Source organism: Vigna unguiculata, chromosome 1, assembly GCF_037176805.1.
Source record: "Vigna unguiculata cultivar grain cowpea cultivar isolate G323 ecotype 2 chromosome 1, ASM3717680v1, whole genome shotgun sequence".
Lineage (NCBI taxonomy): Eukaryota > Viridiplantae > Streptophyta > Magnoliopsida > Fabales > Fabaceae > Vigna > Vigna unguiculata.
The window spans coordinates 1769615-1841703 of record NC_140792.1 but is presented as its reverse complement, the minus strand read 5'-3'; the positions used below and the strand labels follow the sequence as shown (position 1 = coordinate 1841703).

Genomic DNA, 72089 nt, shown 5'->3' with positions numbered 1-72089 from the left:
CTTATTGGAAATGATACCATACCATCTCCAAGTTCCAATAGAATAATATGAAAGTACCAGCTGAATATAACTTACTTAAAAAAATTAATGGTTAAAATACCTTTTTGGTCCCAATTTTCGTGTAGTTTTGTCAAATAAGTCATAATTTTGGTTTTGTGTTCAAATAGGTCCAAATTTTCGTCAATTTTATTCAATTGGGTCCTTTTTTGCTAACACCGTTTAAATCATCAATGGCCATTAACACTGCCACGTGTCACTTTGTGATTTTTTTGAATTTTTTATTTTAATTTTTTGAATTCTTTTTTAAAAAACTTTTAAATGTTCACGTGCCAACTTAGTAGTGTGTCACGTGTCAAAGTCAATGTTCTATATTCAATTTGGTCCCTATATTAGTTATTTTTGTTCAATTTAGTCCCAATTTTGTTTAAAATTGACCAATTTTGTCTCTATCAAAGATGTGACCAAATTTAATTTTTATATCAAAGTTATAATGATGTGAATTTTAATATATTATATAAAAATATTTAATAAAAACGTGAATTTTAATATAAAAATTAAATTTGGTTTCAATTTGGAAAGGGACCAAATTGGTTCATATTAACCAAAATTGGGACTAAATTGAACAAAAATGACAAATATAGGGACCAAATTGAATATAGAACATTGACTTTGACACATGACACACTACTAGGTTGACATGTGGACATTTGAAAAAATTCAAAAAAATTCAAAAAAATCACGAAGTGACACGTGGCAGTCATTATTCATCGCCGTTAATGATTTAAACAGTGTTAGCAAAAAAGAACTCAATTGAACAAAATTGACGAAAATTGGGACCTATTTGAACACAAAACCAAAATTAGGACTTATTTGACAAAACTTGACAAAAATTGGGACCAAAAAGGTATTTTAACCAAAATTAATTAATATAATTTGATATTCAATTTTTTATAAAAAGTATTTATTTTTTACATTTTAAAAATTTAATTTTTTTAGATTAAATAAGAGAAGTAATGATACTTAATATATATATATATATATATATATATATATATATATATTGAAAAACATATAAAAATTCTTAAAAATATGATAAATATATGATTGTTATTGTCTGGATCCAAAATAAAATTATATCTATTAAACATTGTCAAAATAAAAAATTATAAAGTATTATCATCACAATAGTACTACAACTTTATAAATTAGATATTTTGTTGATAAGTATTAATAAAGTATCCTAAAGTATCTTACACGTGCCTGACACAGATTCATGACCTAAATTGAAGTATCGGTGCATCATATATTGAGATTCAATTAAGTCAAGAAAATATTGGAAAATAATTAAATTTGCATTTAATATGCATGAGTTAACACAGTTACTAATTAAGAATATAATTAACTTTTGTCTTTTGCGTGAAACTGCTTCATCCATTTCAGTATATATAGTATATATAGATGAATAGTCATTGTTAAATAACATATTCAGTGAGCAACATGGGATCTTCAAGATGTTTCATCGTCAGCGTGACACTCTTGGTAGCCCTCTTCATCATGAATTCAGGTTATTAATGATGTTCTATTCACTCTCTCTTTAGTTTCTCAACTTAAATGATTCATTTTCTTGTACATTACACATCTTGAGTTCTTAGAATGAAACCAAATCTTTGACATAGTTTTGGTGGAGAATTAGGACTATTATTTTATTTGAAAAATTGAGTCAGTATTCTTCTTAATAAGATTTTTGTGATACAGATTTGTGCATGATAAAGGCAGAAGCAAGAGGAATCATTTATCGATTACCATGTGACAACCATAAACAATGTCAAGTTGGGTGCAAAAATCCAAATTGTGGGTGTTCATCAATATGCATTGAACATGTTTGCCAATGTCCACATGATCTAACTTCCATTGATAATGTCAAATCACCCCACCAAGCACCACCACCACACCAAGCACCATCACCACACCACCATAGCCCACCACATCACGGTTCACCACATCACCCACCACACCATCACTTACCACACCACCACCAACATGATCATAAAGCACCAGCACCCCATCACCACCAACATCATCACCAAGCACCGACACCCCAACATCACCAGCATCACCAAGCACCGACACCCCACCACCACCAACATCATCACCAAGCACCAGCACCCCACCACCACCCACATCACCACCAAGCACCACCACCTCACCACCAAGCACCACCTCCACATCATGCATCCTAAAATTGAGTCATCTTCTGATGGAATTTATCAACCTCCTTTTCACATGTATTCTTAGTTCTTAATAAAATGTGATTGTTTCTTTTCTCACCTTGTCCTTTTATTATATCATGGCTCATCATCTTTGTTAGATTGGATTTATTGATAAAGACAAATTTCAACTAAGAAATTATGAAAAATGAAAATGTTATAATTAAATTTCTATAAATTAAAATTAATTTAAGTTAATTTGTAAAAAACAAAGTATAATTTTTTTAAAATATTCAAACTTTTAATTCCAACTTATTTACAAATTAATTCTAATTTATGATGAATTTTTTTAATTGTTTAAAAAAACTCTTATAAATATAATCTAATTCCTTATATTTGCTTAATTTTAATTTTGAAATGAAAAGGAGTTTAATGTTGCTTTAATCATTAAAAAAATGTAATCAGGATGATAATAAGAAGTTAAGGTATGAATCAATTTGAACCAAATTGTAATCTCTTAACGAAAGCCATCAATATTATTAATGTGGAAGCAAGTTCATAAAAACTGAAAGAAGAATCACTACTTCTCTTTAAAATATATGTTCAAGCTAAGTAACAGCAATGATGATAAAAAATAACTAACACAGAGACATGACTAAGAATACTAAAGATAAATGACAATTCATTGATTTACTAGCAAAATTACAACAAATTTAACGATGAAATTTAAAAACATAAATATGAGAATATGTGTTTCAATCGACGACAACTATTTTTTGCACCCAATCATTTTTTCTTTCTACATTGTGTCACTTCGATCAGTTTCAAAATTTATTTTTCGGAACACAATAAAAAAATTTGGAAATTTATGGAAAACATTCTTCGTACCTTTTAATGGGGGTGGAGTTCTATTTGGTGAATATATTAGCGTTGTTAATATATTCATGGCGGTTTTTAATAATCCCTAGAAAATTATAATCTTTTGATAATTTTATAACTTTTGTTATTTCTAGGAGTTTCAAACTTCCGTTATTTCATTGAGATTTCAAACCTATGTTATTTTGTCAAACCTTCATTAATATTTCAGTATTTTTCTCGGAATTTCAAACTCCTGTTAATTTCATCTGTTTCGCTTTTTTTAATATACATAAATTTAGAGATAATAAAAAATTATGAACAATAAATATTCTAAAATTTTAATATTTATAACTGAATATAGCATTAATTAAAGAGAAAAAAAAACAAAGTTTTTATAAACAATAAAGTTTAAAAGCTGAAACACTACAATATCTTGAAACTTCTTTAAGTCAAATACAAATTTCTAATTCTGTAATTACATTGTTCTCATCTACGAAGGTGTTCTTGTTCATAGTAAAACTTCAGTAGGATACAGCATATTCTTATTAACGTGATACCCTAAATGATAATTATGTGCTAAATAAATATTAATGAGCCTCTTGATTTATAAATGCTTACAATCCTAAATGGCACAACTTACGTTTCTATCCAAAACTACATTGAATGGGAACAAGTATTATTATCAAGAGAAATAATTTTTTTACATAAAAAGGAAAAAACATTGTCGTCATACAAAAATAAATATCATGGAATTGGAAACTGATTAATAGTAGGCTGAGGCATATCCAGAAATGTGTCAAAGGGGGTGAGTTTTTCCATCCAATTATTTAAATATTTTTCTTGCTTTTAATAAATAATGAGGTTGAAAAAAAATATTTACTATTAATATTTTGTGTAAACCTATAGGATCCATAAAGAAATTAAGCAACTATCGGTTCAACTTCAAAAAATGCACTCCATAAAAATCACTATACACTTTTTTCCACCCATAAAAATCCATAGATTTGCATGGTCCTTTCTCATAGTTAGTTAATCATTGATACATACAACACTCACCGTCTCCTTCTCCTTTATAAAACATTTGCAACAGGAAATATTTTGTAAATTTACAAAGTAAAGTTAAATAATATTACATTAAAATATATTTTCATGTATATAAGTTAAAATCATGTGAATAATTGTATCATGCCCTAAAAAAAACTATCAAATAGTGATTAGAGATGACAAAAATATTAATGTCCCTGGATATTTGTAAATAAAATCTGCAACGAATAGTTGGTACCCGCGGGTATTTGTTATCCGCGAGTAGTGAGTAGCGCGTATTCTAATACCCGTTTATAAACAGATTGGGTATGAAATCATACTATCTGGACCCGTGAGTACTCGTTACCCGATAAAAAATAAAAATAAAATTTAATTTATGTTTTATTAAGTTAAATTTAATTAAAATTAAATTTTAATTTGTGTTATTATATTAAATTTAACTTAAATTTAAATTTAATTTATATTTAGTTTCATTTATATTTTATTTTACCTTTTTTGTAATGTTATTTAAATTTAATTTTAAAAATTAATAAATTATATATTTTTTAAACATTTGCGGGTTTTAAAATATCCACGAGTAATTTTTTAAACGGGTACCTGTGCGGCAGTGGGACGGGAAGTGGGTGGATTTTTTGGTTGTGGGTCAAGTTGCGGGTAGGCACTATGTGTGCCCGACCCAACCCGCTGCCATCCCTAATAGTGACCAATTTTATGACAAAAAAATATGTTTACATACCAATTTCTAAATTAGAGACTAATTTGGAGATAAATTCTTCTGATAGCCAAAATCTAGGTAGCTAATATTAATGACCAATTTAGAAACCAATTCATAATAGAAACTATTTTAGTTACCAATTTAAAGACAAATTATAATTTTTTAAAACCATTTTAGTTATCAATAATTTGAAGTTTATAAATTAGTATCTAAATTGGTTACTATAGTGACTAATTATTTTTTGTCACTAAAATTTGTTATTAATCAAAGTGATGTATCTAAGTTAAAGAAAGTTGGTTAGAACTTATGGGAATTGATTATATAAGTTTCTTTTCAATCAAAATAAAATTCTAATGTGAGTGTCAAGTAACTAACTCTATACAATTTTCGGAAAATTGTGTATGTGAGCTTCAAAGATAATGAATTCATGTGAAGAACTGATCATGTATTTAGGTTTCACATTAAATAATGTTTCTATTAGAAAGTAACTCTTATTGGAAATCATAGCATACCATCTCCAAATTCCAATAGAATAATATCAAATTAATAGTCGAATATAAATTACTTAAAGAATTAAAGGTTAAACTTTTGGTCTTCATTTTCCTAACAAAATATCAATTTGGTCCCTCAATTTTTTTTATCTCAATTTGGTCCATATTTTGGAAAATTTGATGCAATTAAGTCCTTTCCATTAGTGGTGTAATAACGGCGTTAAATGGGGTGCCACGTGTCAGTTCCTGGATTTTTTGAATTTTTTTATTTTTTATTTTTTATTTTATTTTTATTTTTTAAAATTTTAAAAAAAATTAAAAATTTGCCAAGTGTCAAACCGACATCATGCCACATGGTAGTGATAGTACCACATGTCACTATTATGCTAGGTCTCATTTCCCTATTCTCAATTTGGTCCTAGTATTTTAATTTTTGCCTCAATTTAGTCCTAATTTTTGTAAAAATTGTACAATTTTGTCTCTCTCCAAATTGAAATCAAATTTAATTTCTATATAAATATGCACAAATATTTCTATCAAAATTGATATTTCAAGTAAATATTTTTAACTAGATTAAGTTTATTTTAATTTATATTTCACATTAAACTTTATTTAAAATTGTTTTAAAGTTGTTAATAGAAAATAATGCTAATAACAAAAAAAAATCATAGATTGAATTGATATTTTATTACATCATACTTTAATATTGTTTTTTATTTGAATTTATATTTTAAATAATTGCATGTTTTTAAAATGTGTAAAATTCAATAATTTCTATACAAATGTTTTAGTTGGTGTAAAAATAACAATTATATAATTTAAGAAAAATTAACTAGTTTATGTAACAATCAAAAACAAATAAATTTAAAATTTGAAAACAATTTTAAGTAAAATTGAATGTGAAACAAATTTAAATAAACTTAGTTTTGTTGAAAATATATAATAAAAATATCAATTTGAAAATTTAATAAAAATATTTGTATAATATTTATATAAAAGTTAATTTTTGTTTCAATTTAGAGGAGATGAAATTGCATAATTTTTACAAAATTTGGGACTAAATTGAGACAAAAATTAAAATACTGGGACCAAATTGAGAATAAGAAAATGATACCTAGCATAATAGTGACACGAGACACTGTCACTGTCACGTGGCACAATGTCAGCTTGACACGTAGCAAATTTTTATATATTTTTTTATTTTAAAAAAATAAATAAAATTCAAAAATAAATTAAAAAAAAGTCCAAAAAATCATAAACTGACGAGTGACACCCCATTTAACACTACTACTACACCACTAACGAAAAAGTCTTGATTGCATCAAATTTCTCAAAATAAGGACCAAATTGAGATAAAAAAAATAGAGGGACTAAATTGATATTTTGCTACGAAAATGGGGACTAAAATATAATTTAACCAAAATTAAACAATATAATTACATATTAATTTTTTTATAAAAAAAAATATTTATTTTTTTCATTTTAAAAATTTAATTTTTTTTAGTTAATATAATGTTTTTAGATTAAATGAGGGAAGTAATGATATTTATTTTAGAAAAAACAAATATTTATTTTTAATACTAGAAAACTATTAAATAAACTACTAATCTTAGACAAAAAAAATAATTAGTTATTATAACGACTAATTTAGATACCGTTTTTCTTATGATTTTTAGGTCTACAATTCAAACATCGATGACTAGAAAACCACAACACTTCTTCTAATGCAATGATACGTTACTTGTATCATGTATCAAATGCAATACATTACTTGTATCGAATACGATACGTTACTTGTATCGGATATGATACGTATATGGTGTGCCCATACGTTTGTTTATTTTAAAAATTATAGGATATGATACGTGATATATGTATATTGAAAAACATACAAATTCTTAAAAATATGATAAATACATGATTATTATTGTTTGGATCCAAATTAAAATCATATCTATTAAACATTGTAAAAATAAAAAATTACAAAGTCATGTCATCACAATAGTACTATGGCTTTATAGACTAGATGTTTTGTTGATAAGTATAAATAAAGTATCTTAAAGTATATGATACGTGTCTGACACGGATTCATGGCCTAAATTCAAGTATCGGTGCATCATAGATTGAAACTCAATTAAGTCAAGAAAATAGTGAAAAATAATTAAATCTATGGAATTAAATTTACATTTAATAAGCATGAGTTAACATAATTACTAATTAAAAAATATAATTAACTTTTGTCTTTTGTGTGACACTGCTACTGCCATTTAAGTATATATAGATGAATAGTTGTTGTTGAATAACATATTCAGTGAACAACATGGGGTCTTCAAGATGTTTCATTGTCAATGTGACACTCTTGTTAGCCTTCTTCATCATGAGTTCAGGTTATTAATGATGTTCTATTCAATCTCTCTTTAGTTTCTCAATTCAAATTCAAATGAGTCATTTTCTTGTGTATTACACATCTTGAGTTCTTAGTATGAAACCAAATCTTTGACATAGTTTTTGTGGGGAATTAGGGTTATTGTTTCATTTGAAAAATTTAGTTGGCATTGTTCTTAATAAGATTTTTGTGATGCAGATTTGTGCATGATGAAGGCAGAAGCAAGAGGACCCATTTATCGATTACCATGTGACAACAATCAACAGTGTCAAGTTGGGTGCAAAAATCCAAATTGTGGGTGTTCATCAGTATGCATTGAACATGTTTGTCAGTGTCCACATGATCTAACTTCCACTGATACTGTCAAATCACCCCACCAAGTACCACCACACCATCCTCAACCACCACACCAAGCACCATCACCACACCATGGTTCACCACATCACCAACCACCACACCATCACTTACCACACCACCACCAACATCATCACCAAGCACCAACACCCCAGCACCTCCAACATCATCACCAAGCACCAGCACCCCACCACCACCAACATCATCACCAGGCACCAACACCCCAGCACCTCCAACATCATCACCAAGCACCAGCACCCCACCACCACCAACATCATCATCAGGCACCAACACCCCAGCACCTCCAACATCATCACCAAGCACCAGCACCCCACCACCACCAACATCACCACCAAGCACAACCACCACACCACCAAGCACCGCCTCCACACCATGCACCCTCAAACTGAGTTATCTTCTGATGGAATTCATCAATCTCCTTTTCATATATATATTATAAGTTCTTAATAAAATGTTGTTGTTTCTTGTCTCACCTAGTCCTTTTATTATATCACAGCTCATCATCTTTATTAGATTGGATTTATTGATAAAGACAAATTTCAACTAAGAAATTCTGAAAAATGAAAATGTTATAATTAAATTTCTATAAATTAAAAATAATTTAAGTTATTTTGTAAAAAAAAACTGTATTTTTTTTTAAAATTCAAATTTTTACTTCCAACTTATTTACAAATTAATTCTAATTTATGATGAACTTTTTTAATTGTTTAAAGAAACTCGTATAAACATAATTTAATTCGTTATATTTGCTTAATTTTAATTTTGAAATGAAAAGGAGTTTAATGTTGCTTTAATCATTGAAAAAATGTAATCAGGATGATAATAAGAAGTTAAGGTATCAATCAAATTGAACCAAATTGTAATCTCTTAACGAAACCAATGAATATTATTAATGTGGAAGCAAGTTCATAAAAACTGAAAGAAGAATAACTACTTCTCTTTAAAACATGTTCAAGCTAACTAACAACAATGATGATAAAAAATAACTAACACAATGACATGACTAAAGACAAACTAAAGATAAATAACAATTCATTGATTTACAAGCAAAAATACAACAAATTTAACGATGAAATTTAGAAACATAAATATGAGAATATGTGTTTCAATTCAAGACAATTACTTTCTACAACCTTTTTTTTCTATATTGTGTCATTTCAATCACTTTCAATATTTATTTTTCGGAACACAATAGAAAATTTTGGAAATTTTTTTGCGAACTCAATTACCTACCCTTTTAGGAAAAACATTTTCCGCAATTTTTGATGGGATGGAGTGAAATTTGATGTGGACCCAAATAATTTAAACAAATGGTAGAATCAACATATTCATTACAAGAAAATTTGTTTAGTTGGAATTCAATTCGACACATTCGAGGGTTTTAATCTCCACAATTTTAACTTTTTTCGGATAAAATTAGTGTTGTTAACTCCTTGAAAATTATACCTTTTCGATGGTTTTATAACTTTTGTAACTTCTCGGGGGTTTCAAATCCCCATTAATTTTTCAGTGTTTTTCTTGGAATTTCAAATTCCCATTAATTTCTTTTATTTCTTTTTTTTTCAATATACATAAATCTAGAGATAATGGAAAATGATAAACAACAAATATTCTAAAATTTTAATATTTATAACTAAATATAGCATTAATTAAAGGAGCAAAGTTTTCAACTTTACGGTAATATAATATAAACAATAAAGTTTAAAAGCTAAAACTAATGAAAATTACAATATCTTGAAACTTCTTCAACTCAAATACAAGTTTCTGATTTTTTTAATTACATTGTTCTCACCTACAGAATCTCGTTTCTTCAACTTAATCTTCATCCAAGTTGACCAAGTTAAGCATGTGAGAGTTTCTTCGAAATTTGTATCATATCACACTAAGAGGCACTAGCACATAACTCGAGTCACTTTGATATCTTGTAAAATCATATCAACATCAAAAAATATGTATTGGATTTGGAAAGGAATCGTCTTTCGATGTAATAAAATGACAATTTTGTTTCCATTTTTTTTTTCACTATAAAAATATCCATATAAAAGCTATTATCAAATTCAGGGAATGAGTGTGTTGGAACCACCATTAAGAGAATAACACCTAGAAGATGTCATATAGGAATGCTCAATTGAGAAAAACAGCTTAAACTTGATATAGGAAAAGAGGTATGAAGGTGTTCTTGTTCATAATAAAACTTCAATAGGATCCAACATTTTCTTAAGCTAAGAGTATCACAAACAAGTAAATAATAAGGACATAATACCTCACAAGCATTTTAAAAACCAAAAACAATGGCAAGAAAACATCAACAATTAATCATTAATTACCTTTATAGTGTATTTGAATTAGACAATTTAAGTGAGTAATTCATTTATTTAGAGAGTAACTCATTTCAATTATTTCATCCAAACTAATTATTTAAGAAATGAATAAAATTTAACTATAAATAATTCAATTATTTAGTATTTTAATTTCTTAGAATTGTTGAAATTTTTCGTCCAAACACACTCTAATACAATAAAAAATTAGAAACTATAACCAAGATATTTTAGTCAAATTGAAGAAAAGATTAGACTCAACCAAGACGAAAGAAATTATTATCTAATATTGTAATGTTATTGACACATTATAATATTCGATAATAATAAAAAGATACACCGACACTATTTGAGTCAATTTCTTAAATGGAAGTTTACAAGAATATTATTTTAATGTGGCTCCAGTAAAGGTGAATTGCTTTCAAAACCAGTTATTTTGACGGAAGTTCCACACCTATTCCTTAAAATAAAATTAAAAAAAAAAAGGTTTTACAAGCAATTCTATACAATTTTAAGGATTTTACATTTGTGAAAATCAGATTAGAATATTATGGTTGTTGATAAATACTTCATGGGTTGAATAATCGGTGATCAACACAATAAGAATTCAAATATTTTATTTTTAGAATAATAAGAAAAAAAATTAAATTCTTAGTACAAAAGTTTATATTCTATTAATTTTGTTTAGATTTTGTTAACGGTGAAAGTAATTAAAAATGGGTTTGATCTTTAATAATTATTACGTGTTTGGCTATTTTAATTATTACTCATTTTAATGGTTTTAATTAGAAATATTCTTATGAGAAACTATACTAATTTTGTGAAACGTGTATATATATATATATATATATATATATATATATATATATTATAAAGAAAGTTGGTTAGAACTTCTTTCATGGGAATTGATTATATAAGTTTCTTTTCAATCAAAATAATATTCTAATGTGAGTGTCAAGTAAATAACTCTATACAATTTTCGGAAAATTGTGTATGTGAGCTTCAAAAATAATGAATTCATGTGAAGAATTCGAATTTGGATTCTCTGTTGGATTTTTTTGTGTTGTTTCTTTATTGTGTCTTTATAATACATTGATTACCACTAATTTTGACGTTTATAAATATATTAAAAAAATATTTAAAATATCAACAAAGTGTATTTTTAAAGCTCAACAAAGAACAATACCAAAAAACCAGTAGAGAATCTGGACTCAAAGAACTCATCATGTATTTGGGTTTCATAATAAATAATGTTTCTATCAGAAAGTTACTCTTATTGGAAATGATACCATACCATCTCCAAGTTCCAATATAATAATATGAAAGTAACATCTGAATATAAATTACTTAAAAAATTAAACAATATAAATATAATTTCAATTTTTTATAAAAAATATTTATTTCTTACATTTTAAAAATTTAGTTTTATTTTAGTTAATTTTAGTTAATATACTATTTTTAAATGAGGGAAGTAATGATATTTGTTCAAAAAAAAATTACTTTCGATACTAGAAAATCATTAAATAACAACTAATTTTAGAGACAAAAAATAATTAGTCATTTTAATGACAAATTTTAAAACATTTTTCGTTATGTTTTTGAGGTCCACACATTTTAAAACATTTTTAATGACAAAAAATAAGATATGACACATATTTGGTACGCCAATTCGTTTGTTTATTTGAAAATCATTGAATACGATACATATGATATATGTATATTGAAAATCATATAAAAATTCGTAAAAAAATGATAAATATATAATTATTATTATCTAAATCCAAATTAAAATGGGTTAAATATGTTTTTGGTCCCTCAACTTTAAGTGAAAATTGGAATTATTCCATCTTTGAAACTTTTGCCCAATTTAGTCCCCCTACGTAGATTTAGTCCTTTCAACCAAGTTTTTTAAGTTTATTTAACGTTTCGAATGCGTTTTATGGTAGTTTCTTAGCTAACATTGAAGTAAACATGTGTCAAACAGTATAAAGAACTCAAATGTTATCATGAAGTGCGTTCGAAACATCAAATAAACTTAAGAAAATTGGATTAAAATGACTAAATCCACGAAGTTTTAAAGTTGAAGGACTAAATTGGATAAAAGTTTCAAAGAAAGACTAATTCCAATTTTTACTTAAAGTTGGGGACTAAAAACATATTTAACTCAAATTAAAATCATTGATAAAAAATTATAGATTGATAAAAAACATATATTAAACATTGTCAAAGTAAAAAATTATAAATTATTGTCATCACAATAGTATTACGACTTGATAGATTAAAGTTTGTTGATAATTATTGATAAAGTATCCTAAAGTAGTATTTGATACGTGTCCGACACAGGTACATAACCTAAACTGAAGTATCAGTGTATCATTTATTAGACTCAATTGAGCCAAGAAAATATTGAATAATAATTAAATATATAGAATTAAATTTACATTTAATAAGCATGAGTTAACATAGTTACTAATTAAAGAATATAATTAACTTTTGTCTTTTGTGTGAAACTGCTTCGACCATTTGAGTATATATAGATGAATAGTTATTGTTGAATAACATATTTGGTGAGCAACATGGGATCTTCAAGATGTTTCATCGTCAGCATGACACTCTTGTTAGCCCTCTTCATCATAAATTCAGGTTATTAATGATATTCTATTCGCTCTCTCTTTAGTTTCTCAACTCAAATGAGCCCTTTTCTTATACACTACACATCTTGAGTTCTTATTATGAAACCAAATCTTTGACATAGTTTTTGTGAGGAATTAGGGTTATTGTTTTATTTGAAAATTTGAGTTGGCATTGTTCTTAATAAGATTTTTGTGATTCAGATTTGTGCATCATAAAGGCAGAAGCAAGAGGAATCATTTATCGATTACCATGTGATAACAATAAACAGTGCCAAGATGGGTGCAAAAATCCAAATTGTGGATGTTCATCGATATGCATTGAACATGTCTGTCAATGTCCACATGATCTAACTTCTATTGATACTGTCAAATCATCCCACCAAACACCAGCACCACACCACCCTCAACCACCACACCAAGCACCATCACCACACCATCATAGCCCACCACACCATGGTTCACCACATCACCCACCACACCATCACTTACCACACCACCACCAACATGATCATAAAGCACCAGCACCCCATCACCACCAACATCATCACCAAGCACCAACACCCCACCACCACCAACATCATCACCAAGCACCGGCACCCCACCACCACCAACATCATCACCAAGCACCAACACCCCACCACCACCCACATCACCACCAAGCACCGCCTCCACATCATGCACCCTTAAATTGAGTCATCTTCTTATGGAATTCATCAACCTCCTTTTCACATGTATTTTTAGTTCTTAATAAAATGTGATTGTTTCTTTTCTCACCTTGTCCTTTTATTATATCATAGCTCATCATCTTTCTTAGATTGGATTTATTGATAGAGACAAATTTCAACTAAGAACTTTTGAAAAATCAAAATGATATAATTAAATTTCTATGAATAAAAATTAATTAAGTTAATTTGTAAAAAGCAAAGTATGATTTTTTTTAAAATATTCAAACTTTTACTTCCAACTTATTTACAAATTAATTCTAATTTATGATGAATTTTTGTAATTGTTTAAAAAAACTCGTATAAACATAATATAATTCGTTATATTTGCTTAATTTTAATTTTGAAATGAAAAGGAGTTTAATGTTGCTTTAATCATTAAAAAAATGCAATCAGGATGATAATAAGAAGTTAAGGTATGAATCAATTTGAACCAAATTGTAATCTCTTAATGAAACCAATGAATATTATTAATGTGGAAGCAACTTCATAAAAACTGAAAGAAGAATAACTACTTCTCTTTAAAACATGTTCATGCTAAGTACCAACAATGATGATAAAAAATAACTAACACAATGACATGACTAAAGAAAAACTAAAGATTAATAACAATTCATTGATTTACAAGCAAAAATACAACAAATTTAACGATGAAATTTAGAAACATAAATATGAGAATATGTGTTTCAATTCAAGACAATTACTTTCTACAACCTTTTTTTTTTCTATATTGTGTCATTTCAATCACTTTCAATATTTATTTTTCGGAACACAATAGAAAATTTTGGAAATATTTTTTTTTTTTTGCGAAAATCAATTACATGCCCTTTTATGAAAAACATTTTACCCAACTTTTGATGGGATGGAGTGAAATTTAATGTGGATCCAAATAATTTAAACTAATGGTAGAATCAACATATTCATTAGGGGGCTTCTACTTGTATCTCCAACTTTTTTTCCACTACATCTGAAAATTACTTTTCTATCGTTACCTACTTTTATCTATCTTGGTGGTCAAACAAAATTAAAAAAAAAAAATTACTATGTTGCTACTGTGCTTTTTACTTTTGCGAGCCTGCACCTCCAAAACTTCTAACACCTCAACGGATGTCAAGTTATATTACGAATGTGAACATCCGCAACATATTTTTTTTTTCTTTTCATATGTAATTTTTTTGAATAAAATTTTTGATCCATAAATTTTAATAAAAATTATATAATATGTATAAAGATTAATACAGTGGTTTGATAATTTCTTTTCATTTATTTGAGTATGTTTTCTTTAAAAATTAAAAAACGGGATAATTAAAAAATGCATTGTGATTGTCGATATCCGCAATATAATTTCAACGGATGTCAGGTTATGTTGCGGATGTCGACATCCGCAACATACTTTTTTTTTTCTTTCCGTTACTTTTACTTTTTTACTGTAAGAACAAAGCGGGAATTAAAAATATTTTTGGGATACAGGAGAAAGGGTTGGAGGTGTAGGGAGAAACCCTTACTCATTACAAGAAAATTTGTTTGTTTGGAATTCTATTTGACACTTTCGATGATTCTAGTCTCCGCTAAATACATTATCCGTAATTTAACTTTTTTTTAATAAAATCAGTGTTATTACTAGAATTTTGGTAGTTTTTAGTAATCTTTTAGAAAATTATAACTTTTCGATGGTTTTATAACTTTTGTAACTTCTCAGGATTCCAGACCTCCATTATTTTCTTAGGGTTTCAAACTTACATTACTTTCGGAGGTTTCAAATCCCCATTAATTTTTCATTGTTTTTCTTGGGGTTTCAAACTCCCATTAATTTCTTTTGTTTCTTTTTCTTCAATATACATAAATTTAGAGATAGTGAAAAATATAAACAACAAATATTCTAAAATTTTAATATTTATAATTAAAAATAGCATTCATTAAAGAAGCAAAGTTTTCAACTTTAAAGTAATAAAATATAAACAATAAAGTTTAAAAGCTAAAACTAATGAAAATTACAATATTTTGAAACTTCTTCGACTCAAATACAAGTTTCTGATTCTTTATAACATTATTCTCATCTATAAAATTTTAGTTTCTTCAACTTGATCCTCAATCAAGTTGACCAAGTTAAGCATGTGAGAATTTCTTCAAAGTTTGTATCATATCACACTAAAAGGCACTAGCACATAACTTGAGTCATTTTGATATCTTGTAAAATTATATCAACATCAAGAAATATGTATTGGATTTGAAAAGGAAGTGTCTTTCAATGTAATAAAATGACAAAATCTTGTTTCCATTTTTTTCCCACTATAAAAATATCCAAATAAAAACTATTCTCAAATTCAGGGAAGGAGTGTTTTGGAACCACCATTAAGAGAAAAACATCTAGAAGATGTCATAAAAAAATGTTCAACTGAGAAAAACAATTTAAACATGATATAGGAAAAGAGGTATGAAGGTGTTCTTGTTCATAATAAAGCTTTAATAGGATCCTGACATTTTCTTAAGCTAAAAAGTATCACAAACAAGTAAATAATAAGGACATAATACCTCACAAGCATTTTAAAAACCAAAAACAATGGCAAGAAAACATCAACAATGAATCATTAATTATTTGTATGCTGTGTTTGATTGAGGCAATTTAAATGAGTAATTTATTTATTTAGAGTAATTCATTTCAATTACTTCATCCAAATTAATTATTTAAGAAATGAAGAAAATTCAACTACAAATAATTTAATTATTAAGTATTTTAATTTTTTAAAATTATTAAAATTCTTCGTCCAAACACACCTTTAATACAATGGAAAAGTAAAAGTTACGAACAAGATATTTTAGTGAAATTGAAGAAAAGATTAGACACGACTGAAAAAAAATGGCCAAAGAAATTGTTAGAACTCAAAATTTGGTTTTCCTTTCCAATTCCATATCGAACACCGTGCACGAAATCGCAATTCAAAATTTAGTTCTCTTATGACCGAATTCTAACCCTAGTACAAAATGTTATTGACACACATTATAATATTCGATAATAATAATAATAATAAAAAGATACACCGATACTATTTGAATCAATTTCTTAAATGGAAGTTTACAAGAATATTATTTTAATGTGGCTCCAGAAAAGGCGAATTGCTTCAAAACCAGTTATTTGTGAAAATTAAAAAAAAAAAATCGTTTCACAAGCAATTCTATATAATTTTAAGGATTTTATATTTGTGAAAATCACATTACAATATTATGGTTGTTGATAAATACTTCATGGGTTGAATAATCGGTGATCAACACAATAAGAATTCAAATATTTTATTTTTAGAATAATAAGAAAATATTTAAATTCTTAGTACAAAAGTTTATATTCTATTAATTTTGTTTAGATTTTCTTAACGGTGAAAGTAATTAAAAACGGGTTTGATCTTTAATAATTATTACGTGTTTGGCTATTTTAATTATTACTCATTTTAATGGTTTTAATTTGAAATATTCTTATGAGAAACTATATTAATTTTGTTAAACGTATGTATATATATATTAAAGAAAGTTGGTTAGAACTTCTTTCATGGGAATTGATTATATAAGTTTCTTTTCAATCAAAAATAATATTCTAATGTGAGTGTCAAGTAAACTCTATACAATTTTCGGAAAATTGTGTATGTGAGCTTCAAAAATAATGAATTCATGTGAAATATTCGAATTCGGATTCTTTGTTGAATTTTTTGTTTGTGTTGTTTCTCTATTGTATCTCCATAATATATTAATTATCACTAATTTTGACGTTTTTAAATATATTAAAAAAATATTTAAAATATCAACAAAGTGTATTTTTAATGCTCAGCAGTAGAGATGGCAAATAAACTCGTCCCCGTGGGTATTGCCCGAACCCGTCCCTGTTTTGACGGGAAATCCCCGCATTGACTGGGTATGAGTATGGGTATGGGGAATCCCCGACTTTTTCAGTTGGGTATGGGGATGGGTATGGGGATGTACATATACCCGCCATAATACCCGTCCCCGCCATATCTTCATTCTCGTTTAAATTATCAAAATATTCACAATTAATCAAGTAACCCATATATATATATATATATATATATATATATATATATATATATATATATATATATATATATATATATATATATATATTCTATTTTTTATTTCTTTTAATTATTTCATTTGTCATTAAACTCATTCTCATCTCCAATATATTTTTTATCTTATCATAACCTTTATGTAATTATGTTAAAATAATGTATGTTAATAAAAAAAATTATGCCTTACATTTGAATATTTATATTATTTTTTAATATTTTTATTTATTATAAATTTTCCTTTCACATGAGAATGTTTATACTCTCAATTTAAGGTAATATAAAAAAAATTCTTTACTTATTATTATTATTATTATTAATTTTTGTTTAAATTGAAGAACTCTTTTGTTTCATTAAAGTAATTTTCGTTATTTTTCAACCATTAAGTATATATGTTGATATTTGAAAAGTTTTCTTAGTTCTCTGAGATATTTTTCGTCTTATCATACCTTAGTTATACATTTGATTTCCTTTGTGTGATTTTTTTCGATAGTCTCTCAAATTATTTCTAAAACACACATTTGTTAGTTTTTTAATATTTTTATTTATTGTTTTTATTTTCATCATGTAGAATAATATATCATAATGTAATTGTTTCACTTTAAATTCTGTTTGAAGTGGTTAAAATTATATATATATATATATATATATATATATATATATATATATATAATGATATTTAGGAATAGTATATGATAATTCACTACAAGAAAAAATGAAATGGTGACTGATTTAGTCAGTAACCCATATCAGTCACTATTTTTCGTCATTGGTGGTAGTAGTTGATTTATTGTCTAAATTAGTGACTGATTCAATGATCGAATCGGTACTTGATTTAGTGACCAATTTAATTACTAATTTATTTGTAATTTAATGATAATTTTTTTTGTCACTAATGATATTTCTATTTATTTTTAACCACTTCAAACATAATTTAATAATTAGTTCTCTAAGGTTTTTTTCATTTTATCATACCTTAATTATACATTTGATTTCCTTTGTGCGATTTCTTTCGATAGTCTCTCAAATTATTTCTAAAACACACATTTGTTAGTTTTTTAATATTTTTATTTATTGTTTATTTTCATCATGTAGAATAAAATATTTCGATATATTCTATCTAATTATTTGTTATTTTATAACTCACTATTAATCATACTGTAATTTTTTTTACTTTAATTGTATAAATAACTTTTATTTACTACAATATAAAAATTTAATGTAATTTCTATGAATATTTTTTTGTCACTATGCAACATATATTGAAGTTCAAAAGATACAAAATCTATGTCAAAATTTTATTATTATGTTTATTATTTGTTTTTTGTGTTATTTTGATCAAGTGATGTATTATAACTTTTTATTAGTGTATAAAAAAGAGATTCATTATAATTTAAAAAATTGAAGTAAACAAATATTTAAAATATATTTTAATTTGAATATTTGTTCTTTGTGTCATTTTGATCAAGTGATATATTATAACTTTTATTAGTGTATAAAAAAGAGATTCATTAGAATTTAAAAAATTGAAGTAAACAAACATTTAAAATATATTTTAATTTGAATATTTGTTTTCCTTTTATACTTTTTTGAAATATTTTTTAATTTTATCAACTAAGTTCATTAATGTTGTAGTTTGCAAATTTAATAAATGTTTTGGATCACATGAAATTTTATTTGGTATTCTAATATAAAATATAAACAATTATAATTTATTTTAATGTATTTGGCATCGAAGAAAATCCTCCTAATATTGAATATTTCATAATATTATGTTTTCTTTACCGTAATTTTTTTTCTTTTATAAAAATTAATATTGAAGTAGTTAGAACATGGGTACGGGTATGGGTACGAGATTATACCCGTTACCCGGTGGGGATGGGGATGGGAAAAAAGTTTGATACCCGTTGGGTTTGGGTATGGGGATGGGGATGAATTTTTTATGCGGGGATGGGTATGGGATAGTGAAACCCGTCCCCGCCCCGCTCTGTTGCCATCCTTACTCAGCAGAAAACAATACCAAAGAACCAGGAGAGAATCTAGACTCGAAGAACTCATCAGTATTTGGGTTTCACATTAAATAATGTTTCTATTAGAAAGTAACTCTTATTGGAAATGATACCATACCATCTCCAAGTTCCAATATAATAATATGAAAGTAACAGCTGAATATAAATTACATAAAAAATTAAACAATATAATTATAATTTCAATTTTTATAAAAAATATTTATTTTTTACAATTTAAAAATTTAGTTTTTTTAGTTAATATAGTATTTTTAGATTAAATGAGGGAAGTAATGATATTTAAAGAAAAAAAAAATTTACTTTCGATACTAGAATATCATTAAATAATAATTAATATTAGAGACAAAAAATAATTAATGATTTTAATGACTAATTTAAATATAGTTTTCCTTATGTTTTTAAGGTCCACACATCAAACTTCTGTACAGGATATGACACATATTTGGTACGCTAATTCGTTTGTTTATTTGAAAATAATTGAATACGATACATGATATATGTATATTGAAAATCATATAAAAATTCATAAAAATATGATAAATTTATAATTATTATTATCTAAATCCAAATTAAAATGGGTTAAATATGTTTTTGGTCCCTTAACTTTAAGTGAAAATTGGAATTATTTTATCTTTGAAACTTTGGCCCAATTTAGTTCCCCAACTTTAGAACTGTGTAGATTTAGTCGTTTCAACCAATTTTTTTAAGTTTATTTAACGTTTCGAATGCGTTTTATAATAGTTTCTTAACTAACATTGAAGTAAAAATGTGTCAAACGGTATAAACAACTCAAATGCTATTATGAAGTGCGTTCGAAACATCAAATAAACTTAAGAAAATTGGGTTAAAAGGACTAAATCCACGCAGTTTTAAAGTTGGAGGATTAAATTGGATTAAAGTTTCAAGGAGGGACTAATTCCAATTTTCACTTAAAGTTGGAGACTAAAAACATATTTAACCCAAATTAAAATCATTGATAAAAAATTATAGATTGATAAAAAACATATATTAAACATTGTCAAAATAAAAAAATTATAAAGTATTGTTATCACAATAGTATTACGACTTTATAGATTAAATTTTTTTGATAATTATTGATAAAGTATCCTAAAGTAGTATCTGATACGTGTCCGACACGGATACGTGACCTAAATTGAAATATCGGTGTATCATTGATTAGACTCAATTAAGTCAAGAAAACATTGAAAAATAATTAAATATATAGAATTAAATTTACATTTAATATGCATGAGTTAACATAGTTACTAATTAAAGAATATAATTAACTTTTGTCTTTTGTGTGAAACTGCTTCGGCCATTTGAGTATATATAGATGAATAGTTGTTGTTGAATAACATATTCGATGAGCAACATGGGATCTTCAAGATGTTTCATCGTCAGCGTGACACTCTTGTTAGCCTTCTTCATCATAAATTCAGGTTATTAATGATGTTCTATTCACTCTCTCTTTAGTTTCTCAACTCAAATGAGCCATTTTCTTGTACACTACACATCTTGAGTTCTTATTATGAAACCAAATCTTTGACATAGTTTTTGTTAGGAATTAGGGTTATTGTTTTATTTAAAATTTTGAGTTGGCATTGTTCTTAATAAGATTTTTGTGATTCAGATTTGTGCATTATAAAGGCAGAAGCAAGAGGAATCATTTATCGATTACCATGTGACAACAATAAACAGTGCCAAGATGGGTGCAAAAATCCAAATTGTGGATGTTCATCGATATGCATTGAACATGTCTGCCAGTGTCCACATGATCTAACTTCCATTGATACTGTCAAGTCACCCCACCAAGCACCACCACCACACCATCCTCAACCAGCACACCAAGCACCATCACTGCACCACCATAGCCCACCACACCATGGTCCACCACACCACCACCAACATCATCACCAAGCCCCTGCACCACACCACCACCAACATCATCACCAAGCCCCAGCACCACACCACCACCCACACCACCACCAACATCATCACCAAGCCCCTGCACCACACCACCACCAACATCATCACCAAGCCCCAGCACCACACCACCACCCACATCACCACCAAGCACCACCACCACACCACCAAGCACCGCCTCCACATCATGCATCCTCAAATTGAGTCATCTTCTGATGGAATTCATCAACCTCCTTTTCACATGTATTCTTAGTTCTTAATAAAATGTGATTGTTTCATGTTTCAGAGTGTCCTTTTATTGTATCAAAGCTCATCATCGTTGTTAGATTTGGATTGATTGATAAAGACAAATTTCAACTAAGAACTTTTGAAAAATGAAAATGATATAATTAAATTTCTATGAATTAAAATTAATTTAAGTTAATTTGTAAAAAAAATACAAAGTATATTTTTTTTAAAAAAATATTCAAATTTTTACTTCCAACTTATTTACAAATCAATTCTAATTTATGATGAACTTTTTTAATTGTTTAAAAAAACTCAAATAAACATAATCTAATTCGTTATATTTGCTTAATTTTAATTTTGAAATGAAAAGGAGTTTAATGTTGCTTTAATTATTAAAAAATTGTAATGAGGATGATAATAAGAAGTTAAGGTATCAATCAAATTGAACCAAATTGTAATCTCTAAACGAAACCAATGAATATTATTAATGTGGAAGCTACTTCATAAAAACTGAAAGAAGAAATCATTATCTCTCTTTATATACGTATTATATCAAATAGTTGATCCTAAATGTTGAACATTATTAATCCTTTAGACACTATCATTCATAATAATTTTTACTCATCTATTAATATTTTGTTTGTATATTAATTGAACTTATAAATTACCTTTTTCATGGTCCGATAAGTCTTAACAAAAGAACCAATTCTCCTAACATTCACTGCTCACGCGGATAGAAGATGGAAGGATTTGAGGATAAATACATGAAATTTATTCAAATGTCTATTGTCTTTTTTAATTTCACTATGCTGATGAGAATCGATAATGAGACTCTAGGAGAATTCTATTAAATTGTTTTGGGATGAATTTAAGAGAATCGATTCTTCTCTCTCTGAATCAATTATCCTCCCTCCACATATGCCTGGTTTTAGGTTTTAATAATAATAATAATAATAATAATTATTATTATTATTATTATTATTATAATGATAATAATAATGATAATTAATAATAAAAATAATAATACTAATAATAATAATAATAACGATAATAATGATAATAACAATAATGAAATAATGATAATGATAATTAATAATAATAATAATAATAATAATAATAATAATAATAATAATGATAATAACTTCAATTTCATTTTAACATAATTTTCACTATTTGCATTTAAATTTATATCACATTTATCATTTATGGTAAAATGATAGTCATCTAATTTTATCCATTAAAACATTTTCTTTTATTTTTCTTACACATCACATTATTCACAAACTTTCGTCTCAAATTCACTCAAATCACACACAAATCTTTACCTTAATTTGAACAACCTTACATTCGCTTCATTTTCCTCTCAAATTCAATCCCTAAATCCATTTTCAAATCCAAACACAAAGTGTTCTAATTTGCAAAGCATGGTACCTAGGGATGGTAACGGGTCGTGTAGGCACTGATAGTACCTACCCGCAACAACAAAAATTCACCTGCAACCCATTTATTTACTCGTCGGGTACCCGTTTAAAAAATACCTACAGATATATGTGGATATCCGCACATATTTAAAAAATATATTTTATAAATTTTTAAAATTAAATTTAAATAAAATTACAAATAAATGTAAAATAAATTAAATTTAAACTTAATTTAATTTAATCTAATAAAATGTATATTAAAATTTAATATTAATTAAATTTAACTTAATAAAACATAAAATTAATTTAAATTTAATTTTAAATTTTTTGCTGGTAAAGGAAATCTGCAGGTATGAATATTATGATATCCGCACCTGATCTATTTATAAACGAGTATTAAAATACCTGCAGGTAACAAATACCCACACCATAGTCAACCCGTTCTTCAACCCAACGGCCTAATGTGCCAAACAAACCAAATTGATACATGTTAACGAGTTCAAAATCCTAACCCGATTCATCTTTTTGACGGACAATCTGTCAAACTTAACCCATTTTGTCACCCTTACTCGTCACCAATTCTCTACCTAACACATTTTTCAAAAATACATTAATCTAATAATTAATTACCTTACATGATCACCTCGTTTAATTACGATTTTGCATCACAATCATCAAAACCTAAACACATTAATAGGATATATTAAGCATTTATTAACCATAGGGATCTAGAGAAAACAAATTTGCACCGTTACCAAGGAAGACAAAAATGTGTGGTGTATCGGTGTCCGGTAGGTAAATAAATCATTTAAATCCGATAATGTGTGGCTGGTACATCCGGATTTACGTGTTTATTAGATTTCGAAATTTAATTATCTAAAATTATAGATATTTATCGGATTTTGATATCCAATTTTATCTGTGTATTAGATTTTGAAATATGGTTACGTGAAGTTGTGCTCACGGGATTTTGAAATCCAATTTTATTTGTGTACCAGATTTCAAAATAATATTTATTCAATTATTTAATATATAATTTGTTGTAGGGGCAAAATGAAAAGGGAAGCTAAATGCTGGGGGTGTAGGAAGAAAACCATTGGGTGGAGGAAGAAGCCGAGTTTGATAAGGTTACTAAAACAACTTGCAAAAAGAAAGCCCATAGCCACAACCACGCATTAGAGATATTGAAATCAAAAAGCTTACCTCAAATTTTGAAAAAAAATAATAATAAATACAATGCATATGTATATTTACAGATTAACTCAACAAATTGAAATGCAGCAAAACATCAATACATTATTTATACATATGTTGCCAGAAATTAATATACATTAGTTTTGTTTCCTTTGAAATTTAAAATTTCTGAATCCTCCCTTGTGTTGGCGCATACATAAATCTTCAAGAATGGTATCCCTAGTCACCATAGTTGCTGAAAGAAAAATTTATATTTCTGGACTCATATCCGAAGAACTAGGAAGTTCAGACACTTTAACAAATGGTAAAGGATGTATGGTCTTTTTTTCCGTAAAAGGAAGTAACTTTCCAGAATATAAGCTCTTTATGATCCAGCTAAAAGGCTGCATGATAAGTGAGCATGATAAGAAAAACCCACACCTAACAGAAATATACATCAAGTACATAAAATAGAGCATGATAAGTGAGAGGGGTTAATCATAAAAATCCAAGATTGAAATGTCAAGAATCTTCACATGACAAGTGAAAAAAGTTTTAATAATCTATGTGTATACACCGAACGTACAAAGTGAGAAAAGTGTTTGTATGAGAGGGTGAGAAGAGGAAATCTAAACTACACAGATTATTAAAATTAAATTAAAGTAATGTACTTTTTAAGTGGTTATGTGATTATTAAATCTTAAACCATAAAAGATCATTCAAGGATAAGATTAGGGCATTGTCATTTAACTTTTATAAGAGGTCATGTGATCACTATATATACAGTGAGATAGAAAATGGAAAAATTGTAGAGCGTGTTGATGCACAACCAGCAACTTCATTTTAAACAAAATATGGAAAGCACCATAAATAATCTTCAAATCTGAAATACGGAATTACCACTTACCATCATTGGAATATTCCGCTCTTGGGCACAATGCTTCAGGTGACGTGATATTGTAGCTTTATCTTCAACTACAATAGCTTCAACCCAAGTCCCTTCCTCATCAATGATCCGTACTAACCCTTGAAGAGTTTTGAACACGTGTCCACCTCCATGCTGAAAAACAAACATACGAATCGACATTTTAGAAAATGTTGACATATTGTATCAAAGGACCATTACTATAATCTGTATCAGTGCCTACACACCTACATTGCATTGTTATACCTACATTGTTACATTAAAGAGGTAGATTTAGATAGCTTCATATTAGACATGTATCATGTATGGCGTTGATATTTGTTGAGATTCTTGGATGCATACAAGATATATTAGTTACATCAGATTTCATTACATTCCAAAGTTATCAAATATATATATATGTAAATTAACAAAAAGCTACCGAATAGTTTTAGAAACAACCACTAAAAATTAAAGTTGCGGTCAACTAAATCAAAAAGAAAAACTCACTTCTTTTCATAATAAAATAAAACATAAAAACAAATAACAATTAGTAAAAGTGGAAATTTTACACAACAAAAATAGCACATATCAAGGGGCAACTTAAGATGAATGAAGAAAAGAAAAAGGTAAAAAGAAGGATCTTACCTTGATGATGCATGCCAATTTGGTGCAGAAACTAGGCTTCCCATGAAGCAGAATGCGTACTCTTTCAAATATATGTTTCTGGTTTATTGGGTGAATTGCCGTCCCAATCCTGGACCACTTCATGTCATTTCGATTGGGAAGAATCATGTATCTAATAAAATAAAACCAGAATCATTAAACAATGGAGAAGGATTTGAAGATCTTGACAGCAAGTATATTTAAAATTGGAGACACTGTCAAATATTTCCTGATTCAGAAAACATTTTAAGCAAGAGATCTATATATTAAGAAAATCAAACCTTACATCAGCTAAGTCATTGCAAAATAATACTAGATGTGTGATTAGAAAGTAATATAGACAACTAACGTAAATGCCACATAAAAAATGATTGCAAATAAGTCAAATTACCAAAATCTGTAAGTTGAGTGTCTAAAATTGTATAAATCTTTCCACAACGATTGGCACATGCAGTCCTAAAAGCTATCAGGAGAAACAAACAATAATAACAGTAATATTATCTCACTAGGTGAATTCACTATATAGATCAAATTATGGCATCACACTCGATCAAAAACCAAATCATTATATATTAAACTGTCAAAAACCAAATCCTTCTAGATGTTTTGGCTGGGAAGGAAACAGAAAAGGCATGTGCGTGAGGGCGTGCTCTCGTAGACACCTATGAGACAGCAGAGGTAAGGAGGATTACATAGAGAATTCTGTTAAAGAGAAATGGTTTGGAATGTGAGACCAAAGAAACTTTCTTTGTGACAGATGTGTTATAAAACTCGGACCAATTACTGAACTGGTCACGATACTGGGTTGATGGATTACTAGTTGAACTGCATAAACTCGCCTATGTTAAATACATAAACTTATATGTAATAATTATATATTTATAATATACATATATATATATATATATATATATATATATATATATATATATATATATATATATATATATATAATTTGACATATATTCATCAATAAAACATTCTGGTTCAATGTTTAAGTTGAAGCGTCACTTAAGATTAAAAAAGAGAGAAAAATATATTTTTAGAGGGCTTGAATAACACCTCTTATGATCTTCTATTTATACGGATAAAAATATGATACAATGAGAAGACGGAAGACCAAAAGACTCTTATGTACAACTCATAGGTACAGCAGGAAGTAGTTCCCAACACAACTACTTTCTACCCAGATTTTAATAGTTATTCTAACAGCGTCAAACCTATGGTGTTGGGTTCAAATCTCAGAGGACAGTATACATGTGCATTGTCCTAACCCAGCATCTCTTGGCAGTGTATTAGGCTATCTAGACCAGCCAGGACACCGTTTACTGATTCGGTAACATCAGCATACATCAATGACAATTTATCCCATAACAAGGTAACTAAAATTTAAGAGAAGCGCAAGTCAATTACCAGTGATGATGCAACTTACTTTTCAGGTTTCAAAATAGTTCCAGATGAAAGACAATCAATAAGCCAATCAACTTTTAGTATTGAGGCACCAATAGCACAACCATATAAGAATTTGGTGGTTTGCAGCTGAGACAAACGAACAAAGACTTCATCAAACAATGCAATCATTATATAACAAATACATAATAATTAATGTTGTACAAACAAGGAAAGAAATATTCTTTGAGTTTTGCATAAAATATTCAGCTTCTAGATGCAGTCTTTCTTTGACACTGAACTTAAGCTTTGGTTGATTAAGTTATTCTGTTGCTCCACGTGCTCTATTGCTAAAGTTTGTGTAAAACTAAACGGCATAAGCCTTTTGGTCAAATGGTTTTCTGAAACAAAGTATCGATAGCTATTGACATATATGGAAAGATTAAGAATGAGAATGAGCTGTGACAACCAAAAACCATTCTGTTTCAAGCAATTACCAGGCCTTAGTAACCTTAGTAACAGAAAGCCTCTCATAATGGGTGTCTAGTGCGTAAATTATGGTTTTTTAACAAAAATCAAGAACCTATTCTTAATGATAAGTCACAGATATAAAGATTAATCAATTCTTTATCATTAGATTGTCATCTTGTGTGTAATTTTAGTTGTTCTGTTACACTTTAATCATTGAAATGAATCCCTAGTGCCATAAAGCGGGAAACAAGAGATTAATAAAATGAAGAAAGAGAGCAATGGCATAATTAGCAGAAGTACGGTTATATTGATCATTGTACACAAACCTTTCTCATACATAGAACAATGGGGAAATGGGATAAAGTTGAATGTCGCTTGCCCAAGGAATTTTGAGAGGGAATATCATAAAGAACCACTCCACCAGAACTCCTTATAAGTGCTTCCATGTCCCTTTCCTTCTCACTAGATAATCCGGTTAGAAGGAACTCTATACCTTGAAATATATATCCATTCACTCTGTTTCTGCAAGAATTTGTCAAAGGATGTCTCATACTTGGCACAGAATTGGTCGATGACTTTGAAACTCGCTGCCTTTTTGCTCTGACAAATGAACCTACATTTAGCAAAAAATAAGTAAAACATAGTATGTAAAAACTGAAAGATACATTTCAACTAGAGAATATTGATGTAATATAAAACCATTCGCATTTCTTAACAACTGAGGTTATGGGATAGTTGGTTCATGATATGGTATTAGAGTCTTTAAGACCAAGTGGTCCCCCCAAAAAATCAGCACAAGGAAGGTGGATTTGTGCATTATCAACAAGTTAGGCCCAAAGAACTCGTGGGTGAGGGAACAAGCTAACCATGAAATTTAAGTCATTCATACGTCTTTACCTAACAGATTAACCTTTTGGGATAGTTGATTGGGCTCTTAACAATTAAACAAACTGAACAAAATACTTACATCTTTTATGTGAGGATTCCAAATTTGATAATTTCCTTTTCGGATGAAGCCCCTCCACTTTTTCTGAGAAATGCACTTTCTTCCTGATTCTAACATGTTCACTGTGGAATTTATTGCTCTCAAACTGCAGTTCATTAACAGTATTGTTCTTTTGATTTTGAACGACAGTTTCTGGCACTAGATGTTCCTTCCTAATTTTCTCTGCAGTGACATCATTTGCAACACTCACAGGGCCTAGCAAGCACCGGCGTATCCGATGGTTTAGAATAAGAGGTGTATCTTGTGTTGGTTCTGCCGAAATGTCATTTTCATCTGCTGGTTTTAACTCATTATAACACTTGCCATTCGTTATTTCAATAATTGACTTATGATCAACCAAATGCTGATTATCTTCTTTGTTCTTGTTTCCATCTGCGTGCGTTGGAGCAGATAGGCTCTCTGGAATCTTCGTGCCCAAAGATGCTGCACTACCCATACTCTCATCAATTGGAAGTGCTGTCAAATTATAGTTTAAGTTGAGATATTGGTTTGGTAAAATTGTGCTATAAGTCTTAAGAGAAGAATGTTCAACCCTTGCTAACTTCCGAGTGACTTGTTCATCCATCCTTGCTTCAGTGATTAGAAGATCCTTATCATCTAGCATGGACATAACTTTATCATCACTACGGTCAAAATTAACATTCTTTTCCAATATCCTTTGAAAATTATCCACCTCAAATTCAGAGACGGATGGGACAAAATCCTCAGAATCATTTCCTTTATCAATATGAGTATTGTAATTGGCATGCTCTAAGGAAAGGCTACATGGAACAAATGAACAGAGAGGATCAGTCAATGATGGACTAAAACATCTGATCACATCTTGAGACTGCAATATGCTCTCATTAGGTTTGTTATGTGAGCCTTCAGAAGGCACACTTAGCTGAGAACCAATGGCACAGTTGGGATCATGGTTCAGAACACGAGAATTCTCATCAGGAACAATATCTACGGATTCTGTAAGAAAGCTTGTCTCTCTAACAAGTAAATTTGGAATCCCTTCTGCATTCTTTCGATTCAATGAAGATGAATCTAATTCCTTCCAAAAGGGAAACAGAGTAAAAATACATGAAAAATAAGATGTTTAAATCCGTGAATGAATGTAAAACAAATACAATATAAATAATGAGAAAAAAGCAAATTTTTAAATGAACATAAACTGTAGGGAAGTGTACAGAAAGTAAAAAAGGAACAAAAGGGCAGCCACGTAGTAAACGAAAGAAAATCATTTGGAGGAAATTTGCCTCCAATCATAACAGAAGTTCCCCTTCCACAGATGACAATTTAGAATTCCACACAACCACACAAGCACCTGATAGAAACAATGGTTTATATGCCATCAACATGTATGAAAATCCAAATATGTAGAAAATCAGGTGTGCTTAGATTCTTTTTGTTCCATCAGACAAGTGTTCATTAAATAGCATTGATACAGTGATAGCAAAAATAAAGCGCTGACACAATCTTGATGGAGGAATGCAACTAACAGCCATGAATAGATAGCACGCCAATTACTACTGTTCAGCAGGAATTTGCAAAATATTCCCTTTTAACAGTGAAAATTCTATAAACCGTCCCTTTCTTCTATCAGATACCAACTATCTATTATAATTAGCAAAATATTTCAATAGAAAACTGTGCCACCCAAGTTGATGATTTTAGGCAAAGTAAAAACTCAATATAAAGAATATTTGTCTTCCTTAATTCTTCTCTGAAAAGAAATTAGCAGTAAGCCTTTTCTAAAGAAACAGTTCTAAGTCTCATCATATTTACCACGCTTAAGATTTTAGAATCATTAATGCATCAACAATAGAAATCAGTTATTATGACTATATAGGTTTTATATGTCAGGTTGCAGCAATAAATTGCGACAAAGATTACAATAACCTCAACTTTACTACAATGTTACTGGTTTCTTCACATCATACTATTAGCTGTTAACTACAAAAGAACAAATTATTATTTTTATTACGTTTGGTGTGCCAAATGTCGACCACGCACACATGTTTATATTGACAACAAAAATATTCCTAATAAACGTTAATCGTAATCAAATCATACAGACATTAAAATGTGATACAAGTACCATTCATATTTATAAAGTCTAAAGGAAATTAGGAAACATGTGGAAGTGATATCCTTGCATCAGACCTAGGAATAGGCAATAGCCATTTAATTTCAACAAGACTCAAGATGAATTTGAGGGTCAGTCTAAACTCAAGACAATTGTGCTAACTAGAATATAAAAAGAAAATGACAGTTTTGCATGACTAACAGAAATGGTAGGCGAAGGAAAAAGAAGAAACACCACACCTTACATGTCCACCCCCCTAACCAGCGACTTCTAAATCTTTCTGGAGCTGGGTAAGTTGCCCAATTCTCCTTTTCTGAATCGTTTAACAAAAGAAAATAGATAAGCTTTAAACACTGGACAGAGCAAGCAGATGAAAATAATGAGTAAGATATTAAAACTCACTGAAATTTCCAGAAATATCAACATGTGACGAGTTGACATTGTTTTGTAGCTTGATAGAAGTCAAGTCAAGCATAGGCAACCCAACTGTCTGGAAAATGGAAATCAATGTAGCATCAATTACTTAATATAAAAATCATGTAATAGTATAATGCTGCTCAGAAACAACTGAGATAAACAATACCCAAAAGTGAGACTGCTAATTTGTTTCCTTATTCATTAAATCATTCTTTTCAATACAAACCACCCGCATATCTTCACCATATCCCTTAAGCTTCCAATATAATTGATATAGTGGCCTCTACGACCAAGCGGTCTTCAGTTACCAAAATGTTATATTTCAATTTAAGGTTGGGGGACCTATGCACACTCAAAGCCCAAAGAACTCTTTCATAAGGGGATATATTAAATACATAAAGTAAAAGCCAATAATATGCCTTCACGTAATAGCCTAAGCTTTTGCGATAGTTGGTTCATTAGAAGCTAAATTTTGAATGTTGTGTCAATAGGTGGAATAAAAGCAAAAGGAAAAGAAAATACTTTACCTGGTCGGGGACCAAAACATCGGTACTTCTCCCTATGAGTTGATGAGAAATAGGAGGACTATTATCAAAATGTTTGAGAGTGTTTTCACCCAAACTAGGATCATCAAAATGCATCTCCTTTTCACAACATGAAGAATGATGAAATGAGTCTGTATTTTGCTGCATCTCCTTCCCCACGTTAACTTCTAACTGTTTTTGTTTAGATGTATCATCAAAATTGTGAAGCTGAGAAGTATGCTTACCATCACTATTTTTATTATTGCATCCACTACCTTTTTCAACATTAGACACACCTTTTGATTCAAATATAGTTGAACTGCAGAGAATATCCTCAACAGGAACACCAATAAGCAGCCCTATATCTTCATAGGCATCTTCCATGATAAAATCATTCAAATCAGAAAGAGAATCACTGTAGTCAGATTCCTCATTTGAGGATTGGAAGCCGTCTTCCAATCCCTCAAGTCGTGCCTGCTTTACTTGAAGTGCAACTTCAAGTACAGCTTCTGTATGCATTGTTTCTAAAACTGAGTCCAGCTTCACTAAATCATGTATGACCAATGCCTCAGATGCAGCAATAGAAAGTTCAATTGCATTACTTACATCAGCACCTTTAACAGAATCAGTTGTATCAACTAGAGATTTTGAAGCATCGTTCTCCACAGTTTCAGGGATGAAAGCAGCTGGAAAATCTGATTCACAGGTAAGATGATCCATAATCGAATGCATGTTTTCTCTAAAATCAATAGAAGGTTGAATAGGTTGCAATGAGAAAACAGCACTTGGTGCAACTATATCTTGAGATTCATTCAAATCTTGGGTCGGGAAAAAGGGTGAACCATTATCTGAAGAAAGACGCAGACTAAAGTGAAATACCTGCTTCAATGAAATATAGATACATCAAGGAGGTCTTAGTCTTAATAGAGTTAACAGTTTAAGTAATTTACCCAGTAGCTCAGAAGTAAAATTTACAGACACGTTTCACAAGAACAGACTTTTACACGTAAGTGTGCTAGTGTATATTGTTGAAAACAGTGACATCTAATTCACTTAGAGAATTCACTATAAGCAAAGGACTGATCTTCTAAAAGCATTTTTTGGCTACTTCCTTCAAACTTCCGTGTCCATGCTTGCTATTACAATTTACAAGTGACATTCAAGCACAAGAATTTGTCACCGAGTCAATTTAGCCACCAGAAGAAAAATATATGAAAACTAGCTATCTGATATTGCTGTAGCAAATAAGTAAACAAAACACAAAGATGTTTTGGCAGATAAGAATTGAGGAGAATAACAGATAAATATGCTCTCAATCTTTAGGCGGACACGGATCGAAATTATTAGTATCTTATTGATATCTATGTCTTTAGGAAGTTGTGGATGTATGTAACTGTTGTGGTGTTATATATGTGGTGTTACAAAACATGTAAGGGGCAGTTAACGTGTTGAGTTAGTTTGTTTGTTTGTAGTATTTAGAAGGAGGGAAGTCTTTGACAGAAGGAAACCCTATGTAATAGATGTACCATTCTTTAAAATTTGATCGATTAAAAAGAAAAATAAACTCACATTTTCAGGAGATGAAGCAACGCTAAGAGGTGAACTATCATCTCCAGATAAGAATAAATGACAACTTCTGTATCGACCTTCTTCCCTTGATATTGCATTGAAATATTCTCCAGCATTACCAGTCTCTTCAGAAGGTCCTGGATCCTTGTTCATTCCAAAGAAGAGAATGCATCAAAAAAAAAAAAAACTGACCAATCTAACATTCCCATAGACTTTCAAAGTTGAAGAATAAACATAGATGCCAATGACTTTAAACTTTAAAAAAAGAAACAGCTTTGTACAGCTAACTATCCACGTAAAGATGGACCGTTTACTAAGGCATCACTAGAAATTAAACATACAAAACCAATCATCAATCATTCATATACTAGATGTTATAAACTTTTTATTTTCTATAATTTGGTCTTCTATTGGTTTAAATGAAACAACTGGTTGAATGGTAGAAAGATGTATCTTGTGATATTCATTTGTGATCTGTAGATATTGAACATCTATGAATAGTACTTGAATATAATAACAATTGAACCCACAAAAAAAAATAAGGAGCATAATCTCAGAAAGAGGAATTCTAACCTTTGCTTCTTTGTATGAAGGGGCTTGAGATTCCTTAAGAAATTCAATAGACCCATTAGTTCCAAGACTCTGCAGCCAGCATGGAAGCCAAGCTACTTCCTGCAACATGTTCATACGCCACGTACAATTACAAATTGAAGATATGCAAAGCATAATATTCATAAAACCTGTCTTATATGCAAAACAGTAAACAAAAACCAAAATATTTTCTTAGGATACATACACATAAAAATACACACACAACAATTATAATCACGGTGATAAGTTTTCCACTAAACGTTGCTAATGCAGCGACGATTGCAACCTCGATGTGAATGAAAAGGCCTCCCAATCCGCACAATTATTACACTGAGCAGCAATTGAAAACTATAACTATAATTTCAAATATCCATACTTCACTTACAGATAAGTACAAATTTCCCAAAAATCTAAAACCCCATAATTGCAGAAATTTGGAATTAATAATATAAATCAGAGTATCATCAACATGTAAAAACAAGACCCCTAATATTACAACAACAACAACAACAAAAAAATCTAAATAAAACCCCGTGAAAAAGAAACACCCACCCAAAATCGAACAAATAAAATTCTCAGCCTAGCTCCTATATAGCACTTCAAGTCCTGTTTAAATTTTCACAACCTTTTTCAAGTTATCGCTTTTTTTTTCTCGTATATCATACAAATGAAAATAAAAACAAAAAAAAATAAAAGACAAAAAAGATCGAAAGAAAAGAAGCGCAACTAACCTCAGAGAAGTGAGGAGGACGAAAAGCTAGGGTTGCCATGGAAGAAGTTTCTCCCATTGTTTCGGTGCCAAAGCAAGAGCGAACTGAAAAGGTTTTGGCGCCAAATGATAGAACTCGCGGCGGGTTAACTATGCGTCGAGGAGAAGGGCAAAACAGTCAAAGTCAAAATTTGAATTTTAAATTGAGGAAATAAATATATGCTTTTTTAACATTTATTTGGTTTAAATATGATCATCTGTTTTAACTAGAAAAATATGAACTTCAATTCTTTTTTTTTTAAATGTTTTTGAATGTGTAATACATAATTATTTTAGACAATTTTTTCCATAAAGAGGAGAAAACTTAAAGAAAAATTCTTCAATAAGTTCAAATGCAAGTTAATTCGAACAAATTTTTCCATATAATTCTTCTACATTTTTTATTTTCAATATATTAAAAAATATTTACGGCCAGTGTAATCTGAATATAAAAAAAAAGTTTAAATATTATTTTATTTTCTATGAGAATATTTATTGCTTTAAGTTCTTTTTTACTCACCAGTCTTACATCACCACTTAGGGTGTGTTCCTTTGTGTAGATGGATATGGAGGAGAGTGTGAAGATGGATTTGTATAGATTTAGGTGGATGGATATTTGTGTTTTTTTGAGTGGATTTAGAGGGTAAAGTGAGTGGATTTGGAGATAATTTTTATGAAAGTTAGTGAAAGATTTGATTGATGTGATAGATAAAATTATATGTTAAAATAGATATATTTATTAAGTTACCATAATACTCTTGTGTAAAAAAAGAGAATGATTTTTTAATTTGAGGTTATAAAAATAATTATAATTAATTAATACGAATTAAAAAAATATTAAAATTATATAAAATTTTGAAATAAAAAAAATTAAATTTTTATGAATGTAAAAAAAAATTACACAATTAAATTTAAAAAAAATATATATAATTAAATTTTAAACTAAAGTTAAATAATGTTAAAAAAAGTCAAAAGAAGTCAAGAAAAAGGTAAAAAAAAAAAAAAAAAACCAACGACATCAGTGTTGTAATCGATGTCGCCCCCTTTGAAAACAAGGCACCGGTTACGTAACCGGTGCCGTCCCTCTCTCTTCTCAGCACAACACTGGTGCCCACACCGATGTCATCCCAACCTCACACAACAACACAACACCTCACCACCACTGGAAGACACTGGTGCCTCACTCACTACCCTCACCTGCCAGTGCCATCCACTCACCACCCCAACACCTACCACGCCCCTGCAACACCACTCACAACATTGGTGCCCACACCGGTGCCATCCAAACCTCACGCAACAATGACATCGGTGCCTCGCTCACCACCCTTCACCTGTCAGTGCCATCTATCACCACCCTAACACACTGGTGCGCCACTCGACCTCCAACACCAGTCATGCCACCACCCTGCAACACCAATCACAACCCGACCGCAACACCTCTCACGCAATATTGTACTGCGTGTGAAATGAAAAGCGAGGACAATATGGTAATGTTCTCATAATACTCGCTAATCTTCTCCTTGGATGGTGGATTAAAAAAATTGTGGATCCCTCAAATTCGTCGTCGCTTATCCGTCCAAATCAATGCAATGGAACACAACTATATTCATCAATCCGCGCTTAGTTATTCCTGTGAACAGTTTAATCCACCCAAGAGAACAGACCCCTAGTGTAGAAATTAAAGTATTATTATTCAATTGTAATTCAACCTATCCTATATTCGTCACGGGATAATCAATAGATTTTTTAAGACAAGATCATTAAAAAAATAAAACAACAATGAGACATAATTGAATATGGTCGGAAAAAACACTACAGTTTAATTTCACAATAATCATTTAATAATAAAGAAATAAGATTAACAATAATACACAAAAAAATGGAAACTCCAAATATAAAAAAAAATCATAATCTTTGTTCAAAGACAACTCAAGAATAATCACTATATGTAAATTTGTAAACACCGACAAAACTCTCAATCCTTTTTTATCCCAAGTACACTCACATTGTTTAGAGAAAAAATTTAACTACACCTCACAATACTCTACTACAAGAGTATAAGAAAAATCAAACACTAACTCAAAGTGTCTTTGACTTGTAACAAATAAAACCATGAACCTATAGTCCATTATACAGTTGCTAATACTCACTCCGTAATTTATCCTAGTGTGGGACTTTACGATATGCACTCAACAAACTCCACCGTGATTAAAATAAATGCATCTTTATTGTCTTCACCAGCAATCATATTGCACCATAAAGGAATATATTCACTTGGAATTAAACCATCCCAAAAATTTTCATACACCCTACATCGATGCCAACCAGTAGTCATGCATAAACACCACACACCTTGTATCAGTATTAGCCAATTACCGTGTAAAATTATCTCTAAGAAATACTCATCCTAACACTCATAATCTTTCCAACCAGATGTCGCCACATTCACAATCTTCTACCTTCAAATATAACCAATCAGGAGATGCTAATACCACAATTTTCAACTCATAGATTGACCAACCAAAAGTTATCACATCTTCATGTTCTTCCTCATACAATATCCTTTGCTCTAAAACATGGTCTTTCGTTCAAGTGAGGAAGGAATGAATTGGTTTTCTCCCTTCAAAAGGTATATAGGTCAAGTGTTAACAAGATGTTCAAATGATGAGACTTGTTGCTCAACGATACGTTATAATTTTAGAAAGGAAGGTCTTATGAGATCTTTAAGTGACGATATTAAAAGTTAAATCCATTTTTATATGTTCAATTTACCGATGTAAGAATGTGATGTTATTTTTGAGCTAATATTAAAACGATTTAACTTGTATTTGCATTATATGATATGATTTCAATTGAAATTACGTATCTAAGATAATATGTTAACTAATTTGTGATTGTATGAATACAAACACATGTGATTAATAGATATCACATTGTTTCATTGATGATTTAAAATTTGAGAGAGTTATTACATATGATGCAATGGACTTACCTTTATCCTTGATTATGAAATGATTATGAAATTTACTTGTAGACCAAAGTCTTGGATACTAATATTTTGGAAGATATCAATTTATTAATATCTATTGAATACTGGTATGATGTTTAGATTTGCATGTTCATCCATAGTCTTAAAAGTAGATTAGTTAGAGTGTTGTTGGATTTTAAATATGTATGTATGCATGCATATGAGTTATTTGTGAAATTAAATTGTGTGTGTACATTTATATAACATGCTTAAATGTCTTTAATAGTTTAGATACATGGTTTACTTATAATGTTATGACGTTATAAGCTGAAAGAAAAAATGGGTCGAGTTTTTTAATGAATAATAAATGTAGATGGAAAAATGAAATCTATCTATTATCATAAAATTATCTATTCTCGCACAATAATATTATTTCTCACCTTATGTGTCATGTGTCATAGATGTGTATATATACACAAGTACATTTTTTTTTGCAATACAATAAAGGATAGACAATACAAGAAGAATCGTCATTTAATTTTGTGAAAAGGTTTTCAAAAAGAACTTGTGAAAGTTAGCAAACAAATACACTATTTTAAATTAATAAAAAAAGAATATTAATTATATGTTTATTATTTTATGAAAATAACATCTCCCAATTAAAAATACAATTTATCTTTTCATGTTATTAATGTATATTTAAAAACTTAATTTTAATTGTGTACACGTATTTAATATAAATATAAAAATACAATTTTTTTGAGCAGTATAACACAAATTTAAGATATAGTGTTTGTGTAAAAGAATAGTAAGTAACATAGTAATTGTTAATCAATGTGCGAAACTCGAAACAAGTAAACGATATTACATTAAAAAAATATATTAATAATATTTGTCACAAAATTCGTTCATTTTATTCAATAACACAATTATTTAGTATAATTTTATTATGTACATTAGTTTGTTTTGAAAACATTTAAAAGTTTATACATTTTTTTTAAGTAACTTGAAGTTGATTTTGATAAAAGAAACGAGATAAAAAAAACCATTTTTAATTAAAAGTATACATTTTATCATGCCATAAACAACTATATATATTATTTTTTGTTGATGTACAAATTACTTAAAAATTAAAAAAAAAACTTTTTAACTAATTGTTTTACAAGAACAAATTTTCTGAGCTGGAACTGTTTCCATCAGATATTTTCCCAACAACACAAGTACTTTCCATGTGTCCACACATGGCATATCCCAATCAAATTGTGTCCCTTCAAGGCTTAAACTCAACCACGAAACACCAATCCACAACACACAAAATTCTCTTCTGTTTCACCCACTCCACTAAACCATAACCCCAAGATTTTCTTCAAAATCCTAAATTTCTAAGAACCCTTTTGTTGTTTTTGTTTTTCTCTTGAGACCATTTTGGTTTGAACTTCAATTTTAGTTCCCAATAATGGCTTGTGCATTTCATGCAACTTTAGCAGCCAATAGCTGTGCCTTTTCTTCCAGAAGATTCTCCTTGAAGCACCCCAAAACCAGTAAGAGAAGGTTTGGTTTGTTCACTGTTAGAGCTGACTCTGATGACTCTGACTGCAATGAGGAAGAATGTGCCCCGGATAAGGAAGTGAGTTCTTTAGCTTTCTTAATCGGTTTTGAGTTTCTGAGATGTTTTGATCCATTCGTTTTGTTTCTTGTGCCCTTTTGGTGACTGAGGAAAAATATGATACTGAAAAATTTGGGAATGGAATAATGAAAATTAAGTTTCTTTAGTTTTGTAGTTACATTTACACATTTACATGTTGTCTTGGCACATTGTTGTTCTCTATATAGATCCCTTGGAAGAAGTTGGGAGAAGAAGAATTTGACTTGTGCTCATTTGTTTTGATCAATTTAAGGGTCATAACTGTTAGGAATTCAAGTTGACTTAGAATTCCCACATTGGATAGATAATAATGATAGATAATAGAAGCAAAAACACCACAAACTCATTGTTGAATCTCTTATCTATGGGTTTGTTTACAATTTATTGGTGCCAAATCTCTTTATGTCTCAAGAATCTAACAATTAAAGAGGTTAATGTTGAATGGAAAAAGGAAGCTTGGTGTGTGTAATACGATAAAATATCGGTTAGTAATTCAAGATAAGGTGGAAGTCTCATATTGGGTAAAAATGAGTAACATGTAAGTAGAAAAATCCATAAAACCATTGTATTAAGGTTTTTGGTTGAGAGTGGTGTTGTGGTTTTTTATATGGGTTTGTTCATGTCTTATTGGTGTCGAATCTTCCAAATGTCTCTCCTCGAAAAACCTAACAATCTCTATTAGTGTACTCCATGTAATGGTTTTCAGCTGAGAGATGGACTTCTGGTCAATTTAAGGTTCTTTGAGAAATGTTATCATAATTTGTTGTTGTGAATGGAATGATTAGGAAAAGGATCATTATCATTAGATCTATGCAAGGAACACCCCACTTACATTGTGCATTAAGTTAAGTTAGCTTCAAAGTTTTTAATATTCATATTTTTGTTTTGTGCAATCTGTTGTTTTGTGATTGACATTTATTTTATAGCTTACAACCTGGATGTTGTGTTCTTATCCTTTTTGTATGTTAAAACATAGTTCCAACAGTTTGTTCTTTAGTTAGAAGAATTTTGTTTTTGTGCTCAATGCAAATTCTGTGAAAAAAAAGGAGGGTGTGAGTTAGGTATTTCATAAAAGCTGTGTCTCAAAAACCACTGTTTCAGGGTAATTAGCAGAATTGAAAGATATTATGTATGCAATAATACTAAGGATAATTTGCAAGTCCTCTTTATGTCATTGTTTGAACCATTTCAGTTTCACCTAATCTTTAGTGTGTTTCCAATTATTATACCATATTATCTCTGGCCAGGCTTCGTAATTGAAATATCCTCCATATATTCATGCATTAACAACAGATGAGTGCTGTATCATTATCATCCATGTGTGTTTAGCTTCTGCATTATTCACAGACAAAGGAATCAATCCTCTGTTGGTGGTGATTTAGGTTGGGAAGGTCAGTGTGGAATGGTTAGCCGGTGAGAAGACAAAGGTAGTCGGTACTTTCCCACCACGCCGTCGGCCGGGTTGGACCGGATATGTTGAGAAGGACACTGCTGGGCAGACAAACATTTATTCAGTTGAGGTTAGTATTGATCTTTTTTAACTTATTAAAGGCATGCAATGTTTTACCATGTTCCCTTGGACTTTTTATGTAGTATAGTATTATTCTTTAATTTGTTGAAGTTTAATGTTCATTTTGTAAGCATGAAAATGAGTAGCAAACATTGGTAACATGATAACCCATAAGGGACTATTATTTGGGCAAACATGCATACATGTGTTATACATGAATTGTGAGGCTAGTCATTGGTGTTGGTAGCTTGTGTCAAATTGAAGAATTCATGTTTTTAGAATTTGAGTTCAAGTGAAACTCAACCTCAAAAACTAACTTGTAAAGTGATAATTATATTCAGTTATACATATTTCAAACATATATGGTAGAATACCCTTCAAGATATTAGAAGACATAATGGTCCAAAGTGAGTAGGCCAAGATCTACTTAGCCTACTAAAATAAAAGGCTTTACCAATACTTAAATACTTATAAACCTAATTATTCTCATAAGAATGATTTAGGTTTAGAATTATTTGAGTGAATGGGAAGCCTTTGAGTGGACCAACTCGATTTCGGCGAGCTTGCTTTGGACTTTTGTGCCTTCCACTATCTTTATTTGGAAGGGATTCGGCCATACTTATATTGTACAAGACTATTTTAATCACATCAGTAATTGGTGTGAGATCTCTAACACACGTCTGCATATTTGAACCACATCGGTAATTTATGTGAGATCTCTAACACATGTCTACATATTTGAATCACATCAGTAATTTATGTGAGATCTCTAACACACGTCTACATATTTGAACCACATCAGTAATTTATCACTTATGTGAGATCTTTAACACATGTCTGCATATTTGAACCACATCCGTAATTTATGTGAGATCTCTAACACACGTCTGCATAAGCTTGCTTGTTCAAAACTTGAAAACAAAGAGAAATTTGATGATTCAAATTGTCGAACACCTTGTGATCTTTTCAGCCAGCAGTTTATGTGGCAGAAAGTGCTATAAGTTCAGGAACTGCTGGCTCTTCTTCTGATGGAGCTGAGAACACTGCAGCAATTGTTGCAGGCCTTGCCCTGATCTCAGTTGCTGCAGCATCCTCAATACTCCTACAAGTTGGTAAGAATGCTCCTCCTCAGATCCAGCCAACTGAATACACAGGGCCATCACTTACCTACTACATCAACAAGTTCAAGCCGCCGGAGATTACTGAAGTGTCCGTGCGTAGCGAGGCAGAGGCAGAGCCATCGTTGGCCGTTCAACCAGACTCGGCGGCCCCCGATCTTTCCCAGGTTCAGGTTGAAGCTCAAATCCAGCCTGAGACCCCAGATGTGAACATTCAATCATAGGTGTATCAGATGGTTGCCACTTTTGCTACAAAGACACATCAAAGAATTTATTTTTGTGTCAATAGTATGAGCCAGTGTATACATATATAACTCTAAAGATTAATGGATGCAAATGTTTCTGCTAAACATCATTCTTGGTATGCTAGTGTTTCTTCTTACTGAGTGTGTTTATCCTTTGCTGGGGAAAGTGATGATGATATAGTTTCAGTTTTATATACTCCTCAAAATATGAAAACCAAATTAGAAATTTTGAATGATTTGTTGGTTCCTTAGTTTTTTTTGGAGGCATATTTAAGATCCTTATTCATTTGTTCACTTAGGCATATGTTAGTTACATGCTCAAGAGCAAAATGATTGGAAAATATTGTTGTGTGTGCCACAGTTTAACTAGCGACTAATTTAAGTGTGATCAAATTCATAAGGTCCTATTAGAGATTGAAGTAGGGAATGAAAAACTTTTGTAAATTAGCAATTCATTTTTGTCACAAAATATCAGTCACTACACTGATTGATAACAACATCTTTAACTTTTAATATGTGAAAAAAATGTAACTTTAGCCACTGATTTTGGTTGCTAAGTGGATTTTTAATATTTATTTCTGTATAAAATGTATTATTTATTTAAAAATTTTCTTTTTAAAAAGCATGCTGTTGAAGTTAAACATAAACTATTTATAAGGAGCGAAAGAAGTATTTACAAAAGTTAAAATAATAAGTAAAAAACAATGAAATTTGATGATAAATTAAAAAAAAAATTGAAAGACAAAAAAATCGTAATTTTATTTGAGATTAAAAACGGTTTAAACTCATGGTTTTTATTAGAATGGAAAGTAAAAAAAAAAAAGGAATTTAAATTATAAAAATATAAAAAATACTTATAAAAAGAAAATTTCTATATTAATGTTATAGAATTACTAGCATAAACACAGGTACGATAGTGTATGTTTATATAATTTTTTACATATATATGATATTATATTAGTAGATGATAATATTGTAATGTTATTAAATTAATATATAAAATAAAATGGAATATATAAAAAAAAGGAGAGAATAACGGTTGATAAATAGAAAAAAAAAAGAAGAAACATAAATAGATGATTAAAAAATTTATAAAAACTAGTGTACACACAATGTTGTTGCGCATGTGTGTACACATTTTTTAAATATACGTGATATTATCTATAACTATATATAAGGGGACTCCCTCTTTTGTGTCCACATTTCGTAATTCTAACTTTACCCTTTACAATTTAATTATTTATTAAATTTTTAAAAATTAACGGTTACTTTTACAAGTTTTTATAGAACTATTTACTTATCTCTTTCTTCTTTTTTCTCTTACTATTCATCAACAATTATTTTTCTCATATTTTCTCCATACATTTCACTTTAATTTTTATAAATATACTTTTATTTTGTTCATTAACTTAATAACATTACAATATCATCAATTATTAATATAATTCAAAAAATTCGTACACACATGCACGATAACGCCTGTGTTTACGCTAGTATTAGTAAGTGACGATAATGTAATGTTAAGTTATAATATATAAAATAATATATAATGTAATAATTAAAAATAAAGTAAAATTTATTAGAAAAGATGAGAGAATAACTTTTGATAGATAGAGGAAAAAAGAAGAATAAAAATAGACGATTTTATAAAAAAGTTTGTAAAAGTAACGGTTAATTTTCAAAAATTTTATAAATAATTACATTTTAAAGGGTAAAATTGGTATTTTGAAATATGAACACAAAAGAAGGAATCATCTTTATATATTATTATAAATAATGATCAATTTTCAAAAATTTGATAAATAATTATATTTTAAAGGATAAAATTAAAATTTTGAAATGTGGACATAGTAAATCTATTTGTATATTATATTGTCATAGACAGATTAAGAATTATATATAAAATAAAGTTTTATTATAAGAAAATATATTTTGCATTACCAAACGCGTGCCTCTTCTTTCGAACCCTTTCCCAAATCCTAAGAGCTGCATCTTATTGGATTCCTTCTTCGTCGGACCGCCGACTCCACCGCGATCTTACCTCTTGCCGGACCTCCGTCGACTCCACCGCAGGTTTGATTTGGTTACTATTTTTTTCTTTTTCGTTTCGCTCAACTCTTTCAATGTAATGCATAACAGAAACACTGGAAATCACCACTCATTTGCATCCCAGAATAATGTTAAGACTACCTTTGGATGAAAAACTGAATAGTATGTTTATGAATTTGAATATGTAATTATGAATTTGGATGAACAAATGAAAATTATTACTTGAAGATACTTTTGAATTGTCCTAATTTTAACTAAATGTAAACTCTGTATTATTAGCTTTCTCATTATTAGTTTATCACCAAGATACAAATGCAAAAGAAAAAAAAAACTTGAATGTGAATTGGAGTGATTGTTTAAGTTTCTCTGTTCATATTCCTTAAATACCAGTCTATTATTACTTGTGAAGAATCGCACACTGACCCTTCTATTATCACTTTGTTCCTGTTTGCTGCTAACAATGCTGTTGGCCATGTTCTAAATGTTCTGCTCAGTTGTCAAATCAGTTAGGGCCATGTTTCTCTTGTTAGTTCTGATTATTAAATCAAATTGCAAGAGTAACAACTTAACAAGACCTTTTTTCAAGTAAATTACATATTTTACCTTGGCCTGGATCTGATTTCATGGTGGTCTAAGAACCAGACCTTGGTTGCTCACTCTTGCAATCACTTGGCGAATGTCTGCAACCGGGTACTAGAAATAAACTTTTTATCAAGAACCAAAACTAGAATTCTTTTTATGGAGGGCCATGTTATTTAAGCCTTAAAATAATCTATACATTGCCAAGTTTTTGGTTTGAGTCTCTGAATCAACTTTGAAGTCGTGATTATTTAGGTGAATTTGGACTCTTACCGAGTTTTTCTCTGGAAATCAAACAAACAATACACAAGGCTTTTAACTTTTAATTTTTACTTAGTGCATGCCTTACTGCAATGGGGTTATTCTCAGACATGTTCTGCATAATTGCACAGGGTTATTCTTCCGTCAGCAATAAAATTTTAGTTGCTACCATCAGTTGATGTGCTAATAGAATCATGCACACTTTATTTCTTCAGAAAGCTGACATAGGAATTTTAAGCATGGAAACTTTAGGATTTTGGTTCCTTTAAATTTAATGTCAGTTTTATTCAGAAATCTTGGTCTGGTTTTGTATTTGATCGGTTTGTAACATTATTCAGAAATTCTTCTTTGGATGTTGTGATTTGTCTAGGTAAGAAAGTTTTTCATGTATTTCTCTTTTATTGTGTAGATTTGGTGTTTTCTGCAAGAGGCTGTTTGAAAATTGTGATGATGTTCTTTGTTTCTTGCTTTATCTATTACCATTTTCATTGCTTTTTTGCAAATAATTTTGAAACCAATCTGCACTAAGCATTTTTTTTTTTAAATTAAATTTTATAAATGTACTAATATTTTTTCGAACAGTTTGTGGTTTTCAGTTTCCAATTGCATCAAATTCCTATGAAATATTAATTTTAGCAAGCCAAACTTGTTCCTGCCAATAACTGCTTCCTCTTAAACAACAAATTTTTATGTCAAGTTCATGAATAATTTGTACCTGACATGGCAATAGGGCCAAAGAATTTAAATGGCCAACCAAAATCACGAGGACATGTGATGTGGTACAAAGCAATGATGGACCTAATATTGAAAGTATAAATTAGAAAGGGTAGGAAGATAAAAGCTAGAGACGAGGAGGGTAAACAGTCACAGTTGGTTAGCTAGGGTGGGAAAGGATCTGTGTGTAAGACTCACTATAGGGAGGTAAAGGATTGTACGCGAGTTTAGTGGTTTTGCATTTAATTATTTTCCCTTGCCTGTAAACTGGGGCAGGGGTGGTAGCAAGGATTAAACTTTTGACCTCCTGGTTGCAGAGACTTTGATGCATTCAAGAATCAACAACTATTAGTTAGTGTTTGCCTCAAATTTCAATAAATCGTTGAAAAAAGCTCTAGTTTCATATGAGTTTGTGTTTGGTTTTATTTGACTGTTCTCTTTTCCTGCAGGGTTACTTGCAGTCATTCTAAATGGCTTAGAGATAACATTCTCTCTTATGTTTTCTAGAGTATTGCATATAATTTCAAATTCTCGACCATTGCCTTTTAGTTCTCTATAATTTTAAGGTTCCTCACTAGAATGAGTTAAATCCAATTTATTATTGCAATTTAATATTTTGATAATGATAGCACAGTGCATGTGTGGGATAATAATGATTTACTAAATTTCCTGACGATGATTTTGTTAGTGTGTAAATTGTTTCAGCTATCAGTCTTGGAGAGCATGGACACCCAGAAAATCCAACCAGAAAAGCAGTCCTCTTCCGCAGCAACTACTCCGGTTGTTTCTTCTTGTCGAAAGAAGAAGAATGAAGAAGCTGCTTTCTTGGAAGATTTGAAGGAACACATTGACGAGTTTTTAAGTGCTTCTGTGGATGAACACAAAAGTTGCTTTAAGAAAACAATTCAAAAGGTGGGTGCCTGAAATTTATTGATAAAAATAATTCCCGTCACCTTTCTCATTTGCTGATAAAGAGTGGTTTTGGATCAATTTCAGATGTTTGGTTTGTCAAAGGCTGTTACAGAAGGGCACTCCAATGCTTCCAAAGAAGTAGAAAGTTCTCTACCTCTTAGGACAACTGTACAGGACTAGATTTTAACTGAGGCATGTTGCTATAATACCACCCTATATATATTTTTATTAGGATTTCAATAAATAGATAAAAACTGTTTGTAACAAAATTTTGTTTGTGAAACTCCATTCATTCATGGGTTATTTTTATGAGTATTGTTTAACCAAAGGAGTATTCACAGCACATTTTTTGACACATCCTACTATTGACCACTTGTAAAATTTATTCATAATTTTGAAATTAGGAAAGACATTTGTTAAATAGTAAGTGAAACCAACGAAAAAATTCTTATTTCTAATAAACTTGAATTAATACGAGGCTGATGTCAGTGTTTTTCATTGTTGAATTATGTAGCTGATTTGGAAATATTTTGCACCAAAACTTGAAGACATTTTGTTTTCAAGTCAAAGTAACTGTCATGTTTGCCACTGCACCAAATCTTGAATACAATATTTCTGTAAGCAGATGAAGATGCTCTGCTGCACTCAAGAACACACATTGAGCATATTCGTTCACTTGAAACCTTTATTTCAAGAATTGAAAAGAAAGAAACACATGCCTCAAACAATGTGTGGGTGGCTCAAACCCCAATGCTTGTGATAGGGTTTTCTTTCCTACCCTATCATCAGCCATTTATTAGTTTGTTATGGTATTTTACTTTCTAAAATGAAGGTGAAGTGACAAAAAGTAATAATGAGGTTCTTGAGGTTGACGGCCGGCCTTATGGTAAACTGCGGAATAAGGCTGACCATTTTTTTAATTTACTTTTTTTATTCACATATTCAATTACTACTATTTGTTTATTATATCATTAAATTACGATAGATAATTTAAGGATGATCGAAATAGTTGGTTAAAAATAAATTAAAAAATAGATTAAAATATTTTTTTTTTCTACACTCCCATGAGGTGGTTAAAATACCATACAGCTTCCTGCGGCTGTCATCCCTTGCCATCACTCTACCTTGTCTTAAAAAAAGTTGGTTAAATATAGTTTTATCTCTTACGTGAAAATTAGAATTAATTTATTTTTAAAATTTAATTTTTTTAATAAAATTTTGTTAAGTTTATTTAATGTTTTATGATAATATTTGAGTTATTTACATTATTTTACATATTTCTGTTTTAATATTAGTTGAGAGATACATTTGAAACGTTCATTACTTAATAAAATTTGATTAAAATGACTAAATTCACACATTTTTAAAGATTAAAAATTAGATTAGTTCAAAGTTTTGAAGAACTATTTTTAATTTTTACTAAAAATTGAGGAGAAAAACACATTTAAACCATAAAAAAAAACTTACTTTTTGTAATCTAAAATAAACTTTTGTATTATGCAAAATTAAAAAAGGTCACATTCGGACAAGTCAAAAGTTTTTTTTTTTTTTCCTAAAAAAGATTGATTTCAAATTCTGTAATTCAAAAACTCTTATATGTAAAAAGTACTTTCAGATTAAGCTGCACAAAAGGTATCTCATGAATTATATAATCTGAAAGTAAAAAATAAAAAATACTTGTAGAAGTGTAATCTGAAAATTTCAAATTTCACCACTCAAAAGCCAATTTTTTAAGAACAAAATAAAAAATTTCGTATTTATGAGCTGTAGAACAAAAATATGAGTTACAAAAAAAAATCCCATTAAGCCTAGGCTCAAGAGAGAACACATATAGCTTCTTACTTCACTTATCTGAGAGATTATTTTTTACTCAATTGGATTTTTTTTCTTTTCAAATTCATGACCACTTGTTATTAAAGGTTCACTATGATTTCATCAAGAACACCAACAGGGCACGTGTCTGAAACATGGTTTGTTCATGAAACTCTCCTTCTGGAATTCAACAGATTTGACCCTTTTATTCCTTTTATTTATGAAAATCAACTCACACTTCTTCTCTCTCAATATTTATTTCTAATTTTCAAAATATTCTTCACTATTTATTACCATCACATATGTTGGAATTGTTTTCGATATATTATTAATATTTGAAGGGGTAAATTTTGAAATTATTATACTAATTTAGTGATTCATCTTTAAAAATACGTGAATTAGTCCTTTTTATTAAATTTTGTTAAATTTATTTAATATTTTAAATACATTTTATAATAATATTTGAATTAATATTAAAACAAAAATATGTTAAATAGTACAAACTATTTAAATACTATAATAAAATACACGTTTACGTTTAAAATGAGATGTCAGGTAAACTTAATTATACCATAGATATTATGAAATAACAATACCTATTTATGTTTTAAATAAGGTGCAGAATAATAACTTTTGAAGGAAATAGGAAGAAAAAGTCCCTTCTAGTGTGTTTGTCATGGTCCATTCATTCTTCCTTATTTTGTCCTGTAGTTACGAGTTTTTTGAATTATGTTAGCAACAATTTTATTTTAATATTTGATTATAAATATTTTTTATAGAAATTATACATTTTTATTTGATGAGATTTTTCAATATTTAAATGAGACCATAAAAAATGCAGATTATTATTATTATTATTAAAATTTAATATTTTTTATTTTCATTTATGATAATTTTCAGTTTTATTTTTTTATTCGTTAAATCCTTACGGTATTATTTGTGATTTATGTAATATATTATTTTTAATACTAACAAAAGAATTATATTGACTAATTAAAAAATAAAATAAAATTAATGACATAGAATACTGAAATGAAATTACAAAATTATTAAAAGAATGTTATAGAAAACATGTTAAGATTTTGAATCTGTTTCTTGTTTCTACTTGTGGCTAAAAATTAATGTGTGGAGAAAAGAAAAAGTAATTACCTTAAAAGCATAGCATTTTGTGTGGGCAATGATAATAAACGGTACGGAACAATGTCGCATAGCCGCCACAAGAGACAAAGGAAGATAGAGATTGATAATGTTTTTTTTGGAGACAAACAAAAATCAATAAATATTTGATGCATTAATTTCTGAAAACACAATCTATTATCCATTCAATTTTAGTTTTTATATATATTATATTCAAAAAATAAACTACTTTTCTATGTTTGTAATATCGTTTTTAGAATTTTTTTTATCATCTATTATAATATTTCTTACTTCAACAATGTATTTATTATTATTATTTTTAAATATTTTAATTAATTAACATCTTTTTATTAGAAAACTACTGCCCAATAATGTTCTTTTATATGATTTATATATATGTGTTAAATTAGTTTAAATAATGAATTTGCTAGTATATTATTGTTCCAAAATTATCTTTATTATAACTATTAAGAAAGAAGATTTTATTATTTATTAAAGCTACATACAATAAATAATTATTATCATTATGTGTTCTGTATTTTTAATATTATGAATTTTATAAAAAAGTATTTATTTTATTATTATTATTATCATTATTATTATTATTTTTCTAATAGTAATATTTTATTCCAATAATTTTTGTAATATCTATTTATAATTATATTTTATTATCATAAAAAGTTAGATATACAATTTTGAAAAACATTTAAAAAAATTAAAATAAAATTAACTCATTAAATATTAATTAAATTTTGGAAATTAATATCCATAACATTAAATAGGTAAATTTGATAGGATAATTTTTTTTTTCTTCCAATGAAATGAATATGGTTATACATACATTAGACAAATAACAAATAAATAGATTAATCGCTAGTGATATAGTTTTTCAATCAAACTCAAAGTTTCACATCAATAATAAGAGACAATTAAGATAAGAAAAGTCACATAAATTTATGGATGCTATTTTATCCAAGTTTTGTCTAAGCATGTGTAAACCACACTTGAGTAAATGACAAATAATTTGATGAAATTGAAGTTTTATTAGTGATGGAAAGTAAAACAGAGTCATTGATTCTTCAACGACAACACAACATGGAATCATGGGACACACACGATCCTTAATTATGAATAAAAGTCCAATTCTACTACGTCACTAGCATTACTTATTACGTAACACTAGGATTCTAGAAAAATTGCTACAACCTGAAAATCAGAATATTCTTTGGTCTTGCTGCCACCATCTCACTGAAGCTTCAAGTTTCTGAGCCTGCAAGTTAAGACCTGAAGAAACCAAGTTCATCATAACCAAATAAAAAAGGTACTTTCAGTGCTGTAACTTGATAAATCTGTGCATATGATTAACTACTGCTATACCAACTTGTGCTCTGTCATGAAAAATTCATTCTTCCTACAATTTATGGATGTTTTGCATATAGTACATGAACATCAGTGTTCATTTAGAAAAACTCGAGATTTGTGAAAAGTAGCTCATGAATTATGCTTAGGGGTCAAACATATGCATGAGTTTGTAGAAGATTTCACATAGAAAAAAGATAAATTTACATGGTGCAACCAGGGTTGGATTAGGTTTAAATATCGGTTCATCATATCGATATAGATTTAAAGTTCACTTCTGATTCTGAATTTTCTGAAAAAAAAAAAAAGTGATTTTAACTAGTGATAGAAGAAACAGAATGCATCACACTACCTTTTCTCCTCTTGAGAGCCTCCACTTTGAGTGTAATTTGGGAAGGGCACTTGACCTGATTCAATGTGCCTAACATCCCTGAGGAGGAGTTCATAGTGCCTCTTCACTTCCTCTGGGGTCTTACCTCCACCAACAGCCTTAGCAACATTGTACCAACGGTCAGGAGTGTCCTTGTCATAAACAGCTAGAGCCCTTTCAAAGGCCTTGTTGTCCTTAACACTCCATGACCCAGTGGAAGACATTGAACTTGATGCCATTGCAGAAGGTAGTATAACACAAAGGGTGTTAAGAAAAAGTAGAAAAGATTGAATCAACAGAAAGATGAACTGATACTGAAGAGAGGAAACAATGTGTGTGCTCCTTTTATAACCAGAGGTGGAGAGTTTAAAGTGGGGTAGAGCCAGTTGGAATGCAAATCTTGCCAAAATGAAGTAGAATTTGAATGATTTGTCTCCTCAGGAACCACAGAATAGAGCAGGACCAAGAAGTTCAGCAGCATCATGGGAGAAGAATCAGTATCTTCAAACAGTAAAAATGAGTGAGTGAATTCATATAACTTGACAAAATTACTTGTTCTAACCTCTCTTTAGCTACTTTTTCTTCACACACCACACAGAAAAACACTCACAAATCACATCAAGTTAAAATTGTACTTTGTTATTCTGTCTCAAGGTGGTGAAACTCCACACACCTTGATTGCAGAAACAGTTGAGTTGTGTTGAGACACTTCCTCTCAAGTTGATGATCTGAATGTTGATGATCACGTGGTTGAGGAAATGGACACGACCAACTAACTTCATAGTATGAAACAGTGAATTTTCAGTTGTGGTTCTGATGCTAAAAACGTATGTGTGAGACCCCTCAACTGGGTCAGGTAATGGCTAGCTTTATTTTATTCTCTTTCTTGCATGGTCTTAAGTGGGTCCATTCTGCAGCAGGTATCAGAGCTTTCACCAATGCATCACACACCACAATATCTTGTTCAGAATAGTACAATTGCAAAGAAAAAATCCCCCCCTTTGGTTTTCCATCACTTCAGGTGATCTTAATTGTGAATGTAGTTTGTCCTCAGCAACATTCCAACACTCTAGCTGGCCAGTTTCAACCGTACAATCATCACTGTTTGTTCTAAATCAGAAGGATAAGTTATTATATGCATTACCTACTACACTTTTTTTCTGCTGTGGAGCCCCCCTCACTACTAGGTTTCATTTCAGATCAAGTTTTTTGGATAACCCTTTTCACAAACACTTGCTGAGCAAAAGATTTAGCAGATAAAATGAGTTGAAATTCCCTTATACCTCTCAAAATTAACTCATACAAAACAGCTCTGTAAAAATGAATGCATGAGTTGATTTTAACAGACAAGAAAGGTAAATTTGTTTTGTATTTCTCTTTTTTTGTGTTTGATGATTGTTTCTTAGAGGGCCCAGGAGTGTCTTGTATACTGAGGCCAATGTGTCCTTTCATCCATCAGTAACAGTAACAACATTAGTTTCTGTTTAGCTTAAGCAATATGTCTTATCAGTTTCTGAGAGACATTATCAGTGTGGGAAACACATTGGAATGTCAATTTAGACCATGTTTTTAGCACTGTAGGATCCTTTGTTGTGTGTAACCTTAACATCATGACATGGGAAAGAGATTAAATAATTCATAGTAACCTAAATTAAGGTTGTTTTAATGAAAAAAAAAAGTTTCATTGGGGAATTACTGATGATAGTTATTTATTATTCTGTGTCCTGATTAGTTCAAGAGAATAGACCAAATAACTACAAATGAAGAGTTTGGCAAAAAAGTAAACACGTGGGTTGAGGGTTGAGCCAAGATAGCTCCACAAATTCCACAACAACCAAAGTAAAATTTTAGTCATAAATGTGTGTTCATGAGCAAGTGAAAGAGACTTTCACTGACTCTTTTTTTCCAAAAGCAGTAATGAATGATTAGGCCATAGCTTTTGTTCTTCAAAAGGCTTATTTATTGGCATACTGTGATGCAGGAGACATTAAACTTTTTCATTCCTTTTGGACCACTTTGTTATTACAAATGACCACAGAAAAGAACCAAAAGAGAGACTTTAAATCTTGGCATTAGAGATGCAGAGAGCAGAATATATATAGTGTTTTCCTCATCTTGCATGATTTTTCATATCTTAGTTAAGTTACAAGCAAATCTCAAGCATTTAATGTTTCAACTTGATTGCTTTATTTTTAGAGTTATACAAATTAGATTTTGCTAGTTCTTGCAAATGGCCTTATGGCAAATTACTTTTACTTCATCTCAGCAACAATATATTGCTGATCTTCAATTTTCAGTTTGACAGTTCAACCACTGATGCTGTCATGTACAGAGAATATTTTTGCTTTTAATGTATCTAACTAAAATTTGATAGCACTGTCTTTTAAAGATGTGATCAGAAATTCAACTTCAGGTCCTTGTACATGGAAAGATCCTTTGTTAACAACATCTTCAAAGCTTAGTTATTGGTATTGTTGACCAGTACCTTATACTAACCAAAAGGCTAAACTATGATTTTAGAACATGAAACATTTATCATCATTATCTGTTTATCTGTTGTGTGCCATTCATAGAATGGGGAGAGCTGCTAGTATGAACATGTGTTTTATGGTCTTAGTTTCTTATGTGTACCAAATATAAATGTGATGGGATTCCAAAGATGAGTTTAAGTCTCGCATTGAATAGAAATGAGAAAGTCTAACAACATATAAGAAAAAAAACTTATAAATTAATTCTCTTAAGGTTTTGGGTTGGATATGAAGTCAATTCCTTGTGTGTATTAAGCTCATGTTTTGTCTTAGTACACCCAATAATCTTACATCACTTTGTTTTGGTACATCCAATAGTTCCACATCGCCTAGGAGTCTTTTCCCCCTTCCATCTCCCAAGACGTCTTTTAAAGACAAAACTGTAACAAAATTTCAGGCTCCAAAGTGAACAATACTTCAGATGCGGGGTGGTTCACCCTAAGGATGTCATTCAACAAACTTGAAACTTGGGATCGGAACAGGTCTCATTAGTGTTGTGTCCCTTTCTAGAAAGACTCAATTTCATTCGACAAATTTGGAATAGAAACATGTTTAATTAGTGTTGTGTCTCAGACTCGTTAGTGGTATCAAAGTCAATAGTTATTCTTCCAATACGGATAAAAAATGTAATTATTTAGTCAGGGAATGGCTAAATATCTGAACATATTTTTGAATACGGCTAAAGCATAGCACAGCATATTTGTGTGTCGGTGTAGTGATGCTAGCAACTTGTTTCAGATTTAGATTGCCACCACCCCTTATGGAACTATTGTTTTTGTAATATCTAGCAAGTAGGCTTCAGTATAGTATATTCTTTTAAACCACCCCAAACCAATGCTTCAAGATATTTTGGAATTCCCAAGTACTAAATCTTATTCCTTTTATTTCATAATTTGATGAAATTGTAGGACAGTATCAAACATGTTCACAAAAATAGATGTAATGTAAAAGTTAATTTGGTAGTGAGAGTTAAAATTTTCCATTTTAAATAATGAGAGTACTTTCTTGTGATAGTACTCCAAACATTGAAGTTGATGCCATGTTGGATCAGTCTCATTCTTAGTGTAGAAATTTATATGGTAGAAATCACTTGTGAAATTTCAAGACCCAATAATGCACCTTTGAATCTAAGCACTATTGTTAAAAGACATAAGATACTTCTTACACTACTATGTAGTATTACTCATTCGAAATAAGTCCCTCTAACTTCAACCACAAAAATTTTCTGGCCGATGGTACAATTCAATAGCCTTCTCCGTACATACTTGAGAGGGAAGGAAAAATGTATTTATAAATTAAAGGGTTAAATATGTATTTGGTCCCTCAACTTTCAATGAAAATTGGAATTATTAGTCTCTCTTCAAAACTTTGGCCAAATTTAGTCTTCTAACTTTAGAACTGCGTGAATTTGGTCATTTTAACAAAGTTTTGTTAAGTTTATTTGACGTTTCAAATACTTTTCATGATAATTTCTTAGTTAACATTGAAACAAAAATGTGTCAAACAATGTAAACAATTCAAATACTATTATGAAATATGTTTGAATGTTAAATAAACTTAACAACATTTGGTTGAAAGGACTAAATCCTCTAAAGTTGAAAGACTAAATTGACCAAAGTTTCCAAAAGCGATTAATTACAATTATCACTTAAAGTTGAGGGATAAAAACATATTTAATCCTAAATTAAAATCAGTTTATATAAATAAAATCATCATCTTAAAAGCTCTTCAAAAAGTTTATATATATATATATATGTACACACGTTAACAAGCTTTTTTTTAGCTGTATACACTCCATGTATTTTCAAATAAAAGGATTTGATCTCAAACTTTAAAATTCAGCATCTTTACTCAAAGGGTTCATCGTGCTTTTTACATGTTGAAAAGGATTAAATAGATATGTATTATAAAATTTAAATTTCTCATTATCAAAAGTATACTTGGATAAACCTCTTTCAAATAGAAGAACCAGAAATACAAACAAGCGTCCGAAAATCCATTATTTTAAGTATAATTCAATCTTATATATCAGACTTGTAAGATATAGTTTTTGCACCTGCTTATATATTTTAAATTGGTCATTTTCACATTTCAACAATTTTATCAGGATTCGGTTCAGGTTTCACTGCTATTGTATATCTCTGATGACAAAAGACTAAAGGCACAAAGAACTTGTTTGTGTCCACACAGCAGAGCTTTAGGAACCAAAAATCTTGTTCTGGCATTATAATGGAAGACAGAAGCAAGTGTTGAAGAATGCAGCATGGAAGTTCCAAAGTGAATGCAGATAATGTGTGTAGATTAGAGTCTCCATAGCTGTGAAGTTATTGCATGTTGCATCAATCATGGTCACTGGATCCTGGCCACAGAATGAAGGGTAATGGTGTTAGCAGTGATGATTGGATGAAGATTATTCTGGATTCAAGGAATCTTTGTGATGAATAATAGATGGTGGATGATGTGCCTCATCATCACCAAAATCTACACTGCAATCTTTATCTTCCTCGGTATATCTCATAGTACAAAGTTGTATAAACACATTATGTGGAAGAGTCTTTTCAGAGTGGTCCTTTTCCTTTCTTACCAATTGAGAACTTGGATTCATATTTCTCCAACACTCTTCATCTTTTCTTCTTCACTCTTCTTTATCAGATACTTTACCTCATCATACTTCACACAATCAAATATATATCCTTTCTTATTCACAGATTCTCCAACTTGAACACCATTATTATGGATACTGAGTTTAATTCAATAGCTTTTACTGTTCATACTTCTCACCCAGAAGATGATTTTTTTCTCAATTTTGTTTGATTGTTCTTAATTTGATTCCACTTTTTTCATTGTCTTACTGTTTTGATTCTTTCTTAATTTGGTTCTGCTTTTGTCACTGGTAAAATAGTCACATTAACTCACTTAAAAACAAAGTATATTCAAAATAATAAAATGAAATTAAAAAATCATTTTAATAAAGAAAAATATTTAGGTTTAATTAAGTTTTCGTGATAAAATTAAGAACTTTTAATGGAGTTTCTAATAAAGTTGTATAGTTTATTTAATATTCAATAAATTTAAACTTTCGAATCTTATAATTAGTAGAATCGTAGAATACCCAGTTACATAATTATATAATTATATAATTATAAAATAATATAATAATATATGATGATAAATCAGTGATATTATAACAACTATGTAAGTCATCCAATAGATACATCAATCAATTAACATAAAAAATAAATAGAATACGGACTCCATTGAAAAATGTAAATTTATTATCAATAGATCATAGATTTTTATTAAAATTTCAATCGAAAGTTTTCAAATTTAAGCTTAAAATTTAATTAAGCCAAACAAATTATTAAATCTAATATTTTTCATTCATATTATGTAAAATTGTTACTAATTTAATTTGATAAAGTACTTGAACATAACAATGAAAACTCAAAATTAAGAAATATCTTAGTTCAGAAGAGAAGATTTTTTTTCTTCTATACTTTTCCAACCATGCACCACCTTGTGATAGAAACGTTAATTACGTTTTCTGTTAAAATCTATTTAGTGTAGACAATTTGAACTCCAAATCTTGCACAAGAAACACAACTATAAACCAAAGATTCTATGAAGTATGATATGTTTTATGGTTTATATGAATATGTAATTTAAAAGCAATGTTCCAAAGATTATTCCTTGTAGTTTTAATATCGGACCTTATATATGTCAACTAGTAGATTCCGATAAATGTAATAGTCAGGAATAATGCATCAAACATCACAACTACATGTTTTTTTGTCCGTTTCTCGTTGGCTAATAGTTTAAAAAAAAAGTTATTATATCGGTATTAAGCTCAATAAATAATAATTATAAATATATAAAGAGAAAAAAAAAGGTGTAAGTAGCATCTGGTGTGGTCCTAAAATGGCCGCAAAAGCATAAAGGGAAAGCCATCAAAATTAAAATATGAAGGAATAATATTTGGTGAATTCAAAAAATATTGTCTAAAGAGTCAGAATAATGAATAATCGATTATTCTATTTTATTAAATTCTATCTTTCTTTGTTATTAACCGAAACCATTTCTTTACTTTACAAAAAAGATAAAAGAAAAACCTAAGAAACCAAATTCATTAGAATCCTAATTTTTTTTCTTTATTGTATGGAATATACACATCAATATTCATGGATCAGAATCTAAAATCACTCTACCCTGATTATGATATCATATTAGAAGTGAACTTTAAGTTTAATTTAATCTCACAAAATTAATTTGTAAGGTGAGATTTGCACCCCACTTATTTATTGTGAATTAACTTCATCTGTAATCGATGTGAGACTTTCAACCGACGTTGAATCAGTATTGGTTTCCAGAATCAACTAAAGGACAAAAAAATCACTTTGAATGAGAAATAACTGATTTTTACTTCTGCATTGAAAAATTGATTTAGCTGAAATTAATTCTCCGACGCTGAACTAAAGGCATCCTAAATCGCTTTATCACATGCAAACCAAGTGTTCGATAATTGTACGAAACGTGTAACAGAAAAATAGTGTGCTTTCAAGCAGTGGCGAAGCTTACTTTATTAAGATTAGGGTTCTCATTGTTAGAATTTTTACAATTTGTTTTTTCAAGTTGATTTAGGATTAATATTGTTGATAATTAAAGAATGTATACTTGTTTTCTATTTTCAAGGTATGGAACCTTTAAGAGTGAAAGCAGAGGTTAAATATTTTATATAAACAGATTTACGGGAAGTTTTGACATTCAAGATTTGGCTAGACAATGTAATTTTTCCTACCATAACTAGGGAAGATATTGTTTTATTAATAAAGATATTTACACGAGAGGAAATCAGGGAAATTAGCAAAATAAAAAGAAAGACATATTTTATTTGTAGGGAATGTCACTTTAATAAATTAGATGACTACGAACTCAAACTTTGGATCTGATATAGCTTTGTAATCATTCTATATAAATGTTTAAAGGGAGAGTTAGCTGAATTTTGTTAAGTTTAAATATATAATATTTACAATAGATAATACTTTTTGTAATAGGAAAGCACAGTCAAAAATCTGTAATCTTTTATATTATATATATATATATATATATATATATATATATAATTCTTTGTTAATAAAAAAAAATCAGTACTTTTTGCTTTTCTACTGTGCATTCTATCATTATTTAAAATGTTCATGAGTGTGGGAAGCATAATTAATAGTATTGATAGTTTGCTTGTTTTAATATATGCTTTTGATACTTAGTTAAACCTATTTTATTTTTAAGAAAATCTTTTACTCTTTAAAGTTTAATATATGTCATTTATTGGTTGGAAGTTCCACATCGACTAGACTACTTCATAGTATATAAGTGGAGCACAAACCTCCCTTACAAATTGGTTTTGTGGGGTTGAGTTAGACTTAAAACTCACTTCTAACATGCCTAACAAGATTTTTTGGACTAATTTCTTGATAGGGTGCAAACCTCATCTTACAAGTCGGTTTTATGGGGTCACTAACGGACCATCCACTAATTTCTAGATAAGATGCAAATCTCACCTTACAAGCCGGTTTTGTGGAACTACTAACAGACCACTCACTAATTTCTAGATAGGGTACAAATATCACCTTACAAGCCGGTTTTGTAGGGTTGAGTTAGACTTAAATTCCACTTCTAACATCACTACTAAAAATCATATATTTCCTACCAATTTTCTTTTAATTTTTTAAATATCTATAAATTTTGTTATAAATATAATTTACAAGAAATTATTACCTATTTCCTTAAAAATATTTTGCACAAAATATTTTTCACATCAAATTTTAATATTTTTTTTAAGAAATAATTATCCACACATATATTTATCAATTAAAATTATTAAGAAAAATAACAAAACAAAAGTCTTACAAAGTTTTATAGTAAATTTGCAAAATAAAAATGATAGTAGTAACTTCAATAAAAAAATTAATTTTATCAAAAGTGAACTAAGGTTTCCTAAACTTATAAAATTATTTTAATGAAATTATTCAATTCAGATTACAGTATGCATATTTATTTCCAGATTCAAACTTATAAAAACCTTATCATCAATATTCTTTTTCACCATATTCAAACAAACTAAAATGCATTCTAATGATATGGTAGATTGCAAATAGATAAAGTTTTGAAATGGTGTGTAAATGTTGTTTTTACCGCATATTTATCATTTTTTTAAAATATAAAAGATTTTACATTTATTAGATATAAAATATATAAAGGAGACAAACTTTACTTTAAAATATAAAAGTTAACTTTAATTTTCAACTAGGTCGGTATTCATAATTGATCTATTTAATGAACATATATATTTCTACACAATAAATATATTTTAACCTATCAATTATATATTCAAAATCGGATACACAAATTTAATCACTCAACATTTTCATAACTATATGCTGTATAAACTAAATTTGTGTCTTAGATATTATAAAACTACATTTTTATTTCTTTAAATTAATAAACATAAGATTTAATTAAGTTTCAAATCTTTTATAAATTCGTGTATTTTCAATCGAGTCCGAACTTAATTTTTATTTATTTATTAAGTGTTAAAAAAATTATATTTTTCAATTAGATCCTATTATTTATTTTTTTTGTTAAATGAGTTATTAAATGTTAATTATTTCTTCATCTTATTTGTCATCATATATTAAAAATTGTGAATTTTTATTATTAATATAAAATAATTAAAATAACAATGTAATATAAAAATTTCACCCACAATCAACAAAAAACTAAATAACATAAAGTTAATTTAAAAATATAAAAATTTGAGTAATCAGCACAGAAAAAAAATCTAATAGAAACTTAATTAAAAAGATAAAAAATTTTAAAGGACTTAATATTAATTAAACTTAAATATAAACGTAAAAAGTATAATCCATTTACTTTTTTACCGGTTGAAGAAAATTACAGACCTAATGAACATGATGCCAAATTAAACAACTAAATACAAATTGGTTAATGATATTTTAGTTGTTTGTACATATTTTCATAAAATATTAATAATAACAGCATTAATTTCAATAGATAACATATGATATACTTTTAAAATACTTAAATAAATTGTTTACAGAATCTTAATTACGACGTATATTTTACATAATTGAATTTTTTTTAGTAAGTGTTTTTATTATCTAAATTTTTTCTTTAACTTTGTGACCAATGACTTGTTATGTTTTTGAAACATTGCTTCAATTTTTTTTTTCTTTACGTTTGCTTGTCCTTTTAATATCTAGTAGCGGAAACGCGTAATAAGTTAAAATTTAAGGTTAATATTATTTTAATTTTATATCTTTTAAAATAGAATGATTGTATCTTAAAATTTAAAAAATTAAAGGCTTAAATACCTTTTTGGTCTTCATTGTTGGAGTATTTGTTGCGGATGGTCCTCATTTTGACAGAATATTTAAAATGGTATCATTTTCACCGAATGTTTAAAATGGTCCTCATTTTCGCAATTCGTGTTTTATTTGGTCATTTTTTGTAACACCGTTTAAATCATTAACGAAGCATTGTACAGATGACACAGTTTGTTACGTGTATTGTACAGGTGTGGTAATTAGATATTTGAGGATAAATAAGTGAGCTAGGATTTTGGTAAGGAATGTTTGGAAAGTTGGTGAATTTTGACAATTGTGTTCCTCCATTCCCAATTGGTGTTGCTGCAATCTTCTTCTTCCTGCAATCCCATTATATAGGTACATTACGGTCCCAATCTTCTTCCTTTATCTCTGGTTGTAATCGTTGGAGGCAACCGTGTTGTATCACTTCGTGCACTATTGGTGGTTCAACGAGAAATGGATTAACCCCGATTTGTAGCTGCGGAGAGATGACAGCTTTAAGGATGGCAAGAACTCCAAAGAATATTGGTAGAAAATTTTGGGTACAATCTGTTTTTATTTTTGTGTTATTTTTGGTTTATTGATTTACAGAGTGGTGGTTCCAATAATGTGGACTGCAACTTTTTCAAAATGGTGGTGTTGATGAAAAGGATGTCATCATCATGACATAAATGAAGGCAGATTAATGATTTGGAGAAGTCATTGAAGGTTGATGAGAAGAGGTTGCAATTAGTAATAGGGTTCACTTGTATTGTTATTGTATTATTGTGTAATCTTTTAAAGTCCAATCTGTTTTGTACTATTGTTAAATGAAGAAATGAATTAGTTTGATTATGTTGATATTAGTCCCAACATGTTCAAAATGACATCTTAATCTGAGCATTGAAGTAAGTGATATTGATTTAAGCTTGGGAAAAATTAAATTGATCTAAGTCTGGAAGAAGTTAAATTCATAACATTAATTCATCCTCATCAAAATGCACTCACTACATCAATGTTTGGCAAAAGTGAAATTGACCGAAGTTTAAGGAAAGTCAAAATGCAGTACATCAATAATGAATTCTACATCAGAAATTCCAAAAAATAACTAAGACGTTTGTAGTTGTTATCATGGCCTCCTCTTAATCTGTAATTTCATCCTAAACTGCTGAGATGGTTCTTCTGGTGTTGGTAGTGGTGCTGCTTGACTCTCCACTTCATTCCTTGGTGGTTGAGTTGTTTGAGTTTCAGCAGTTAGTGCATTCTCAGCATATTGGGCATTTGGTGCAGTCTCAGCAGGTGTTGCAGTATGCTCATCCACAAGCTTATCTGGGCAATTGTTCCTGTTATGTTCAATCTGACGGTATATTCTACATTTTTTCTATGACCTCCTTTGGTGATTTGTGTGTTATCCTTTCTCAACTCCCATTCTTCCAACCTTCTTTTTTTTCTTCCTGGTAAGATCCTCTTATGTGGTGGATGAACGTAAGGGTAGGGAGTTCTTTCCCATAAGACTTCAGCATTGACTGGAAAGATGATGGATTGATATATTTCTTCGTAGATGGATCTCTTGAAGCAAATTGGTATGAAACCCTAAACTCATTTACCTCGTTGATGATGATTAACTGCAAAATTGAAATGAAGAGCGCAACTGCAATCCAATGATAAAATGGCAAGTATTAGCTGCTTCCTCTACAAATTCGAGCTCAAGAAAGACGAAGATGAAGAAATTTCCTTAATTGCAAAATTTCCCCTAAATTAAAAAATTAAGGTTAATTAGGCATATGTACAGTACACATAACACACCCTAATACAAACTGTGTCACCTGTACAATGCTACATTAATGATTTAAACGGAGTTACAGAAAATGACCAAATAAAACACGAATTGCGAAAATGAGGATCATTTTAAACATTTGATAAAAATGAGGACCATTTTAAACATTCTTTCAAAATGAGGATCATCCGCAACAAACACTACGAAAATGAGGATAAAAAATGTATTTAAGCCAAAATTAAAAGAACCCAATTCTAATATAATCTTATCTATCACAAGTGCATTTAACATGATTGTCATCCACATTGTAAAGTACATGATCTTCGATGTTATATTGTTATTATAATTAACATTATTGCTTTACTATTTTTAAATAATACATAAATCAGCATCTTTAATTTTGAACTTAATTAAAAATGCTTAAGATATCACACAAGATTAAAAATAATGTAATAAAAATAAATAAATAAATAAAAGTAAATTATAAAAATGTAGACGTATATTGTAATCAATTAACTTAAATTCGATGTAAGTAAACAAAGGTAAATAAAAGTTATTAATTTACTACAGGAAAGGTAAGCTTAAACTAAATTTTTATTTCATAAATACTTACATGTGTAGTAGAAAGAGGTAAGAAAGAAAAGGAATGAAATATAATATCGAAATGTAATGGTTGTTTATACATTATTTGTGTAATCGATATATAGAATGAAAGAAAAAAAAAAGTGGGAAAATATTGTTCTAGCTCTTAGACCTGAACAAACCCAGACCAAAAACTTTCTTCATCCTCCTGAAGATACTAGAGTTCTTCGATTTGTGGCTGGGAGCTGATGCTAGTTCTCCTGCCACATTATTTACCAATCAATCATCACAAATAAAAAAAAAAACATTTATAATCCTTTAAAATGCTCATAATTTATTTTTACTCCTAAAAGTTTTATTCACATAATTTTCGTAAATTATTTTTTGCATTTTTAATTTGTTTTTGTCTTGACCAATCAAGCTTTTAATTCTAACCATATGTTGATCCTTTACTTTTATTCTAAAATATTTTGAATACAGGCTTTTATAAGGAAAATTAAAAAAAAAAATACTAAAGAACTTTAAAACACAACGTCAAGAATAAAAAGAAATTATAAATCAGTAATACATTACTCAAATAACTAATGAATGGAAGAGAATAATACATTACCGAAATAAAATTAAATAAAACATCACTGTCACAAAAAATATTTAATGCTCTTGGATGAGAATAGTAAAATGAGGAAGTTACATAACAAAGTACATTTTGGTCTTGAGAAAGTAATAGATTATTTTTCTTGTCTAATTTCATCATTAATATTTTTTTCAAAAACTATATAAATAACTTTACTTCACTGTTTAACCAATGTCTAGAGTCCTTTCAAAACAAAACCAAAAAACTAATAAAAACCATTAAACTCAGTCAATTGTAAAGTATAAAAAAAGTAACGATACAATACAGGACAAGTATTGAAAAAGTCCATTTCAAAATTAGAATACGTCATATGGACCAAACTATTTTTGAAGAAATAAATTAATCTTTGAAAATTCCGAAGACGTCAAAATCTATTCCTTAATTATGCTAGCACAAACCCATGATGATCAAAATTGGTCAACTTCCTCCATCAAAATCGAAATATACATAATACAAATGCAATACATTATAGACTGCTGTGAATCATACCAAGCACCAAGGAAAAATGCTTTCAACTATCAATGTACTTTTTCCAACACAAAGTTGGAACCTATCACAACTATTTGTTCTTTTTCTTAATATTCGCATAGAATCAATTAGGACGAGTTTTGGCACTTACTTTGTCACGAAAGATAAATAAATTTGGGCTTTTGACTTATGCACGAATTAAATTAAAAAAAAATTCATGTACAAGAAAAACCAATTTCAACTTTCTTTTCCTATTTTTCTCGCTTATAGTAGAAACTCGCCCATGCATACCCAAACATATCTATAAAACTATTTACCTAAATTCATTTATGAATAATAATTAATAGAGACATAAAAAGAAATAGATAACAGCAACCAAATTATATTTGAGTCATTGTGTTTATATTTGCCATGGCTTGTAATGCTAAAACAATAGTAATCATCATCAGCTAACACTTTCCATTCTAAGTCACTTGCATTTAAGAATCACATAACAAGATCAACTATCATCACTGTACTGTTATTTGCTTACATTTAAGAATCAAACAACACAACTACCATAATTGGAACGTTACCTGTTTACATTTACGAATCGCACAACAAAATTGACTACCATCATTAGGATGCAGCAATCTATTGATTCTATTCACAAAGCAGTAACATAAAACAACTCGAATCAAATACCTGTACCCTCGGGCACATTATACGGAGAAGGTGCTTCGGAGTTTATTAGAAGATAAGGTTTCCTTGCCCAGTACTCTTGAAACCTCTGTTTAGCATACTCCTTGTAGTCAAAGTGGATTGTGTTTACTTGTGCCTGAACAAATTAATCAGAAGACGAGACAATGAAGAATTAGAACAAAATCACCACCCTCTTTACTACTCGGTGGCTACTATTTAGTATAATTGGATTTGTAATAGTTAAAATGTAGAGAAATTCACATTTGCTTGTGGCAACTAAGTACATAATAAGTGCACCTTAGATGGGAGAATTTTGAAGTTAATAAAGACCCAAAAACAGTACTGCAGCCCATTTATGCAGTGCAATATTTCTTTCTAGTCACTATGATCTTTTTGGATTAGTCATTTCTATATACACACGAGTGATTGTCACAAAATAAAATGCATTTCAGATAGCCGCAAAGAGAAGTTTATTTTAATTTTTAAGATCTCCAATATTTAACTTTTTCCCAAAAAAAAATAAAAACCATTGTTCAAGCCCACATCTAAAAGAGACACTTAACATAAAAACTTTCGAGGAACTTATGACGCATCAATAGCAAATTCAGTTCCTATTAGTTTCATCAGCTGTAATAATGATAGACACTACCAACACAAAAACAATGCACGCATCTATTATTGGTGCCTTCTTGCGTTACTCTAAGAAACCATCGGAAAAATTCCGCCACTTTTTTCAGCAGCCCACCCATAATGTTTATATTTATTGAAATAGGGCACATTTATGGAAACGGTATTATGGAATAACTTCTCCCTCTCTAAGGACTCAGCTACACGCCTCCGCGAGTGCTAAGGAGCATAATATAAACCAAAAATAAATTGAGAAATTGAAGATACCGAGATTATTCCCCAAACGCCCCAGAATAGATGATTTGCAAGTGTATACTTCTCAATTTCTTGAAGTAGTTGCTCCACTTCACTGCCATCTGCACTCAAGATCCACAATTTCATGCACACATGATAATTACAGTCCTTAAGGAGATGCATGGTTATACAAGTGATAAAATACAAGGACATATTTATGATTGATCTCTACAGTTTGTTTAATTTGAACGATACAACTAGGTTAATCCAATTATGAAATAGATCATCAATATCAGCAAACTGAAAGCAAACACCAATTTTTCATTTCATGTTTTGTGGTAGAATATTTATCAATCAATTTCAATGACAAAAGAACTACAATGCAATACAATCTTCTAACATCAGAGTGATTTGAAGTGATTCATTACCAGAGGCACTCAAGTATGCCAGCACAAATCTTTTACGCTCCTTAAGATCTGTCAAGAGAACCAATGAAATAGAAGTAATTTTTTCACAGAAAAAGATAAAATGAATGAAAGCAAGTAAAATAACATCCAGATGGCCCAATACCAGGATATTTACTGTAGTCAAGGATATGAGGCTCTTCTGTGTGATAGTTAGCAGCCATCTCACAGAAGTGGTTGGCTATATCAAATGCTACTGGATTATAGCAAGCGTATTCATAGTCCTATTACAAAAAGGTGGCGTTAAATCGTATTTGCTGACTATGGCTCGTTGATCCCTTAAAAATAATTCTACGAATAGACCAGATTCTCATACCTTTAGCCATATTTAAGTAAATAAACAAAAACAAAGGAAAAGTACAAGATATATATCATCACTCAGATTTCACAATCTCATATCATACATGTCCTCTGTTAAATATATTCCCTTTTCTCCCAAGAAATATAGAAGAGAGCATGAGTAATAAAGAAACTAGCACAAACATTAAATATCTACGCCATTTCCCCCAGAAACTAGCACAACGAGAAACTCACTATGATGGTCACAGAATTGGTCTCTTCATCAAGCATTATGTTACCATATTGTAAATCGTTGTGACAAAATCCTATCATTTGGTGTGAGCCTGATAGTTCCTTTTCCAAAAGGGTGATTTCTTTGTCTATTGTGTCCAAATAAAATGCTTCAGCTTCTTTAGGGGATGATATACGTTTGGCCTCACTAAGCCAATTTCTGAAACATTGTAATAAAAATATTGGAGAAATCATCAAGTAGTAACTAAAATATGGAAGTATTAAATAATATTATTTGAATAAAATTTATAAAAGATGTGGTCCCTTATTGCCTTTTCGACATGTACAAACTTTCTTTAAGTACACTTTTAATGGGGATGCTGGATCAGGTGTTCAAATAGCACATACCGCAATTTATTCCAAAGGTGGACTTCCTTTTCACCAGGCATATCTAAATCATGAAAATCCTTCAATTTAGCCGCTATAAGAGCAGAAATGGTAGGATCACGTAGATCAGCTGCTGATAATGTCTGATAAATTCACCATCAAATATATGAGCATGTCAAGTTCTTAACTGGTGTACAGAGGTGAATAGAAAAAGAAAGGAATAATGCTTAACTTTTACAATCATTTATATAGCAGGATAAATTATGAAATGCGGATGTACTTTAGGGAAGTTGTGCAATGCGTTGAATCTACAGTTTACATTCATGAACCAGATAATAACTGATTACTCGAAGGTAATTGGAGGAATATCTTTATTAGGACTTAAATTATAAAAGATATCAAATTACCCGTGCGTGGATAAACTCTTCAACACGACCATTTGCAAACCGTCCTAGTAGAGGAGGACCTTGCCCGTTCTTTGACATAAATTCAAATGTTTGAATCTCTTGACTCCTATCAAAGAACACGTCCACACCCTCACCATAAATTCTAACAATAACCTTTCGTGAAGTTTCTCCTGTCGAAGTTGGCCACTTTATCTGAAATACCTCATTCGTCATTGCTCCTTTGAGAGGGAAGACCTGCAATGCATTTGCATCAAGTACATCCTCCCAGTGACTAGCCAATGATTTCAGCATCTCCTGTGCTTCTTCCGGAAGGCGATCTGCTTTGCAGGCTACAGGGGTTTCAACTGGATTTTCTTTTCTGTTTGCTGCAGCATCTGCTTGGCTGCTTACAGAAATTTCTGCAGCAGTTACAATGCTGTTTACAGGACTGTCTATAACACCAGCTTCGTCCTTCATACCACTTATTGATGCCCCTGCTTCATTGTGTACAGAATTTTCCGCACCACCTGTTACGTGTTCCTTTGCGGGAGTTTCTGCAGCACCTGCTTGGTTGTTTACCATATTTCCTGCAATACCCACTTGTTCACTTGTAGGATTTCGGTCAACATCTGTTTGGTCACTTACAGGTCTTTCTGCCCCACCTGCTGCCTGGTGATTTGCAGGATTTACACCATCATTGTTTTTTACAAGACCTGTGATGTGGTTGTCCTGGCTTTCTTTTCCACCAGCTTCTGTTTTGTTCACAAGATCTTCAGCTGCACTCATTGTGAAAAGCTTCCAAAACTTCGAGTACAGCAAAAGCTAACTTAAAATATTAAGTTTCCTTTATTTATGAATTCAAGACCTGAAAAGATAATTGAAAAAACAAAAGTTTAAATCATAAAAATGATATCCAAGAAATTCTCTCTCCTTCCACAGGAAATAGATAGTTTGATAACGATAAGACACAAAAAAGAATGGAGGACTAGAGAAATAATCATATATAGATAATCAGATAAGTGTTTCCTTAAAAAAAAATCATGAAATTATCCGAGACTGATGTAAATCACACAATTAATCCCAAGATCTATTTTAGCATTGACATTGGTAAAAAGTGAGCGATTATCTCATTTATATTCCGTTTAGCAAAGATATAAAAACAAAGGCCTAAATTGTATAATAGTCACTCCAATGACATGATGTCATTCTTATATATATAAAAAAAAGAAAACAGATTAGGGAAAAATCAATATAAAACTTCGAAAATTTTAAATTAGAAAATTGAGTAGATAAAAGGCAAACATTCAACAACCAAAAATCTCGAGAAAATCATACATCAAGCTGGTAAACCAAAACTTTATCGAATTAGACGAATTCGAGAAGGATGTCGATTAATTTCTATCCTATATCTTAGCGTCCAAACAATATTTCAAACATTGCATCATACTTCTCAAATCTCAACTAAGAACTCGATAAACACAGAAACACACATTCAGACAAAACAAATCACATTCCCCTAATTCCACAACTAGGCTCTATGTTTACGACGCACTGATTGAAAACTTGAAAACACATCCGAAAAGATAGAAAGGTAATCAAAAGCAAACACCAGACAGATCTCAAACGCCACAAAAACAGAGAAAATTTAGCGAAACACGCAGCATGGAAGATAATTTCAATTAGAACAATTGAATATCATTAAAACGCAAACCTGAACGAATAAATTAGGCATGGCATTGAATATAAAGAACGAATCAAAAGAAATGAAAATCACAAAACACGAACCTCAACGGATAATTGGAGCCGGACACAGCATGGAATAAACGGAAAGAATTAAAATAAAATTGAAGATCATGAAAAACACGAACCTGAACGAACAAAGATTGACGGCGCATAACAGAAATGAGAAGCAATGAACGGAATATTCGGCGGGGAACCGCGAGGCGGCGGCCGGAGATATCGCCGCCGGCGAAAGAGGTTGTTCGATGAAGAGAACGGAAAATAGAAACAGAGAGTAACGGTTGAGAATTTCGAGGGAAATGAGCTTACACATATATATACACACCAGAGAGTGAATGGTTTCTAATTTCTTTTCCAAAAGGTGGTGGTGGCTGCTTCTGCATGCTACACATGAATTTTATTTCGATAATTTTTTATTAGGGTTAAAATTAGATTGCTGATTTCCATAATTAAAGGATCCTAATTCTTCTTCCAAACAATAGTTATAAATTGACTATTATTCTATTATTCATATTAGGTGAATAATATTTTTATTTTTTAAATCATAACAATTAAAATTGTAGGCAACTTCATATAGTGAAAATGTCATTTTTCTTAATTTAAACCATTGACTCTATCTTTAAAAGTATTAAAGTTCAATTTACACACGAATAGTAAATAAAAAGAAATAGATGATTAAAAATTAAATATAAAATAAAGGAATGATTCAAAAAATAATGTGTAGCACTCTTTAGTCGATGAATTTGAGTTAAAGCAAATGAATACAAAATAATTTTAGTGTTTGGAGGTTCTTGAAACCTAATTATCATTAAAGTTTCCTATTCTATTTTTTGTGAGATGCGGAAGAGAATATTTTACCTGTTAGATTCGAGGGAAATATTCCTTATTAATGAATAAATTAATCTTTAATTAAAAATTAACTTTATAATAGATTTTTTAATTGATAAAAATGCGTTAAAGAACATCAAAGAGTGTGGTTACAGTGTTACACCCATTAAACTTGATATTAAATAAAAAAAATCAATTTTTTACATAAGAACTAATTCAAAGCAGTGAAATCTTCGGTAACTGGGGGAGGGGGGACATATTTAATTATCTGCGTATGATGCACATATATGATACATGTATCAAATATGACACATATACGATATGTTGATATATTTATTTTTAAAATAATAGGATATGAGATTTGATAAATACGTTGTATATAAATATTAAAAAATATACAATAATTTTTAAAAATATAATAAATATATGATTATTTTTGTGTAAATAAAAATTAAAACTATATGTACTAAAATTGTCAATATAAAAATATAAATTATTGTCATCAAAGAAGTACTATTTAAAGAAAACTCTTAAATAATGACCAATTTTAGTAACCAAAAATATGCTAGAGGCCAATTTAGAGACTAATTATTTTGGTAGTCAAAACCTAACAGCTAATTTTAATGACCAATACATAAACCAATTCATAATTGAAACTATTTTAATTATCAATTTAGAAACCAATTATAATTTTTTGGAACTATTTTAGTTATCAATTTGATCACTATATAGTGACTAATTATCTTTTGTCACTAAAATCGATCACTGTTCAAAGATTTACTTGTTGTAGTGTACTACGACTTCATAAATTAGATACTTTATCGATAAGTATCTATAAAATATCCTAAAATGTCAGACACGATACATGGTGAATACAGATACGGATATGTGATCCAAGTTGAAGTATCGGTGTATTATAGCCCATATCCATCCCTGTAGAAAAAATTTATCCATATCCTCATACCCAAATCCAACAGATATCAAATTTTTGTTTCATCTCCATCCCCACCGGGTAATGGGTGTATAATCTCGTACCCATACCCGTATTTGTTCTCTTACTACTTCAATATTAATTTTAATTAATTTTTATAAAATAATAAAAAATTACGATAAAAGAAACATAATATTATCAAATATTCAATATTAGAAGGATGATCGTTTCTTCGATATCAAATACTTTGAAATAAATTATAATTGTTTACATTTTAGATTAGAATACCAAATAAAATTTCATAAAAACCAAAATATTT

At 29.5% G+C, this 72089-nt stretch overlaps 5 protein-coding genes and 2 long non-coding RNA genes across 10 annotated transcripts; 4 read left to right on the top strand and 3 right to left on the bottom strand.

The window, feature by feature from the left end:
• The first annotated feature begins 12852 nt into the window (after positions 1 to 12852).
• LOC114183053 (uncharacterized) lies at positions 12853 to 13800 on the top strand. The gene is made up of 2 exons (XR_003604337.2): positions 12853 to 13037; positions 13229 to 13800. It is a non-coding gene; the product is annotated as an uncharacterized LOC114183053 (long non-coding RNA).
• Positions 13801 to 24603: 10803 nt separating this feature from the next.
• On the bottom strand, positions 24604 to 35063 carry LOC114179567 (uncharacterized). Of its 2 annotated transcripts, none has more exons than XM_085670529.1 (12): positions 34937 to 35063; positions 34188 to 34286; positions 33615 to 33758; positions 32049 to 32927; positions 31507 to 31594; positions 31344 to 31417; positions 28992 to 30069; positions 28351 to 28637; positions 27597 to 27703; positions 26147 to 26297; positions 25502 to 25654; positions 24604 to 24998 (listed from the first exon to the last, which is right to left on the bottom strand). In XM_085670529.1, exons 1-12 carry the CDS (start codon positions 34991 to 34993, stop codon positions 24864 to 24866), a joined length of 3252 nt encoding a protein of 1083 aa, XP_085526655.1. In that variant the 5' UTR covers positions 34994 to 35063; the 3' UTR covers positions 24604 to 24863. The 2 variants fall into 2 exon arrangements, with proteins under 2 accessions (XP_085526655.1, XP_027921759.1); XM_028065958.2 differs by having other exon boundaries at positions 32049 to 32924.
• Positions 35064 to 39212: 4149 nt separating this feature from the next.
• On the top strand, positions 39213 to 42576 carry LOC114191780 (proline-rich family protein). The gene is made up of 3 exons (XM_028081174.2): positions 39213 to 39548; positions 40949 to 41086; positions 42047 to 42576. Exons 1-3 carry the CDS (start codon positions 39378 to 39380, stop codon positions 42416 to 42418), a joined length of 681 nt encoding a protein of 226 aa, XP_027936975.1. The 5' UTR covers positions 39213 to 39377; the 3' UTR covers positions 42419 to 42576.
• Positions 42577 to 44364: 1788 nt separating this feature from the next.
• LOC114191789 (uncharacterized) lies at positions 44365 to 47282 on the top strand. Of its 2 annotated transcripts, none has more exons than XM_028081193.2 (3): positions 44365 to 44512; positions 46731 to 46954; positions 47039 to 47282. In XM_028081193.2, the coding sequence occupies exons 2-3, from the start codon at positions 46766 to 46768 to the stop codon at positions 47132 to 47134; spliced, it is 285 nt and encodes a 94-aa protein (XP_027936994.1). In that variant the 5' UTR covers positions 44365 to 44512; positions 46731 to 46765; the 3' UTR covers positions 47135 to 47282. The 2 variants fall into 2 exon arrangements, with proteins under 2 accessions (XP_027936994.1, XP_027936986.1); XM_028081185.2 differs by having other exon boundaries at positions 44371 to 44512; positions 46748 to 46954.
• A 3556-nt stretch (positions 47283 to 50838) lies between these two features.
• On the bottom strand, positions 50839 to 51885 carry LOC114179443 (protein RADIALIS-like 1). Of its 2 annotated transcripts, none has more exons than XM_028065789.2 (2): positions 51615 to 51885; positions 50839 to 51173 (listed from the first exon to the last, which is right to left on the bottom strand). In XM_028065789.2, the coding sequence occupies exons 1-2, from the start codon at positions 51869 to 51871 to the stop codon at positions 51149 to 51151; spliced, it is 282 nt and encodes a 93-aa protein (XP_027921590.1). In that variant the 5' UTR covers positions 51872 to 51885; the 3' UTR covers positions 50839 to 51148. The 2 variants fall into 2 exon arrangements, with proteins under 2 accessions (XP_027921590.1, XP_085531511.1); XM_085675385.1 differs by having other exon boundaries at positions 50839 to 51187; positions 51615 to 51871.
• A 465-nt stretch (positions 51886 to 52350) lies between these two features.
• LOC146888575 (uncharacterized) lies at positions 52351 to 56865 on the top strand. Its single transcript, XR_014996450.1, has 2 exons — positions 52351 to 52488; positions 56268 to 56865. It is a non-coding gene; the product is annotated as an uncharacterized LOC146888575 (long non-coding RNA).
• Positions 56866 to 63929: 7064 nt separating this feature from the next.
• Positions 63930 to 70385, bottom strand: LOC114195033 (putative choline kinase 2). The gene is made up of 9 exons (XM_028085454.2): positions 70140 to 70385; positions 68293 to 69136; positions 67907 to 68028; positions 67523 to 67718; positions 67095 to 67212; positions 66953 to 67000; positions 66558 to 66646; positions 65667 to 65799; positions 63930 to 64140 (listed from the first exon to the last, which is right to left on the bottom strand). The coding sequence occupies exons 2-9, from the start codon at positions 69055 to 69057 to the stop codon at positions 64040 to 64042; spliced, it is 1572 nt and encodes a 523-aa protein (XP_027941255.1). The 5' UTR covers positions 69058 to 69136; positions 70140 to 70385; the 3' UTR covers positions 63930 to 64039.
• Between the last annotated feature and the right edge of the window lie 1704 nt (positions 70386 to 72089).

Bases quoted from the DNA above. Each gene is read 5' to 3' on its own strand.
- LOC114195033 (XM_028085454.2), bottom strand. From the start codon at position 69,057: ATGAGTGCAGCTGAAGATCTTGTGAACAAAACAGAAGCTGGTGGAAAA. The intron at 67,719-67,906 runs GTATGTGCTATT...ACAATGTTTCAG, and splicing joins CACCTTTGGAATAAATTGCG to AAATTGGCTTAGTGAGGCCA. The intron at 67,001-67,094 runs GTATTGGGCCAT...TTCTCTTGACAG, and splicing joins TGACTACAGTAAATATCCTG to ATCTTAAGGAGCGTAAAAGA.
- LOC114179443 (XM_028065789.2), bottom strand. From the start codon at position 51,871: ATGGCATCAAGTTCAATGTCTTCCACTGGGTCATGGAGTGTTAAGGAC. The intron at 51,174-51,614 runs GTAGTGTGATGC...CTTAACTTGCAG, and splicing joins GGCTCTCAAGAGGAGAAAAG to GCTCAGAAACTTGAAGCTTC.
- LOC114191780 (XM_028081174.2), top strand. From the start codon at position 39,378: ATGGCTTGTGCATTTCATGCAACTTTAGCAGCCAATAGCTGTGCCTTT. The intron at 39,549-40,948 runs GTGAGTTCTTTA...GTGGTGATTTAG, and splicing joins AATGTGCCCCGGATAAGGAA to GTTGGGAAGGTCAGTGTGGA. The intron at 41,087-42,046 runs GTTAGTATTGAT...TGATCTTTTCAG, and splicing joins CAAACATTTATTCAGTTGAG to CCAGCAGTTTATGTGGCAGA.
- LOC114191789 (XM_028081193.2), top strand. From the start codon at position 46,766: ATGGACACCCAGAAAATCCAACCAGAAAAGCAGTCCTCTTCCGCAGCA. The intron at 46,955-47,038 runs GTGGGTGCCTGA...GATCAATTTCAG, and splicing joins TTAAGAAAACAATTCAAAAG to ATGTTTGGTTTGTCAAAGGC.
- LOC114179567 (XM_085670529.1), bottom strand. From the start codon at position 34,993: ATGGGAGAAACTTCTTCCATGGCAACCCTAGCTTTTCGTCCTCCTCAC. The intron at 34,287-34,936 runs GTTAGTTGCGCT...AACATGTTGCAG, and splicing joins GTCCTCCTCACTTCTCTGAG to GAAGTAGCTTGGCTTCCATG. The intron at 31,595-32,048 runs GTAAAGTATTTT...TCCATTTTCCAG, and splicing joins ATGTTTTGGTCCCCGACCAG to ACAGTTGGGTTGCCTATGCT.